Raw genomic sequence first — 65128 nt, 5'->3', positions numbered from 1 at the left:
AATAATGTTAAGTTCATTCATCCGGCCACATTTAACTAATGTTATATATGTCTTTCTCATAATAAAATTTATGTAGTTACCTTCTACTAGTATACCGGTACCTTATTATTAGGTAGAGGGTTGTTATATATTTTTTATTATGAAAAAAATGTGTAACATATATGCCTGTGATTTATCGTATTTACTTCAATGAAAGCAAACCGTCAATATGATCAAATGATGGTCTCTTTTTCTGTCATTCCTTAAATTATTATACTTCTTTTCAGAACCTTGTTCCATTTTTACATTACATTTCAAACAATTTTTACAAAACTACATGGACACAAGATTTTAAAGGGTTTCATAAATTACATGCACGTGACGTTTTAAACTTTTCTCTTTAAAATTCTTTTTTTTTCATTTAGAGAAAAAAGTTTTTAAAAACGTCAGTTGCCTGTGTAATATCTAAACAATAAAATGCTTTCTTTGGTGATTCATGGGGGATATGAAGGTGGCGACATAGCAGAAAAAAATACATTATCCGCGTTAGCGGGTTATGTAATTTTTTTCTGCAATGATCGCTACCTTCATAACCCACATCATCAAAGACGCATTTTATTGTTTTTATTTACATCTTTTTAACAAGATTTGATTGTAAAAAGTAAGTAAAATTCACAAAATTACTGTTAATGTACATCAGTACGTTAGCTAAAAGAAACACCAAAATCCTCTCCATGATTATATTCCGTGCAGTCCGTGATTTTTCTTAGGTTGCTGCATAGTTTTTGACCAATCGATAAACGGGGCTTGTAGATTTCCGTCTTGTTGTTTTTATTATATAGCATTTAAAGTTATTCTACGTTGATATATGAATATAATATACTAATATAAAATTCAAATCATTACACCAAAAAGCAAAAAAAAAAAAAAAAAAAAAAAAAAAGGGGACAAAATTCTACTCATGTCCAAAATGCACACCATGAACTATAAACTACCATTCTATAGACTGGGTAAAATAGTTTGCCTCTGTTTATCAAACCGATTTGTAAAAAAAAATCATGTATATGATACTACTAGTATTTGTTAATCAACGCTGCTCAAAACTATATTTCGCCACACACTGACAGTAACTACCACGCTAATCTATTAATAATCTATGACGTATATAAACAGGCGCGCAGTTCCCGATGTGCATGTTGCAGGGCCACACTGACCTTCAACTCAACGAAAGATCAAACCACATAGACCCCCCAGCTCTTGATTATTTTCAACTCTTGTGCTTCAACTCTTCGTTTTGTCACACTAAAATCATTTCACGTTTGATAAAGCGTAAGTAATGACTTGAATTTCAACTCCTGTGTGGGGAAAACGTTAAACGTCCACCACTGAGCTGAGCTCATCTGCATAAAAGCGATTACAGCGCGGGTATCACTGAAGTTTCATGTACGTCAAATTTAATTATAGCGACATGTTCTTAGTTATGAAGAAACATACTTGATATGTTTTATACAATTTATTGATGGCAACAATAATGTATCCTTACATGTAGTATATGAAATGTGTCAGAAGATTTTCCTTAAACCTATATTCTTGTGCGGATTGATATCAATTAACAAAAAGAAAATCATGATTTTTTGTTGATTAAAATACGATGATAACAAATTTTACCTCCGATAAAAGAAGTCATTCTTTCATGATTCGTATCATTGCATTTTGATTATTGATGTATTAGTCTGACCATCAATACGAAAATGTGATTTAACCCAGTGATGGGAAACCCCTTTGCAGTGACTATACTGAGTTGATATACACCAACTCGTAAAAGTGACTTATGAGTCTTTTTTCTTAAAATAAGTCCAATTATTCTATAGCTGTGGGGTCAAATGTTATTCTACCTCAAAATATGATCCCCCGGTCATTATTCTACATGGGTCATTATTCTTCTTTACACCGGCAGGAAATAAAATGTTACACATTACCTGTAGATAAAAACACCATGTATTTGTTTAACATTGTGGATATCAAATAAAAACTACAACCAGAATTAAATTATTTAAGGAATAAACGAGGAATACGTTGTTACAGGCTAAAATTTGGATAATCATGTGTATAGACCTTATACAGGTCTAGACAACCTCTGTTTGTGGAGGATATATTTTATTCTCTAAAATTGGAGGATATTATAAGATGCTTGCGCCCCCTGGTGGATCTTTTCAGATGAAGGGCAATTAACTCTGTTTTTACAAAGGGAGTTAATTATGACATAAAATAATTTACACTAATTAGACAATTAAAAAATCACCTACTTTAGCTGTCATTAATTATATTTATTGAAAATATTTAATAAATATTAAAGTTTAAATAATTACAGGGCTGATTTTAAAGAAAAACATTTTATTTTCAGTAAAGGCTCTCACATTTTTTTTTGATATTCAGTTTTTTGATATTCATATATGGTTTCATTTTGATTAATAAAATTTGACAATGCATATTTTTTTGTGTGAAAAGATTAATTTTACATGATACTAAATACCTGAGTGTGTATTAATTAGAATAAGAGTTACAAAGTTCCTAAGGTATGCAAACATTTACTTTGTACATGTACCGTATAGCAGATCAAGATGCCCATTATGTGTCTCCAAACGTGAAAGAACTCAATTATGTTTGATTGAGGAACAATTTCTACAGTTGTTACCGTCTTCCTTGGAAGACGGTATAAAGAGTTGAAATAATTTACGGTCTCAGGGTTGTGCACTTCCTCTCCTTTGTGATTGGTAGAAAATACATGATGTGAAAATCTACATTTATTTCATTGGTTGAAATACTGTTCGGCGCATGGTAGATAATTTTCTGATGATCTTTTTCACGTACGACTTAACACATTTCGTAGATTTCAAATCTTAAAAAGTGAGAAAACGAAAAAGCAATACAAATTGCTATGAATGAAATTCAGTCTTTGATTTTAAGGTTCAACTAGTTGAAAGTAAAATTCAATAATATCTATTAAAATTATTTGGTTTTTTTAGCATTGTTTATTCAAATATTTATACCAAAATGTAAAGAAAAAAATTGATGCGGTATGCCTAATATCGGTAAAGTTATTTGCACCTTAGATAGATAAATGCAGTGGTATAACTTAGATTTTATCAAAATAATACGAGTCTACGACCCTACCTAAGATCTCTTTCACCCTATAGTCGATCTCAACTTACAAGCTCGGGTACACATTTCTCAATTTTAGACGCGCAGACTTAAACGACACATGACACAAAAATGTTCGGATAAATCCACTCGCCATGCTATGTAGAGGCAGGTGACATTTATATAAAAAAGAATTAAACTGTCTTTGATAACTTATTGCTGTTTAGGGTTTGTTCTAAAGAAAGTAAGCTTTTTAAAAAAGCTGAACTTGTTATGTTAGATTGCGAGCATGTGCTTAACACCATTGAAGGTACATACATTTATTACTTCGTACATAAAACGGATACACAGACACACATTAAGTCATACGACAAATATTCATACAATACACGACACCACATTCAGTGATGTCATATTTTAGATATATGGCTTCAAAAGTAAAAAAAAACTCGCAAAATTTGTCTTTAAAAAAATTCACTCATTTTTTATACATTTCCCTGATTTTATGCTAATCGTCTATATCACTCTCGCAAAATTTAGTTTTGTACAAGTCACAAAGGGCCTATAGAACATGTAACAAACCTATCAAATGTTAAAATGTTAATAATAAATAAAGTATAGTTAAAAAGAAAAGTATATTGAAAATTCATAAAATTGCTTGTTTCTGTCATTTTCGACTAAAAAAACCTTCCGCAAGATAAATAGTTTCCATAAAAACTTGTTTGTTTCTTGAATTCAAATGGATTTTCTTTATGAATGTTGTATGATTATAAAATAATGATCTATCTGCGAGGTTTAAATTAATATAATCATACTCCTATCGTATTAGGATTTCGCTTAATACGATATTTCAGTTAATTAGATCCCCGGGATCTTATTCGTCCTTGACCAGACACCTTGCGTTGCCTGTGCCACGTCATATAACCCAGAATTATCTCCTCCTCGACCTGGGGAGTAGCCCTTTCCCTGTATAAAAAGAGGCGGCAAAAGACAGCTTCCAGTTGACTACTCTTTTATTCAATTTTGATAATGTTGTTTGCGGTCGGAGCGTTATATCCGTCCGTAGCGATGTGTGCGTCCGACGGGTCCGGGACTCTGCGGATTTCGTGTCTATCGAAGGGCGGAAATGTAGTCCTTCCGAAGGAAGCCGCCTTTGATGAAGATGCCTCGTGTGGATTTAGTACCACAGATGGATAGTTGAAATTTAAATCATCATTAGAATGAAACAAAGGCGGGGAATATTGCGAAATGTTTTTATAGTTTTGGCTCAATCCTGATGCGAAATCTGGTCTATACGTGTTAGCGTTAAATTCAATGTCTGAATCTTCAAAATCAGGCTGAATAAATTTTGAGTTAGATGTTACAGAAAGTCTCGACAAAGCTCTTTTAAGTTTTGAAACGGCGTTAATTTGGTCATTAACAAAGTTCTCTAACTGGAAGAATTGACGTTACCGTGGCTTGGACGAAGAATGGATTCTCCACCACTCTATCGTCCTAGGATTTCACTCAATACGATATTTCAGTTAATTAGATCCTCGGGATCTTATTCGTCCTTGACCAGACACCTGGCGTTGCCTGTGCCACGCTATATAACCCAGATTTATCTCTCCTCGACCTGGGGAGTAACCCTTTCCCTGTATAAAAAGAGGAGGCAAAAGACAGCTTCCAGTTGACTACTCTTTTATTCAATTTTAATAATAAAACGTTCCGATCACATTCCACAATATAATATAATGTATTAAACATTGATTACAAAAACTCTGAAAATAAGATATTATATTTACTTGAACCCTCTGAATCATTTTTGTTAACTTTTATTAAAACCGCGCAATAATCTTAATATGATATTACCTGTATAAAAAGAGGAGGCAAAAGACAGCTTCCAGTTGACAACTGGAGAGCCGCTTTCCCCGCACCTCTGATGAAAAATATCATCAGAAAATTATCTCCCTTGCGCCGAATAGTATTTTAACCAATGAAATAAATGTAAATTTTCACATCATGTATTTTCAACCAATCACAAAGGAGAGGAAGTGAACAACCCGGAGACTGTAAATAATTTTAACTCTTTATACCGTCTTCCAAGGAAGACGGTAATCAGATAGTACACTGACCCCCATTATGTCAAAATGATACTGAATACATATCTAGGCAAACTGGATTAATCTTATAAAATTCGTGATATTCAAAATGTTTTTTTTTTATTTCAAATCAAATTGTAACTATTAAAATTGTCTATTTTAAGTGCAAAAAGGTCACACAAAAAATTATGCAGGTTTGTACAAATTTTTCTCGTAATCCCTCTATTCAGTGTGACCATTGTGCATAATTAAAAACAATATTTCAAGACCGGCAAAAGTTTGCTAAATCAAAAATAATGACAACAAAACCTAATCAGGCTGAAATCGCATTTCAGGCGCAAAAAGGTCAAATTAAATTGGCCATAACTCAAAGGGATGAACACTGACCTCCCATATCTTTGTATTTTTTAGTCTGTTTTGTCTACAGATTTCAGTAATATACTTCTCAAGAAATTCTTGATACAAGAACATTGAGGAGTGGGATACCTTAATTAAGGCTTCCCATAGCGATGTGAAGAAAGTCACTTGTCTCTTAATATTTCATATAATATGATGTCATAATCAACTTTGGCGTCACGATCTGCATTCCTTTCGATGTGTCTCAGGGAATGTATCGTAACGTTAAAAGTAAATTATATTGAAACTGATTGTTCCCTTAAAATTGATGCTGTCGTTTATGTAAGATGTACAGAATTCATTCATATCAGTAATTAGAATTTAAAAAATCTGTAGATTTAAAGCTTCGTTTAAAGTAAAAGACTATTTATTAATAAGTGGTTTGGAGACTTTCCCTGTTATGTGTAAACAACTGAATAAAGGAATGTTACTGCATATAAAAAGAGTTCGGCGCAGGTGAAAGTTTAGTAAAAATGTGCCTTATTTTGATGATTTTGCGACATGTTTTAACAAAATCTTAAATAAACGAAATATCTATTTGAAGCCCATGCAAGCAAGAACTTCTAAGTGTATTATATAACAAAGGATTTTTCTTAAAGATATTTATGATTTTCAATTTCATTAATCACCTCCACCGATGCAATTTTTAAAATTAGACAATATGTAATGTTAAGAAACGCACGTCACGTGACAATGAAGTATATATGACGTCACAAAAATGCATCAAGTATTGTGTTTGACATCGTTGTCAATATATGAAATAAAAATGTTAAGAAATACTCCGGTCAAGCAATTTCTTCATATATTTAAAACAAATATCGTTTTTCAGCTGTATTTTTCTCCTTAACATTGCTGTTCATGCTATCCTCCAAAAATGGAGGGTAATTTCACCCACAATGCAAAGCGACTTTCCATATATGGTAAAAATTGGCAACCATCTTGAAATTGAGGTATCCTCCAAAAACTGAGGTTGCCTAGATAGTATGTGCCTAGACCTGCATGTTATAGCTAGGCTCAAGAACGTAGAAGGCTAATAGCCAGTCTGTAAATTTTTAATTCTGATCATGCGCGGATCTAGAGGGGGTTAAGGGGTCCGGCAAAATTCAAATTTCTTTAAATTGCATTATAGAATTACCAAAAATATGTCTCGGACCCCCCTCCCCCCGGCAAACTCAAATAACCGTCGGAAACACACACCCCCTCCCCAAAAACAAATTTTATTGTAAATGAAATGTAAATTTTTGGCAAAATTTTTTTTAATAATATACTTGTGTGTGTTTTATCAAATGAATATCTCTTTATTTTGTAAGTCAAGCTTGTAAAATAATGATTGTGTGCATGTAAGGGGGGTACTCATTAACAACCATGGTCAAAATACTTTGTCATGTTACAGAATGAGATGGTAATTTGTATTTGTGCACAGCGGGGGTGGCGGGGGGGGGGGGGGTGGGGGTGGGGGGGTCCAAGATTGCTAAACATAATAGATTAATTAACATGTCCAGCATCTATTCTTCTTTGGTAATAAATTAATGTTTTATCAGAACCAGGCAAATTTAAATTCTCTCATTCTTATTCTCATTAAACAATACAAATTTGGTTCATTGAATATGTACGACCTTTAAAATAACGCAATCTGTTGTTCTATTTCATTGCAAAATTAATGAACTTAAATTGGACTAACTGGAAAATTTTTGCATCAGGTACTTGTATTGGGTAAATTTACCTGTAGCAACAAAGCTCAAAGTTGGGCAAAATTGATAAGGTGTTTCTCTTGGAAATGCTTATTTATTATATACATGGAACATTTTAGTTGACAGAAAAAAAAATCTGGATCTGCGCATGCTGATGTTTGTCTGTTGCAAATATATGAGAATTATGATTTTTTTTTTAAATACACATACATCTAAATAATTAATCAGATTTAAATAAGTAGATAGATCAAGTACATATATAAATAGGATAAAAAACAAGAAGTCGAAAATTTATCGTTCAAGCTAATATGTTGGATCACATCATGAAAATGATGTCATTATCTTAAAATAGAAAAGGTGGCGTCGGTCTTGAGAAACTACGCAGATTTGGACATCGTAGAATTAAGAAGTCAAGAAAAACGTATTCCAATCAATATTCAGAAGAAATGGAAGCAATATTAATCAGAGGAAGTGCACGCATCGATTCCAGTGTACATTAAGTCGGGACCCTTTTGATCAGTGCGCAGCGTAAGTAGAATTTAAAAAAATTTACATTCTACTGTGTTGATCTATCACTGCGTATGAATTTACGAGTAATTTACATAAGCATTCTCAAACAGTGAATTCTATGTTATTGCACAGGGGCATGTGTAGATAAAGAAACATCGTTATTAAAGTGGGTATCTCGGTGTCTAGTTTAACAATTTAAATGAGAAATTAGCTGATGAAGTGAGGCGGTATCCAAGATGGCGTCCTCCCTTGTTATTTTTCCTCCGAAGTACCCACTTTTTTAACGATGTTTTTTTTTCTACACAAGCCCCTGTGGTTATTGGTTAAAAAATGTATTATAGATATATCATGAATGTTGTCAAAACAGCATGTTTTATAATTATTCAACAAAAAAGTTGACGTTATTGTTAAAAGCAACATTCCAAGAGCTATTTATCATGGATTATATTTTCATGCTCGTCGATCTCATCTCAACAGTCTATGTGAAAACCAGTTTAAACCGGTTTTACAAAACAGCTATTATCACTGTCGTGTATCCGCGTCGGTAGTGACATGTTTGGATATAGTGAAAATGGAGGCTCCATTTGCTTCTTGATAAGTTTTCGTGTTATTTAAGGCTTACATTGTCTATTTTTACATTAAAAAGATCGTCAGATCTATTTAAAAGCATATAAAATCTTAAAATTATGTAAACAAGCAGTTTATGTCGATTAATTGTGAACAACGGAACAGGTTTGGATGACCTTGTTTTTCAAAATAGGAACGGTTTGGATATGCATCTGATACGGTTTGGATGTGGTTAATATAAGAGTGTAAACAGTTCTTTGAATTATCCCCTCACGAAGAGAATATAGCATCGCTACTGTGCGATATACAAGCCCTCACTGCAAATCATGCTTTCAATAAACATGGATATCGTCATGTGATAGACATACGAAGTCACATTGTTTAAAAACATAAAGATACACGTCGAAAACATGCATTTAAGTCAACAAAACTTAATATACCGTAATTTGAATTTCAATTTCAATTTTAAACAAGCTCCAAATAACTTGCAATTGGCTTATAAAAATTGCATACAGAGTGGTTTACAGATATGTTAATTCTGTTGTATAATCATTCTATCGATATCAATTTCGAAAGATTCAGCCATACAAAAATCTTTACTGACACAAAAAAACAAGTGTTTACGACAGTTTCAATTAAGTTATGATTCTATAATGTTATCGGCTTTAAACGTGAAAAAATAAAAGAGATCAGTCAAATACAGAATTATACCAATTTTAAAAAGTTTAAAGTCTGTAAGATCGTCTAATGATACAAATGTGTTTTTTTCTCTTTTAAAATTGAAACGATATCACATATAGGTACACTACACAGAACAAACCGTGATAACGTGGATATTCTTAATTATTGGTCTCCCGTTATGGGTTTCATGAAAATGAAAAAAAAATTCACTTTTGATACAGAGTATTTAACTTATCAAACATCATACTTGTCTATTTTTTTAAATTAAAAATTGAAACGTTCCCAAACAACTTTTTAGTTTTACAACAGCCTAACAACTGCGCTTTGGCAAATTTTTAACTGTGAAATTTTTATTATTATATACTAACGCGGGTTTTGTACTTTTTCTGCAGTAACGCCACCTTCATTTCCCGCATGAGTCACCAAAACTTCTTGATATACATAGATACATATTTATCGTTGTGATTGTCTGGTGAGAATTATGATTGAATAAATGTACATATAAAATGGCGATGTTTATTTAGGTCTCGTCATCACTTGAATTTTCTGGACTAACTATTTCTAACAACAGAGAAAATATATGACTTGGCAAACAACTATGGTTTTTTGTATCATATCACTGGGAGTGAAATAATCGTATAATTTTCTTCGTTTAGCGATGTACTGGCTTTGTATTGAATATATACGAGGCTCATGTTAATAGTATTATTATCAAGCACTTTCTCAGTTCAACTTACTTCACGATATCGTGAAGTAACTAAAAAAAACCCCACATCATATTGTCGATTGCCATAAAAGTAGTAGATAGTTGTCTGTTAAGGTGTTAATATGATGTATTGCTTTTCAGGTTAAAGGTGAAAAACGTTTTCTTAAAACATTTCATTGTGCTCCTCGAGCTTTAACTCATATTTTTTTTATAAAAGTACTCTTTTGAGATGTTAGTAAAAAAAAAAAAACTTGATATAACTATATTTACATTGTTCAGTGTTTTTTCATGTGATAACACTACGTATCAATTTTTTCATATTCAGTCCAATTAGGCATAACTCAAGGGGCGCAACTCAAGTTGCTCGCTCGATAGCACCACCACATCACCGAGTTTTCGTAATGAAATCCGCCAAGGGTTTATGGGGAGCAAAGTGGACCAAAAACCCTTGGCTAGCGAAGATGGTTTTAGTCCCCCTTCGTTTGGTTTCATCGCGTTTATAAAAATGTCGGACAGGAAAGATGTATGTTAAGTTCTTTTTACCTGGCTTTAAATACATCTGTGTAATTGAATGGTCCACTATTTTTTAAAAAGATGTATCTTCGGTTGCACACCGATGAAAAGCAAACTGCTCTATGTCTAAAATATAAAAAAAATGCTATAAATTTAAATTATTCAAACCGTACCATTTGCACAATTTATATTTTAGCATCCAAACCGGAATAATTTATTTATCCAAACCGTACTACTTCTTTAGCAGATGCATGAAGTTATTGCTATTTTTATACATAATAATGTATTAAAAAGACATTGGTTTTGATTTTATTTGGTTAATGTAATGTTTAAAATCAATTTTGGCTGCTTCAGATTTTTAGTATGTGTTATATTATCTACGAAATCTAGAAATAGTTCTTAGCTTTAGCGTTTAAATGACACGTTAACGATTGATTTTCCTATAAATAAGTCGTTTTTATTAACGATGAACAAAAATCAGGCACACTTTTTTCAACTGCAAAACCGTCAGAAAAATATGAATGATTATTACGATATTTTAATTAATATTTAACCCGTTGTCGATAGAAAAAAGGACACACCACTCATTGATTTTGCAATGGATACGCCATTTTCACGTTATCCAAACATGTCACTACCGGCGCGGATACACGACAGTGATTATTGCTGTTACTTATTCACTCCCTCCGTGATCTGCACTTTATATCGATTTATTTAAGTGAACAATTGATTTCTTCTGTAAGGGAATGTAAATATAAGCATTAAATGATTTATTTTTGACGTCGTGGTGTCAATAACTGCTGTCAGGTGAGCAGACAAATTATCCTAACACGCTCTTCCCTGAATTTTTCTTTTAATCAAAAGCTAAATATTTTTAATGATGTTGATGTTGGGGCTCTGTGCTGGCCAGCTCATTGTTCTTATGCCATTTCTGTGTAAATAATCTTGGGTAGAACGCGCACGATGTACCGGGGTATTGTCTTCTTGGAAAGCACAGTTTCCAGTCAAAAAATGACAGAATGTAAATGTGACGTCACTACATGGCTTCTTGGTAGATCAAATGTTGACAGAAATCTGAATAATTCGCCGATGTAGAGGTGTAGGGGTTGAATTATCGGACGTTTAGGACAGAGTTAAGTTGTTTGACGCTAGTTCTCTTGATTGTTATTGATTTAATCGCCAGGTCAAAGCAAATATCGGCTCGACAGCAGAATTGTGAATTGGATTGGGAGAGGGCGGTCTAAGTTATGGAACTTGTGCCCAATCCCAATTGAATTTTTGTACAATAAAAATATGTTCAAATCAAAATAAATTCTTAGGAGCTAATAAGAACATCAAAGACAAGTGTGGCTGAATTCATTTGTCCCAAGAAGGCCATTATCTGAGCTGTTATTTAAGGTGGAGCATGTGTTTAGGGAAAATTGATAATCTGTAAAATGGGTGGTGGTTTGGGGGCTATTTTAAAACTGTTTCATGGAAACAAAAAGTTTCTATCATCATAAGGAAATAAATAATATCATATCATTATTAATAAAGAAGTTAACTACTTTTAAAAGTTGTTTAAATTTATTAGTCAAGTAAATTGATGAAGTGACCCTATAGGGCATTAACTTAAAATGAAATTCAAAATTACTGATATGATTGTACATATGTAGTGTTTTGGCAATTTGAAAATTGTTTGTAATATTAATTTTTTTTTTTTTTCTTATACAGATTTTTACATAGTATGGTAATTATAGTAATGTTTTGGGAGTTAATTAAATTTAACAAGCTAAAAAAAAAAATCATAGTCCTATGGGATCAATTTTCTGATATGGAGTTCCATTGTACCATAGGAGAAAGTGATGAAAATTTGAAACAACCGACTGCATCTGTACAGACTCTTATAAGAAATATATTCAAAGTTTTATGAACAGAAGAGCATTGCTTGGCTACCGGTATTTTCATTTTTTGCAAAGGGAGGGGTTATTGTCATTTAGTTGGTTTTTCTTTAAAACAAATAAAAAAAATATCAGATACAAAGGAATTTGTAATTGTTCTAATTTAATCGATCCTTTTTGGGGCTAATTTATTTGTTATCTAAACATAAGGGTGGTCACACCTCATTAACTGCATTGTGGATTTCTGAACTGAAAAGGACAAACAATAATAGTGACACTTACACACCCTTTATGGCCAAAAAGACGAAAAATGTTACCCTCTCTCTCTCTCTTTCTCTCTCATGGTCAATCAGTAGGTAGCTCTAGAACACATTAGGGTAAAAAAAGTCTAAAATTCTGCAAGGAAGTGTGAAACACAGAGAAACAAGATATCTGTGAGCAAGTGCTCACTACATGCAGTGATACCCCCGCTCTGATGTTAATATGCAAAATAAACAAAGTCATCATTTCTTGGCAAAATATTGCATATAGGGTACCCTCATTGTACGGATAACTACTACAGTTTTCAAGATAGGAAGTTGTTCTTTTGCAGATCAATTGTACTTATATTTAAGGTGTGCATATCGCTAGGATTTTGATTTCCAAAAATTTATGAAAAAAATACTAGCTTTTGAACTTAGTCATTATTTGGCAAAATGTTGCATACAGGGTACTCCATTTCACTGGATACGGGTTGACATGGATTATGGATACAGTTAAAACCTAAAAGAAAACCCGGTTTGCTGTCACATTGACAGCTTTTCACTTGTTATTCATTTTTTTAAAGAGGGTGTTGCTTCTTATGTCTTATATTAATCACAATCTCAAAACCAATGTCTTTAAATAGTTTGTTTTTCTTATCGATAGCTTTGCAACTGACAGCTGACCGACCCTGTGTAATTTTTCGCGATGTGTGTAGGGGGGGGGGGGGGGAGGGAGGGTCTTGTCTTGTCACAACTTTGTGGTAGCGATAAGGATGCATTTGGAGACATTTTCTAAATTCAGCCGAGGGCTATACTTACCAATTTGTTGCATGTACTTTAATAACAGTGGCGTCGGAAGCAAATTGAAAGGGGGGAGGGGTTAACTAATCATAAAAAATCTTGACAAGAATTCCCATAATCCGTGGGGGGAAGCTATACCTATAACTCCAATCTTACCTGCCCAATCCCCCCCCCCCCCCCCAAAATCATGAAATTCCTAATCCGTGGTGGGGGGGGGGGGGGGTGCTAGTATACCTACTATGACTCCAATTTTCAATATCACTATTAATATTTCATTCTTTTTAAGGTCCTTTAAGGAACAATTATGTTTGTTGCATGGAAAAAGTGGGGGGAGGGGGGGGGGCCTGAACCAGCCCTGTTGCTTATAATGTTCTTAATGGTTAGGTCTAATTTGGCAAAAAAAAAAAGTGGGGGGGGGGGAAGGGGGGGGGACTAAACCCCCCTAGAAATATGAAATCTCATTTTTCATATCATTTATAATGAAAATACCCTTTTACCTCTAAAACAGAATCAACTTGAAAAGTTTATACAGTATGTTCAGAAGAGGTATATCATTCACATTTTAATGAAATAATTTTTTGGGAGTTGATTTTAATCATCCCTCCTATGCAGTTACTACTATGCAAAATTACATATCGTTGATTTTAAAATAAATAATAATTGATAAAATCAACTCCCGTCAGTACTTTGATTATTAAAGGTAATCAATTATTGCTTGATAACATGCAATGATGTAATCGATTACATTCAACAGGTAGGGGAAACTATTTTCTGTGACGTCAGAATAAATTGACATACTAAATGAGGCACAGACGTAATTGACAAACTGACCAATCAGGTAAATGACATTTCTGGGTTGAAATGCTTCATGGGATAGTTACCACAAAAATACTATGTTTAAAAAATGCAATGGTTAAAATTTGGGTTCATCAACTGCATTGTATAAGTCTATTTGTTGACAGAAGCCTTACTGCCAGCGCTGATTTTTAGTGAAGACAGATTTCATGTGATTTCACAGTCCTAAGCATTCGACTCTTGTTCGTACATTGTCAGGCATTCAAAACCTCAAGTGTAAATAGTTACAAGATGAATGTGTTGTGCGTACTTTTGATATTAATCCATGTATTCTTTTAGACAGTACTTACAGTTAGTGTATGCATCTACTCGGACTTATGGCATATCTATTAGAGCGAGATTATACAAAGATGACACATACTACTTCAATATGCATGTACATGTGATCAATGTACATGCATATTGATTATTACTATTGTGTTATATAAATGTCATACAACAATAAACATGTATCAAGATGAATTCAGTTTTCAATTCTAGTCAACAAATAGCACTACAACAGCGAAAAATACAAAATTTACGAAAAGGAATATACCGACTTGTAAAAACTTTATGAGAGGTATTTCAACGTATTATTTAACATGGAAAATCGGCAATGTTTGTTAATGTGAGCATGAACAATTTTAATTAGTACCTATCTTTGCATTCTTTACAAAAAAATTTGAAATTTTTTTATGAATTGACGTTCTCGCAGTCACTTGTTGTAAATTAGTCAAACCACGTGTTTATATTGTAAAAACGTAAACATGTAATAAATCACATCTGTTGCATTTTATTTACTAATTGGACAGATTTTCGCTGTACGCATCGTTCTGCACAATGACAACAATATCCATAAAAGGTAGTTTGCCCAACCTGTTCAAATACAAGACAAAAATGAGTTAAGGTTGTCCAACCATAACTATCAAATTTCATATCTAATGAATTGAATGTTTGATTACTAAAATCCTAGTGTGGTTTTAAGGGGTTTATTTAACATAGCTCGCGGGTTTGCTGACGTCACAATAGGAATCGACGTAAAGAGTTGACCGTCATAGTAAACTCATAATTTTTTTTAAAAATGACAAATGAGATATTTAGAGGTATAAAAGAAAATATTTTAGAAAGCTTATATGCGGTTTATGACTGTTTATACAAAGATTTATAATATCAAGTGCTGAAAATTTAAAGATGTCACATACATTGTCACATTTTGCTCTATAAAGATAAAGAATGAGTGTGCGTTAGAACTCTTCTATTTAAAGTCATGTTTTAAAATAGAATGTATGCATTAACTTCGCTTTTTTTTTTACAATTATAACTTCCGTAATCTGTACTACCGATTAAATTCTTAAATTTCTTTTGGCTTGAGATAACTGTTTTATTCGATTACTTACTTATAATGTCAGTAGTTGCATTGCATTTTATTTTTGCATTGATTGACTCAGAGTTTCATAAAAACAAAAATAGCAATTTTCTGTATCTTTACAGCCTTACATTAATTGCATTTGATAACATTCACAATAATGTCTAATAAGCATTTACATGTTCTAAAATGTGTTAAACAGCTAGTCTTGTCAATAAATGCATTTCAATTTTGGTGTTCTAAGAAGTAAGGAAATGATGACGTAAGGCTAACGTCGTAATGAAAATATAAGGTTTTGAGAAATCTTTTAAATCTTTAAAGTTTTTTTGCCAAAAATTGGCCGAGAACACATACTGATATTTTTTTATGAATTGATTCATAATTATCTCCTCTGTTTTTGTGTTGAATATGATTAATTTCGTCTGAATCGTTTAAAAGTTTGGAGCATAGTTTTGTAATGCGTTTCTCGGTTAAAATGTGCATTTTACTATATATTTCATTGAAATGGCGTTGCTTGATTTTATTAATGACACTGTATTTGAAAAACAATAACATAATTACAGCGCATACGAATCTTGAAATAAATTTTAAAAATAAAACTATAAAACCTATGGATCACTTGGACAAATTTTCAAGGTAGGTTTTCTCACAAGCAGGTAAACCCGCGAGCTACCTTAATAATAAAGATTCATCTTTAAAAAATTTTAAAATTTTTTAATATTAACAAATTTATCCCATATTGAAGTTAACATTGAAGTCTATGGGAAAAATGCATTTTTAAATAAATCTTTATAGTACAAATAATTTTCTCACAAATCTCTTGGTAAAAAGTTGCAAAAGCTTTTTTTTTCTTTGATAATGCTAAAAAAATTATTTTTTACCGTACCTATTTTTAATAATTGATTTTTTTAAAAAATTTTTTGCAAGGGGCAGACAACTCTTTAAAAAAGTTCATTTAATTAACTGCATACATATTCCAGAGTTTGGTTTTCATCGGCCTCATAATAATTTCAAAATAGATATTCAATATAGTTCATATCAATCAAAGTTGTTGAATTCATCTCAGTTATGGATGGACTACCTTAAGTTGATTATTAATCGATTACACAAGATTCCTCTATGTAATCGATTATTAATTGGTTACATTTTTATTGCAATTTGTCTTCAACGTCATGCATTGTGCATTAATAATTTTACATTATTAAGTTCTTGAAAATTACATAGACAATTGTTACCATTTTTGGTTTGAAGCATCTCTATGGTAAGAGGAATCCTAATTGTTAGATTCTAGACTCTACCACCCTAGGGGGGGGGGGACAGGTGGGGCAACATACACAGTATATAAAAAAGCCAAATTTTGAAAAATCTTCTCTTCTCCTACCCATGTGACAAAATACTGAATGCATGGTTAATATGATGTTCATGAAGCCCATTACCAAAATTGTGAAATTTGTGGCCCCTTGATCAGGGGGTTCAGGTTTTAATTTGGGGCCAATTTGGCCATATAGTAAAATTAAAATATGTATTTAAATATTAGAAATTTTTCTTCCCTACTCCCATATATATATTTGAAGAAAACTGAATGCATGGTTATGGTGTACATGGACTCGACTTCCTAAATTGTGAAATTCATGACCCCTGGGACGGGTTAAGGCCCTAGAGCGGGGCCAATTTAGCCATACAGTGAAAATGTATTTACTCTTAGAAAATCATCTTTACTAGCTCTCAGACATGTGGGGAAAAAAACCTGAATGCATGGTTATAATGTTTACAAACTCCTCTACTTAATTTGTGAAATTCATGGCCCTCGGGTCAGGGGTTCAGGTTGTCGGGGTTCTTCTCTACTTTCACAAATCTGTAAGAAAAACTGACTTCTTAATAATGATAACCAGGAAGTTTAACTAAAATTGTAAATTTCAATTTACCTTGAATACTTGGGTGGGGCGAAAATGGATGTAAACTGTTAATGCATATAATGTTTAATAAAATTTATTTTCTCTACCTGCACACCTGTCAGGAAAACTGAATTCATAATTTTGTAGACCAGGAAGCCCTCTACCAAAATTATAATATAATTGAATTACTATCAGCAATATATAAAGAACTTTGAGATATTATCTCGCTTCATAATTTGAATGAATTGTTTTTAGAGCTTGTTATTGTATATTATATTTTTTGCTTTGAAAGGAATTATTGGCAATGTTACTCGGGTGAGACGGGGAGCGATGTGGCCCCGGAGTCTCATGTTTTCGATTTTACTACAAACTGTAATTCATGCATTTGTAGGGTTGTACATACTTTGCTACCACTTTGGAAACCAAACAATCATAACTCTTTCAACCAGTTCATATACTCAGTAGCAGATGAGGAGGAATTGAAAATAATATGGCCACCAAATACTTGTCATGTCAGCTTTAATCGAATAAAGGCTAATGTATTGAAACTAATTAATCAAGATGACGTACCATTTCGCCCTTACCATGCATACATTTAAATTTGCTTTGTTTAGGTTCCTTGACAAAATGCAAAGTAAAGGAGACGTGCTATAGTTCTAACTCTTTGTTCTAACTAAAGCTTGTTAAATACTAAAGACAAGTGAAAGTACCCCATGGAACTGTAATTTCGTGTATTGGGTCAGCAAGGTTTGGCATACATTCTTATTATATATATTTTTGTAGGAAATCTTGTTGATGCTACAAACAAGAAAGGATGTCCTTATCAAAATATGAATCGACCACAGGGACAACACATCTTGCTCGACTTGCCCGGGCTATATTGGGTCCCTGCATGGATGTGCTACGCGAGGTTCTTGCAAAAGAGATATCTCCACCTGACTTGGAAAAGAAAGTAAAAACTTACATACTTGAAAACAAAAAACCGTCTATTAGTGAACAACAAAAACGGCTCGTCTATGGCAAAGACTACTCTGTCTTTGATGTTACGTTGCTCTATTTTCTCTTGCGTAACATGTGTTCAATTCCTCCTCATAAAAACACATGGGGGAAAAAACCAGAACTAACTGATAACAGTGTGTCGGCAAACATAGAACGAATTCGTATTTTAAGAAACGAATGGTATGGACATGCTACGGATTTTTCTCTCTCGAAACCAGATTTTGAACGAAAATGGAATCATCTTTCTCAAATTGTAAAAGAGCTGGAAGGCTATCTAGGGATTACAACCAAATACCAGGACACTCTGATCGAATTGAAAACTTGTTGTATGGACCCTGGTTCGATACAGCACTACATAGATACACTGAGGACTGTGGAAGGGTTACAGACTGACGTTACAAATCTGCAAGGTAACAGACAAGATGGTTTATCAAAATGGATCATAAGATTAAATGAATATAATTGTATAATAGTAACAGTGCTTGTTTTGGTTAATTAACATAACAATGTACCATGACGCACCTTCATTAATAGTGGAGTGACAATATCATAAAAAATTTAGAACAATTAGCTTAATCCAGTAATCCAGAGATTTGTTTATTCTGTATGTTTAAGAAGAACTCCATAATAATAGAACACATCAAAATCAATGTATCAACCTGCTTATAATTTAATCATTTACTTTTTATATGATTCTTCCTTTGTATTAAGAGATATCAGACACATCGGGTTTAGAATTAATATAATTAATTGAGTTGTGTTCGTAGAAATTCGAAATGTTATGAATATATGTCAAAACAACTTTTCTCGACCTCGGAGGTTATTCAACAACATTCACGAAAACTCGTACTTTATTTCTTAAATATATAAGAAAGGATCCCAAATAATATATGCTTATATATATATATTAAATATTCATTCTTACAGAGGATGTAGAAGAGATAAAAAAGTCAATCAAGATATCAAGTACAAAAGGTACAGTTATTCAAAATATGCATATTTTTATTTATATTTTATCATGTTTATTGATAACACTTTGAGAATCCATATTTTAAAAGGGACACAGTTTGAGATTTAAATGATTATATTGAACAAAGAACGCTCATCACAATAAAGTTGTGGACATGAAGAGGTTAATATATATATATCTCTAACCTGGCGTTTTATGCTAATGCAAAGAAAAGCAGGTAAACTCTGAGCTCTACCAAAAAGGATCGAGAAGTTGGGATTGGATATTCATTTCATTAAATGAATGCAGTCAAGGGTATATGTAAACAAATTGAATGGATTTATTACGGCTTGTAATCTAGGTGTTATAAAAAAAAAATAAGAATGAGCGATAGCTCCCTAAAATTTGAATTTCTCCTTATCTCCTTATTCTTTTGCTTTAATTATTTTTGATAAACCGTCTCCTTAAAAACTTTATGGAATTGCATCCTTGGCAATTATGTATGACTTTAAACGGTATCTAATGCGTTATTTAATTCTTTTTTTTAAATGCAGTATGCAAATCAGAATTCAAAATTGAACTGAATTCTTATATTGATCTTTGAAATTTTGAGTGATCTTTACTAGTGTTTAACCCACTGTAAAGAAAAAGTGTTGTACCATTACTATATGCTCTACTCAAAATACACTATTTCAAACTTGCATAGTTAATTAACTATAATATAAATGAATTGCAGAGGTAGCTTCAGAAGCAGAGCCTGATCTGCATTATCAAGGGTGTTAAACAATATATCTTAGTTATTACTGGTCCTAACTTCACCACACTTGCATGGATGGTGCGTCTTATGATATAAATGCTGAATCTGACTCATATGTTTCGGATGCTGGAAGAATTTAAGGTTTTAAGAGCTGGTGAAAGTTTTTGGAGCAGGTGCTCTCTGATGAATACTTCTGAGTTATTACTGGTTTTAACTTCACCAGACGTATATGGATGATGCGTCCTATGACACTGACAGGTTTGAATGCTGAATCTCTGCTATAGGTTTCGCATGCTGGATGAGGTTTAGTTTTTTTGGAACAGGTCACAGTCTTCGAAATTAAGCGGTAGCCCGATGACTGAGGCTAGTAAAATCAGGATCGGGCTACCAAATATTATTTTCGCGCATGCCCGATGCGCTAGTGCGTTGTTTCCGGTGGTAATTAAAATTATGAAACCATTTTTGAGTCGGCTCGCGAAGTGAGCGAGTCCTTGTTATCATAGCCGTTTCTGCGAATATTTTGCACTACATTATTCATGCGCTAATGAAAATAGTGCATGCATTAACCTCTTTTGTTTGCGTGATTGTCAATTTGAAATGCTTAAACAATCTTATCTTTTTTTACACATATATTTCTAAAGTTTTTCTTGATGTTTACAAAATAAAACAAATCAAAGTAGTTTTTGTTCAATCGCCGCCCATGAATTCGACAACTTACACGGGGAAAACCTTGTTCCATATCAAGCATAAAATCTATTTTTAGAAAAACCCAGCTCGCGAAGCGAGAAGATCGAAGACCCTTTCTATCATCAGATCTCTTGGAGTGGATTTTGAGTACAAACGTGAATTGATAATGGACGATATAATGCAAATAGCTCTTATTTCTTCGTCACTGAAACATACTGGTCCTTTGTCTCTATCCTACGATATTTTGCATTGCCAGTCTGGCAGGCATTGCCAGTCTATCATTGACAACGTGTTGAATCAAAGTACTGAAAGTACGGGGATGAGTTGATCATCAGGAATCAGATATTTATTGACCCATTTCTGCTTTTAACATGCAGAATTTGAAATAATCATGAATTCAGTATATAAGTTTGTTATTATCACTGGCTACAACATATCAAATATAAAAAAAAATCATGAATCGTGAAAGGTAATTTTTTGAATAAAAAGGATAACTAAATATTATCATCATATAATTTAATATGATAAGTCATCTTTTGTCAAGTTGTTTTTATTGTTCTTGATTTTGGCTAATAAAATTTTGTTTGGGCTACCAGATTTTGTAACCTCACTTGCCCTATGGGCTTGTAGTAAAAAAAGTTAAGCGCAAAGACTGAGGTCACATGTTTTATAGATAATAGCTTGCATAGTTGATTTAACTACAATATAAATGAATTGCAGAGGTAGCGTCAGATGCAGAGCCTGATATCCATTATCAAGGATACTTAAAAAATCTCCTACCTCAGTCAAACCTGCTTGAAAGATGTGTTTGTTGTTAAATGATATAACATGACTCCTATGATATAGTATTGTATGATATGATACACTTTTGTTTGACATGATACATTGAAAATAATGCATACCCTTTTCCATATCACAGCCAGTATCAGCCCGAGACTCCAATATTAGCCCGAGGGCCGAAGGCTGATATAGGCTGTGATCGATATGGAAAAAGGGTATCTATTATTATATTTATTACATTCGTAGTAATGAAAAAATAAAAATAAAACCCACATCAACTTGAACAAATTGATTTTAAATATTATTTGAAAGTAGTCTGTACATGTATTTAATGAAAATATGAGATCTTATCGTTTTACCAAACATGTATTTACAGAACCGAAATTTCCTCAGCTTTAAAAACATTTGCTACATGTAGCATTTGAAGTTTTCAACTGCACTTAAAATGTTGACTGTAACAAATTTTTATTTTTCATTTGTAAACATGCACAAATAGCAAAACGAAAAAAGCAGAGGTGTTCCCCAAGCTGTGTGATACGGATCCGTATCAGCCCTAAGGCTGATAACCTGTATCAGCCCCGAAGGCCGATACGAGTTTTGTGATTATCTGTATCACATATGCAAAAAACCGAATATATATAACTAAGTATATAATAAAATATTATATATTATTTATTACATGATACTTTTACATATGCAATTACAATGTATAATATTGTATCATATTGTACGATATTGGATTATTTATAATATCATATCATACGATAGTGTGCAATATGTATATGCTATATTGTTATATCACATGAAACTGTCTATTATATGAAATCGAATATATATAATATTGCAAATTATATGAGCCAATATTATATGATACAATATTGTATTTTTTATTACATCACATGATATTGTAATCTATGATATGATACAATGTTGTATCAAAATGATAATATCATATGAGACCATACCATAGCATGTACCAAATATGATACAGTATCATACAATACAATATCATACTATATTATGCAATATGATATATGTTATAATTTTGTGATGTATTACATGATATGATATTGTATCATATAATCCTTTGTTTTCCCTTGGACTGAAATGTCACACTTTCATTAGTTTAGACATAGCACGTGATTGCCTCATATATCTCTATATTTGTTCGGTGAGCAATATGGCTGTCATTGGCCGACGCTTTCCCTACTCATTTCGACATTTCATAGTATTTGATACATCAATCGCATGCTGTAAGTTCTTATAGTATTTGGAGTAGTTGCCCTTTGAAATTCTTTAAAATTAGAGTAGTTGCCCTTAGAATATTGACGTCACATTGTTTTGTCTGGAGGAGAACAAAATGGAAGCGTCGAAATTTGCTCAAATCTCTGCAGAGGAAAGGGAGAAAACTTTTTAAAATTGAATAGCAAGTGAACATAGGTGAAGCAAAGATTTTTAGAGAGCATTTGAAAGGTGAGATTGAAAATTTTTCAAGAGATTAAATGAGTTAAAATAACGAGGTGTTAAGCATCTTGTACATGGCTTTGCGTATATCATCGCTATTTATGAATAAATATGTCGCTTGATAGTCCTCGGGAAAACAAAACACTTATTAGGTTAGTTACTGACTCACTACAGAAATATGTTGGGTTGATCAATCTCATTAATGGCTCCGCTTTGCCTCCCAATCTATGAGGTTGTTCAACCCAATTTCTTTCCGTAGTGAGTCAGTAACTAACCTAATAAGTAATAATATTGTATCATTAATCATTTTTAGCTCACCGAGACGAAGTCAGGGGGAGCTTATGCTATACCCTCGGCGTCGGTGTCGGCGTCGGCGTCCGGACCTGGTTAAAGTTTTTGTCGCAGGTCCTGTATCTAAGCTATTACTTGTCCTATCTTCACCAAACTTGCATGGATGATGCATCTGGACCTACTTATGGACTTGAAAGACTTGGATGCTGAATCTGAGTCCTAAATTTCAGATGCTGGAGGAAGTTAAGGTTGTTGGACCAGGTTAAAGTTTTTGTTGCAGGTGCCCTTTGATAGCAATATCTGAGTTACTGCAGGTCCGTACTTAACCAAACTTGCATGGATGGTGTGTCTTATGATACTGATGCACCAGACAGGCTTGAGTGCTGAATCTGAGCTATAGGTTTTGGATGCTGGAGGAGGTTAAGGTTTTTGGAGCAGGTTAAAGTTTTTGTTGCAGGTGCCCTTTGATAGCAATATCTAAGTTACTGCTGGTCCGTACATCACCAAACTTGCATGGATAGTGTGTATTATAATACTGCTGCACCAGGCAGGCTTGGGTGCTGAATCTGAGCTATAGGTTACAGATGCTGAAGGAGGTTAAGGTTTTAAGAGCTGGTTAAAGTTTTTGTTGCAGGTGCCCTCTGATGATTATATCTTAGTTACTACTTGTCCAAACTTCACTAGACTTACATGGATGGTGTGTCTTATGATACTGATGCACCAGACAGGCTTGAATGCTGAATTTGAGCCATAGGTTTCGGATGCTTGAGGAGGTTAAGGTTTTTGGAGCTTGTAAAAGTTTTTGAAACAGGTGCCCGCTGATGATTATATCTTAGTTATTACTTGTCCTAACTTCACCTGACTTCCATGGATGGTGTGTTTTATGATACTGATGCACCTGACAGGCTTGAATGCTGAGTCTGAGCCATAGGTTTCAGATGCTGGATATGGTTAAGTTTTTTGAAACAGGTCACATGTTTAATAGATAATAGTACCGGTACTATTTCAAACTTGCATAGTTGATTAAACTGTAATATGAATGAATCACAGAGGAAGCTTCAGTTGCAGAGCTTGATCTCCATTATCAAGGATGCTAAAAAAATATATCTTAGTTATTACAGGTCCTTACTTCACCAAACTTGAATGGATGGTGTGTTTTATGATACAGATGCACCTGACAGGCATGGATGTTGAATCTGAGCCATAGGTTGCGGATGCTGGAGCAGGTTAAGGTTTTAATTGCTAGTGCCTTCTGATGATAATATCTTAGTTATTACTGGTCTGAACTTTACCAAACTTGCATGGAGATGTGTCTTATGTATACTGATGCACCTGACAGGCTTGAATGCTGAATCTGAGCCATAGGTTTCGGATGCTGGATGAGGTTTAGTTTTTTTGGAACAGGTCACATGTTTTATAGATGATAGCTTGCATAGTTGATTTAACTATATTATAAATGAAACGCAGAGGTTGCTTCAGATGCAGAGCCTGATCTCCATTATCAAGGATGCTAAAGAAATCTCCTACCTCACTCAAACCTGCTCGATAGATAGATGTGTTTGTTGATAAATGATATAACATGATTCCTATGATATAGTATTGTATGGTATGAAACAATATTGTTTAATATGATACAATATAATATCGTATGTAATATTATAAAAAGTTATATGATACGATATGATATTAGATCAATTTTTTTTTTATATTTTATGTTATGATATTGTATCATGATATCGTTATGTAAAGTATTGTATATTATGATACAATATTGTATAATATTATATTGTATTATTAATTTATTATTTTATCACATACTATTACATAAGATATTGCAAAATATAATATTGTATCCTATCATACAAAATTGTATATTCTATAATATTGTATCATACGATATTGTATAATATGATATTAGTTTCTGTAATATAGAATTATATCACATGAAATTGTATAATATGATACTGTAATACTTTATAATATCATATCATACGATATTGTATAATCTGATATTGGTTTATAATATGATATCACATTGTATTGTATGATATTGTAAAATATATTATTGTATCATATGATACAATATGTATGATATGATATTTATTATATAATATTTTTCTTTATCACATAATATTGTATCATTTGATATGATACAATGTTGTATCAAATTATATTGTATCATTTTATACAATATCTCATATTATGTATCAAAAATGATACAGTATCATACAATATCATTCTATATTATACAATGTAATATCATACGTTTAAATTTTATGATGTATTATGTAATATGATATTGTAATATAGTACGATATTGTTTTATATATTATGATATTGTATTATGTGATCAAATACAATAACGTACAACACAATACAATGTCATATCATACATTACAATATCATATCTCATCATTGTTTCTTATTGTATTTTATTGTATTATATGATTTATGTTGTAAATATGATAGGATGCAATATTTAATTTTATATTATTGTATTGATTAACATATGAACATATGATTATCAAACAATTCTTTTAACAGATGATATACGATATTGTGTCAAAACAGAATCCATGAGTATCCAAGATCATAAAGTATGATTTTCATTTAATATGATAAAGGTGGTCTCATAAAGGTGAAGTCTCATAAGGGTGATGTCTCGTCTCGGTGAGCTTTGTAATCAGTGATTACCTATGTTATATGGTATTGTATCATGTGATCAAATACAACAATGTATAAATAATACAATGCCATGTTATATTTTACGATATCACATTGCATCATTATTAACTACGGTATTTTATTGTATTATATAATATGTATTTAATGTGATAGGATGCAATATTGTATTTTACCTTATATTATTGTACTGATAAACATTTTATCTTATAATACCGTATGAAATGAACATATGATTATCATACCATTTTTTAACATATGATCTACGATATTATGTCAAAACGGTGTCCATGAAAATCAAAGATCATAAAGTATGATTTTCATATAGTATGATACATGTAAGGGTGGTCTCCTAAAGGTGATGCATCTTTTCAGTGAGCTTTTTAATCTGCGATAACCTATACATGTTTTTAAAATGCAATAACCTACTGGTAGCTATAAATTTAAATAATTGTTTTTAAACAAGTGTATATAGACGTGTATACACTGTTTCATGTCCAGTATAGGGAACGATACTTGTAGTTAAGGTACTCCGACCCTCAGCCTCAAAATATTTACTTTTTACATCAAAAATTGTTATTTGTCATTCAAGCTTTACAAAAAAAAAGGAAATAAAAAGAAAGTTATTAATGCTGTTCATCCATTTTACAAGAATATTGCAAATTTTCCTACTATGGATATAATGGAATAAATATACTAGAAATATAATAAAAGGCCAATTAAATTTTTCATAATAAAAAGCAGATCTATGGTACGAATAAAAAAAACAAAACGGATAATTTCGAGTTATCGAACATGGGTGAGGATAGAAGATCGTTTAGAATGTTCTTGAAACTAACAAATGAATCATATCAAACCTTGGGTTGAAAAAATAGCTTAAGGTGAAATTGATTTCGGAATTTCTCTTTTTTATTTTTCACGTATTTCATTCTTGATTTTTGGTTTCTAATATAATTTCTTTCTTATCCAAGAAAATACAATCATATTGAACGCGGGGGTGTTAAGGAAGCATGTGGAATCTGAGTTACATGTAATTCCGTGAAATCACAAATCTTAATCATTATGTACATATTCAAATATCTAAGCAACTAAACGTAGACCAGAAATTAGTTTCTATTACGTAGATTTACACATTGATGACGTCATGACTAAAAGTTTAATGTCGTGTGAATTTGATCGGAAAGCATTGTAAACATATTCAAAATAAAACTAATCTAAGAACTCTAATGAAGTATTGTGGTGTGATTTATTGAGAATTGAACATAAGAATACTGGGGGAGATGTTAGTTTTATCAATCATTCGCTAAAAGGTATGTAAATTTGCTTTTATTTCTCGGCCAGGCTTTCCCCTGTCGTTGTTTACGATATAAAAATCCGACTAGAACAACACTACCCCGTATATATTGAACTTGAAATTTTATACATATCGTTAGTTTGATCAATGCTTAAATTGAAAAGTGGTGCTAGAATCCCTTGTTGTGTGTTGTTTTGATGCAATTTGCCGTTTTCCGTGCAAACTATATAAAAGTTGGGAAGGTTTTACGAGAACCGGATTAATAACTTTTTAATAAGGAAACACATAGGATTCTAGCAGAGGTTTTGATTAAACTGAGATGTTTTGCTTTCACTTGGTATGTTTATTTTATTTTTGAAACCGCGGGGCAGTGTTGTTCTATCTCATTTTATGTTAAGGAATATACGTAAGCTATTTATAGTTGTCACGTGATAATGCACCAATGTGGCAGTTATGTACTACCCGATTTTATTGCACTGACATCTATTTTAAAGGATAATACTAAGTTTTTGATCTTATTCAAAATAATTATTTAATTTCACGATTTTGAATATAACAGTCAAAATAAGACGCTAAATTGCCCATATGCTTCCTTAACACCCCCGCGAAGCTATAAATCATTTTTTATGGTAGTAATACACTGTTTATATTTAATCTCCGTAGACTTTAGATAAATAAAGTCACGTACTTTGTCCGATCTGCATATCGTTTATTGTTCCATGGTTGAATCATTCTATTTGTTTGTATTCATTGGAAGGGCAGGGTGGTGCAACCACTATTGAAATAAAACCACTATTGAAATAAATTATTTCAATAGTGGTTGGGAATGTATTTCATTAGAAAAATCACTTTGCAATCACTATTGAAATAAAACCACTATTTAATTTTTTTTTATCTCAATAGTAGTTTGGGTGTAATTTATTTTGAAGTTATTATTTCATTAGTGGTTGGGGTGTATTTCATTAGAAGAAATCACTTTGCAAACACTATTGAAATACAACAACTATTTAAAAAATTATTTCAATAGTAGTTGGGGTGTATTTAATTAGAAACAATCACTGTGCAAACAGTATTGAAATGCAGCTACTATTGAAGTAATTATTTCAATAGTAGTTGAACGTATTTCATTATAAGAATTACTTTACAGACAAATTTGAAGTGCAACTATTATGTAATTTATTTTTTTCAATTGTAGATGGAAAGAATTTCTTAATAAATATTACTTTGTAATCACTATTGCAAGTTGTATATCATTTTTGCAAACTATTTTGAAATACAAGAAATCTAATGAACAATTTCAATTACACAATTAAGATATTGAATACTTGCATATTTCACGGTAATAATAATTTAATCGAGACTATGAAATTAATGTACTTATGCTAGAATTTTCACTGATGTGCAGAAATAACTAATCATTGAAGATTAACAGATAGAACTGTTTATATATTTTACCTTTCTCGTTCAATATCTATGTCATGTTCTATGAAAATTGTAAACTATTTGTACAAGAGTGAACATCTTGTGAATTGCCAGAATTTCTACTAAAACACCTGTTGCAACCAATATTGAAATAAAACCACAATTGAAATAAATCATTTCAATAGTGGTTGGAAATGTATTTCATTGGAAGAATCACTTTGCAGCCACTATTGAAATAAAACCTCTATTGAAATAAATGTATAATGTATAGGGGTGTATTTCATTTAAAGAGTAATTTGCAACCACTATTAAAATAATTATTTTAACAGTGTTTGGCCATGTATTTCATTATAAGAATAATTTTACAAACATTATTTTATATTATATATAAAGATATATTATTTCAATAGTGGTTGGGGATGTACTTCATTTCAACCAGTTTGAAATATATATTATTTCAATAGTGGTTAGTGATGAATTTTATTACGACCACTATTGAAAAAATTACTTCAGTAGTCGTTGGTTATGAAGTTTATTATAAGAAATAATTTGCAATAACTATTAAAATACAAACACCATTTAAATATTTTATATTTTATTTCATTATAATAGTCTTTGTTGAAAAATGTTGTTTTGTGATTCTGGGTGTATTTCATTATAATTCAAGATTCACTGTGCAGCTGCAATTGAAATCACACAATATTTTTTTTAATAATAGTTGGGAGTAAATTTCATTATACATATCACATTTATGATAAATTATTTCCATATAGGTTGTGGATATATTTCATTATCAGTTTCAATTTGCAATTTATTGTTGAATATCATTTTTAGAAAAATATTATTATTAATATCACTTTTGAGATAATTATTTTTTTCAATAGTGGTTGAGAATGTATTTTATTATTAGAATCTTTTTGCATCCTTTATTGAAATACAACCACTATTGAAATAATTCCAATAGTGGTTTAGGATGCGTTTCATTTCAACCACTATTAGAATAAATTAGTTCAATAGTGGTAAAGGATGCGTTTTCTTACAACCACTATTAAATATTTTTTGCAATAGGATGCATGCCATTTTTCTGCATATTATTCCGTTTTCGTGTAACACTTTCCGTTCCGGCAGGGGGATTTCTTATTACCAGAAGTATGTCTTATGAGATGATGAATTCTTTTTTAATTATGATATTCTTTGATTTACCTTTCCCAAACCATCTGCCATCTGGAACCGAAATTGTTATACGCAGACGGAATCATAGTCATAAAAAACTTTCTTTCCAAATGTGTTACAGTAATAATTACAAAGTAATATTTATAAAGACATTTTTTCCAATCTACCATTGAAAAAATAAATTTAATAGTAGTTGCACTTCAATTTTGTCGGTAAAGTAATTCTTATAATGAATTAAGTTTCAACTACTATTGAAATAATTACTTCAATAGTAGTTGTATTGCAAAAGTGGTTGCGAAGTGATTTTTTTGATGAAATACATTCCCAACTACTATTGAAATAATTCATTTCAATAGTGGTTTTATTTCAATAGTTTTTGCAACAGTATCACCCATAATCGACCCAATTTTCTGCTTTCGTACCGGCAAATCGCTAAAGAACTTTTTTGTTTTAGACATTATAAATGGTGTGTCTTACTTAATTTTTTAAATCGAAAATTACTATTCGAATGGCGTTAATTATAAAATTGGATCTGGAATTTGGAATAAATAGGTATGGTACCATTTTCCTATCATTTTGCCTACACCCGTGTTTGAACGGAAAGTAAAAAATAAATACAGGTACTGTCGCAATATCATTTTCGAAACCTAGGTACTGATTTTATTGTGTCTGTAACCACTGATTTGTCATAAATTTAGAAAACCTGTATCGAGAAACGAACATATAGAACTCTGTGTATAAAATCACTTGATATTCTAGACTGTTATTACTTCCAGCGAAATGCAATTAATATAGGTTATTGAAGATAGCTTTTTATATTGGATGTGCTCATTCTCAGAACTATACACAATCATTTATTTGAATAGCAGATTAGATACATATACATGTAATTTAAAAGTTAATTAATGGAATCGATCCAGTGACCGCAAAATCAAAAAGACTACCACTATGCCATGCATACAACACACGAATGAAACTTCTTTTCAATATCTGTTGCTATATTCATGAATGTTTTAGAAAAGTCACTCATTCAAATATTTGTCTAATTTTAAGGGAAAAACCCCCACATTAAACCACTGTTTTACTACTAATATAAACATGCCTTACAGTACTTAAGGAACATAATGTTAATCTAATATTTTTGGTTTAAAAAGGTTCAAACACTCAGATATACATGTATATTTCAATGCATACTAACTATTTTCTTATATATCCCAAAAAAGAACCTGAAGAGGTTAATGACGTAAAATAGGCTAGATAATTAAGACTCTTTTAACCTGGTAATTGTGTGATTGACATTTTCTTTTACATACATGTATTTTAAACTGAAAATTGTATAATATTAGAATGTCTGATGTTTGCAAAAGCGCTTTACTTAGACAAAATCGTATACTAAGTGTACAAATACACCTCTTTTAACATTTGTAATTGCCAAGACCTGCGCTTTTGCCTCACATATATTTTAGTGAATGGAGTGGATCCACATTTTATGGTTTTACCCTGTTTCAAAGACTCTTGATGTATAAAACGGTTTTTATAGAACACACGAAGACAGAATATAGTTAAGAAAGTGCACCAGCGATGTGTTTATAATCACTAATAAGCTTTGGATTTGCACGTGGAGTGAGTTACTGAAGAGTCAATCCATACAACTTTTTTTCAATTTAAAATAAAATAAGTAAATATGAATTTAACACACGAAAACCGCATTCTTTCTCTAAAATACGTATTATTTGTAGTGACAAGCTCACACACATGAAAAATGTTTCATTTCTTTTTTTTTGGGGGGGGGGGGGGGGCACCACCTGACAAAACAACGTCGTGTTTTGAGCTGTGACTAAAAGTGGTCAAAAAAGGGGAAAACATTACATATACACACCATAAAACCATTTCAAACCATTTTTAAAGAATATTAAGAGGGAGGGGGGGGGGGTCAAAATCATCCAACCAAGGAGAAACGTACTGTCTGTAAAGGCCACGGTTTTGGAAATAGTTTATTTCAACTTCTTTTCATCTTAATGATAAGACTTAGAACATACGAGTGTCAATAAGTTACAGTATATATATCCTTGAATATTTTGGATCTCCCTTTTTGAGTTTTATCTCAAGAATTGTGTTTATTTTAACGTAAATGGTTTCTTATTTTGTTTCATTGTAGAATCACAAATTGAAAAGAACATATTTGATCAATGGCAACAGGAAGACTCTTATTTTATTCCGACAAAGGCGTTCAAAGAAGTAGAAAAAATAATTAAAAGCAAGAACCTGGTTATTGTGGCTGGTCACTCAGGATCCGGAAAGTCGGCCATTATTCAACATATTGCACTCAAATACAGAGAACAAGGCTGGACCGTAAAACGAGTAAAAAAGGTAGAAGACATAGTGGATGAATATTCTTCAAGTCGAATTCAAAAAGATAAAACCATTTGTGTTTTCAATGATCCATTGGGAAAAGAATCTTTTGATGAAATTTTGAATAGTTCATGGCAGAGATGGGAGGAAGAATTGGAGTTGTACTTACAAACAGCAAAACTTGTGATGTCGTGTAGAAATAATATTATTTATGATAATAGGTTGGCCCGTTATCTCGTGAATCAATCACATATTGTAAACATCGATGATAACAAACATAAACTATCCGTCAGTGAAAAACGGCAGATTTTGACACAATATACATCCAATATGAATTTATCCGACAAAGAGTGTGATAAGATCGTTGAAGTAGAAAGGTACTTCCCGTTATTGTGTAAATTATATTCTAGCAACGAGGAATACAAAATTAAGGGCGTACAATTTTTTACAGAACCCATAACAAGGCTAAAAGAGGAGATAGAAGGGTTCAGAAACAAAGACAGGGGTAAATATTGTGCTTTGGCTCTCCTTGTCCTTTTTAACGATGATCTTTGCGTAAGCGATCTTTTCGCAAAAATAGACACGGAATACAAATTCAAACACACGTTAAAACTTTGTGGATTACCAGAGAACACGCCACCTTCAGCTATTGGAGATGATCTTAACGCCCTAAAAGATTGTTTTGTTAAAAAAGTTGGAGACACGCATCATTTTTATCACGATTTAGTAATGGAGGTTACAACCCTTGTTTTCGGGAACGATTATCCCAAAGAAACAATAATGTACGCTGATATCGGCTTCCTCCGTAGAAGAGTAAAATTAGGAGAATGTGACGAACACATCGATCCTTTCACTATCCATCTAAGTGACAGATACATTGAGCAACTTGGAGAAAGGCTTTATACTGAACTGTTTGGAGAACGCCTGTTAGATGTCGTACTCAACCCTTGTCTAAAAAATGACAAAGTAATTAAAGTACTGAAAGAAAAGGTAACAGATCATCCCGAACATCTACAAATATTGCTAAAAACCAAGAAACTTGAAATTGATAAACAAAAATTCCTACGGACATCAAACAACTCACGTTTTACTAAATTGTCCTTTTTGAATTTAAACAGTGAAGTATCGCCACTTTTTGTTCTGATTGCATTTTGTCATACACAACTTTCACAGTATTGCTTAACAAATCTAGAAGAAATGCAAACTGATTTTATCAGATGTATTCCTGCACTGTATTGCAATGGTTCAATAGAATTGTTTTTTACTGTTTTTAAAGACCATCCAGAAGAATCTTTGAAAAAAACATGGGGAAAACTTTATCCTATTCACATTGTATCTGTGTTCCATAATTATGAATTACTTGGTGAGTTAATTAAGATAGGTATAAAAGTCAATAAAAAAACCGATGCTTACGGTAGTTGGACGCCCCTTGCGTTAGCAGCTGGTAACGATACCCAGGAAATCGGAGACTATAATCATAGAGAATCAGGTGCAGAACGAAGATATAAAACAGTACAACTTTTACTGAGTAATGGAGCAGACATTAATTTATGTAGGGAGGACGGAGCCAGTCCTCTCTATATAGCTTGTCTAAAGGGACATGATAGGACTGTCAAACTTTTACTTAGTAATGGAGCAGACATTAATTTATGTGAGGAGAACGGAGCCAGTCCTCTCTATATAGCTTGTTTTAACGGATATGATAGCACTGTACAACTTTTACTGAGTAATGGAGCAGACATTAATTTATGTCAGAAGAACAGAGCCAGTCCTCTCTATATAGCTTGTCTAAAGGGACATGATAGGACTGTCAAACTTTTACTGAGTAATGGAGCAGACATTAATTTATGTGAGGAGAACGGAGCCAGTCCTCTCTATATAGCTTGTTTTAACGGACATGATAGCACTGTACAACTTTTACTGAGTAATGGAGCAGACATTAATTTATGTCAGAAGAACGGAGCCAGTCCTCTCTATAAAGCTTGTCTAAAGGGACATGATAGGACTGTCAAACTTTTACTGAGTAATGGAGCAGACATTCATTTATGTCAGAAGAACGGAGTCAGTCCTCTCTATATAGCTTGTGGAAACGGACATGATAGTATTGTCAAATTGTTACTGAGTAATGGAGCAGACATTAATTTATGTGAGGAGAACGGAGCCAGTCCTCTCTATATAGCTTGTGGACACGGACATGATAGCACTGTCAAACTTTTACTGAGTAATGGAGCAGACATTAATTTATGTCAGAAGAACGGAGCCAGTCCTCTCTATATAGCTTGTCTAAAGGGACATAATAGCACTGTACAACTTTTACTGAGTAATGGAGCAGACATTAATTTATGTGAGGAGGACGGAGCCAGTCCTCTCTATATAGCTTGTCTAAAGGGACATGATAGGACTGTCAAACTTTTACTGAGTAATGGAGCAGACATTAATTTATGTCAGAAGAACGGAGCCAGTCCTCTCTATATAGCTTGTGGAAACGGACATGATAGCACTGTACAACTTTTACTGAGTAATGGAGCAGACATTAATTTATGTAAGGAGAACGGAGCCAGTCCTCTCTTAATAGCTTGTCTAGACGGACATGATAGCACTGTACAACTTTTACTGAGAAATGGAGCAGACATTAATTTATGTCAGGAGAACAGAGCCAGTCCTCTCTATATAGCTTGTCTAAAGGGACATGATAGGACTGTCAAACTTTTACTGAGTAATGGAGCAGACATTAATTTATGTCAGAAGAACGGAGCCAGTCCTCTCTATATAGCTTGTGGAAACGGACATGATAGCACTGTACAACTTTTACTGAGTAATGGAGCAGACATTAATTTATGTAAGGAGAACGGAGCCAGTCCTCTCTTAATAGCTTGTCTAGACGGACATGAAAGCACTGTACAACTTTTACTGAGAAATGGAGCAGACATTAATTTATGTGAGGAGAACAGAGCCAGTCCTCTCTATATAGCTTGTCATAATGGACATGAAAGCACTGTACAACTTTTACTGAGTAATGGAGCAGACATTAATTTATGTAAGGAGAACGGAGCCAGTCCTCTCTTAATAGCTTGTCAAAACGGACATGAAAGCACTGTACAACTTTTACTGAGAAATGGAGCAGACATTAATTTATGTGAGGAGAACAGAGCCAGTCCTCTCTATATAGCTTGTCATAATGGACATGAAAGCACTGTACAACTTTTACTGAGTAATGGAGCAGACATTAATTTATGTAAGGAGAACGGAGCCAGTCCTCTCTTAATAGCTTGTCAAAACGGACATGAAAGCACTGTACAACTTTTACTGAGAAATGGAGCAGACATTAATTTATGTCAGGAGAACAGAGCCAGTCCTCTCTATATAGCTTGTCAAAACGGACATGATAGCACTGTACAACTTTTACTGAGTAAAGGAGCAGACATTAATTTATGTGAGAAAAACGGGGCCAGTCCTCTTTTCATAGCTTGTCAAAGCGGACATGAAAGCACTGTACAACTTTTACTGAGTAATGGAGCAAACATTAATTTATGTCAGAAGAAATTAAGGATCTAGTCCTCTCCATATAGTTTGTCTAAAAGGACATGATAGCACTGTGAAACTTTTACTGAGTAATGGAGCAGACATTAATTTATGTGCGAAAAACGGGGCCAGTCCTCTCTTACAAGCTTGTCAAAACGGACATGATATCACTGTACAACTTTTACTGAGTAATGGAACAGACATTCATTTATGTGAGACGGACGGAGCCAGTCCTCTCTTCATAGCTTGTCTAAAAGGACATGATAGCACTGTGAAACTTTTACTGAGTAATAGAGCAGACATTAATTTATGTGCGAAAAACGGGGCCAGTCCTCTCTTACAAGCTTGTCAAAGCGGACATGAAAGCACTGTACAACTTTTACTGAGTAATGGAGCAAACATTAATTTATGTCAGAAGAACGGATCTAGTCCTCTCCATATAGCTTGTCTAAAAGGACATGATAGCACTGTGAAACTTTTACTGAGTAATAGAGCAGACATTAATCTATGTATGGAGAACGGAGCCAGTCCTCTTTTTATAGCTTGTTTGAACGGACATGATAGCACTGTACAACTTTTACTGAGTAAAGGAGCAGACATTAATTTATGTGCGAAAAACGGGGCCAGTCCTCTTTTCATAGCTTGCCAAAGCGGACATGAAAGCACTGTACAAATTTTACTGAGTAATGGAGCAAACATTAATTTATGTCAGAAGAACGGATCTAGTCCTCTCCATATAGCTTGTCTAAAAGGACATGATAGCACTGTGAAACTTTTACTGAGTAATAGAGCAGACATTAATTTATGTATGGAAAACGGAGCTTACAAGCTTGTTTAAGCGGACATGAAAGCACTGTACAACTTTTACTGAAAAATGAAGCAGACATTAATTTATGTGATAAGGACGGAGCCAGTCCTCTTTTTATAGCTTGTTTAAACAGACATGATAGTATTGTACAACTTTTACTGAGTAAAGGAGCAGACTTTAATTTATATCAGAAGGACGGAGTCAGTCCTCTCTATATAGCTTGTCAAAACGGACATGATAGCTCTGTACAACTTTTACTGAGTAATGTAGCAGACATTAATTTATGTGAGAAAAACGGGGCCAGTCCTCTGTATATAGCTTTTCGAAACGGTCATGATAGCACTGTACAACTTTTACTGAGTAATGTAGCAGACATTAATTTATGTATGGAGCTGTGGACGTTAATGGCGCAGACACTAGCCTGGTGTTTGGATGGGAAGTCGACCTCGCCTTGGTAGATTACTCTGATAAATATAAACTCACCGTTGAAGGTTTTATGTAGAATAACAACATTCAAAATAATTTTAAGACCCTGATTCCTATTTTATATGCCCCCTTCGAAGAAGGGAGGGCGTATTGCTTTGCTGCTGTAGGTCGGTTGGTCCACCAACAGTTTCCATTCATTTTCTTCGCAGAGGTTGAACATATTGAAATGAAATTTGGTATACAGGTTTATTATGATAATATCTAGGTCAAGTTCGATATTTGGTACGACCAAGCTATTACCGACAGATTTATGGCCCTTGGACGTAGAAAATTTCCAGTTATCTGCAGTTTCCGCTCATTTTCTCGCGGTTTTGAAATGAAATTTGGTATACAGGTTTATCTTGATAATATCTAGGTCTAGATCGATATTGGGTAATCGAGCAATTATCGACATAGTTATGGCCATTCGACGTAAAATAATTCCAGTTACGTGTATTTGCATTTTCCGCTCATTTTCTTTGCAGAGGAGGAACAAATTTGAATGAAATTTGGTATACAGGTTAATCATGGTAATATGTAGCTCATGTTCAATATTTGGTACAATCAAGCAATTATCGATAGATTTATGGTCCTTGGACGTAGAAAAATTCCAGTTATTTGCAATGTCCGCTCATTTTCTTTGCAGAGGATAAATGTATTGAAATGAAATTTGGTATACAGGTTAATCATGATAATATCTAGGTCAAGTTGATATTGGATACGATCGAGCAATTTACGACAGAGTTATGCGCTTATGTAATTGTATCTTACTGTAAATAAGTCAAAATGCATAGATTTAAGCTATAACATTCTTGAAAAGTTGTCGAATAATATATGATAACTGAAATATTGTAAGTTTTATGATATGTACTATGTAATGTATAAGAAGGGAACCTGTCCCTCTCCACATCTATGCGTTAGGCAATTAAACAGGCACGTAGCATCAAGGGGGCCTGTATGTTCTACAAATATAGGTATATTTATTCTGAAATATTTTGTTATCAACAACTAAATTTAAAGATAATGCATTATTACAATATTGTATACATGTACAAATTCATGTATATGCATATTTATATTATTACTAGTATACTCGCCTTTGTGTGTATACATATATGTCTCGTATATTTTTCTTCAAACAAAAAGTTAGAATAATAAAAAAATATATTAAAAAGAAATATTTATATTTATACATATTCATATGTATGTGCCATTGTGTGAATATGTCTGATATATCTTTCTTAAATCGAAAATGTTGAATAATAAGAAATATTAAAAATGTATGTATATATATGTGATCCAGGGGCCCCTGACACCTGTATATTTAGAGAGTCTCTGAGGAGATATTACCTCACAATCAACTGTATTTGTTTCTGAATAAAAGTATGAAAAAATATGTTGACATCTACTTTGTATTGGATGGATATATAATTTTCTCAAGAAGTGTATGAATACATTTACAACTTTCGACGGAAATGATATCAATTCACATATAGCAAAACCATATAACTTGAAACTTGTATCTCTTGAAAATTGAGGAAGATTATCTATGAAAAAAAATGTATTTTTTAAAGTATTTATAACACGTGTGCTGCAACCACGATTGAAATAAAACCACTATTGAAATAAATTATTTCAATAGTGGTTGGGAACGCATTTCATTAGAAAAACCACTTTGCAACCACTATTGCAATAAAACCACTATTGAAAATAATTATTTCAATAGTGGTTGGGGACGTTTTTTTTTTTTTTTAGAAAAATCACTTTGCAACCACTATTGAAGTAATGATTTTTATAGAGGTTGGGATTGTATTTTATGATAAGAACTACTTTAACAACGTTTTATATAGCTTTATTTTTTAAATACCACATTTTAATTAATGATCAACGTAATTACTTTCGAAATAATTTTTTGATTACATTAAAAAAAATAATTCGCCGAATTTTAAAATTTGTGATTTTTAAAGAGCTTAGATACTAAAAGTAACAAGTAAGGCATTTATTTTAAAGATTTGTTACTTTTTGATAGTCTCCTCCACGCATGATTCTTTAACCACTGATTGATGGACAATACACATGTATTAAGCTTATGAACGTCTGATTTTACTAAGTCTAATTTTTTTTCCGTTTCATCTGATAATAATTAAGAAGATTGATATTCACAAATCAATTTACCAGTCAAGAGGTGTGAAACTCCCCTTTGTTCACCAGAGTTGTATACATACCCCAGATACACACGTGTCTGGAGCAGAAGCTTCGTTAGTTTATCTGTTTACCTTTGTCATTGGCTGGGATCATTCGTGTGTGCATTGATATTATGTGATAAAAAAGAATACTGAACATAAATATGCGCATTTAAGTGTTTAAAGTTGACGCAATCATCGGTAAAACGAGACGAGAATAGCCAATTTTGAAATCCATTAAAAAGAAATCTGACTAACAAAATGTATACGGATACAAATTTGTAAATCCACAATTAAACTCAAATTAACCAGATACTTCAAAACATCAGACCTATTCCAAACTTTTTGGCTGTAAAATCGAATTTATTTTGTATAGCTTTGTAAGGAAATTTCCCTTTCGTTGACATAGTGACGTCACTTCCGCTGACGCATCGTTATCGCCTGATTCTGTTTTCTCTTGATTAAATTTCGCAACACTATTAAGGTTTACTTTGTGGTCGCGGCGACAAGAAAGTACGGGAAATGTTAACTATGACATCATACAAAACGATAAGTCGTCAAAAGGCTAATAAATAAAGTAATTTCCGATTGTTATGGGTACGAAAACAGAAAACTACATTAAAATTACCTATGCTGCAACTGTAGTCAAATAAGTCCAACAACAGACTTATCGCGGTACTCTTGTCGATGTGACATCATATTGTAAATTTTGATGTATATTGGGTGCGTTTAGAGTTGTACCATTGGGGGATTTGGAAACGACTACTGGCAGCATTTGGTTGCCATCAGTGAACTATGGTAGCCAATGATAACCGAATGCTACCATTTTTAGCAGTTTTTACCTGTAGAACTATAAACGATATTTGGTCAAATTAAAACAAATGAAAAATATTGGTTTCAGTTGGTCACCAATTGTTGCCATTTTAAACCAATGAAATTAGAAAAATGGAGGAAATAGTTATTTCTCTGAGCAGTTTTTACATCCTTACAAAAACAGATTGGTCAAAATTATCTCGCAATGATTAAAGACACAGTACGGCGCATCTTATAAAAAAAGCCTATTTGAAAAAATTTTCCGATCGGGTTCGGTATTTTTGTACTACTCATAAATATATAAACTTTCAGAAAATTACAAATTTCTCCGTGAAATAAATCTAATTATTTTATTAAAGTTAGTAATTAGGTATAACCTATACATATATACATTGCCACGTGTTACGGGGTTCAGCCTTCTATACTATAACGCATGCGTATGAACTGTAAACAAAACACATATAGGGCTTGCAAGGATTATCCTGGCCATGTTTGTTGGTATAAATATGTCTTTTGTACTTCTCCCAGCTAATCATTGTTCAAAGTTTTTTAAAATAACCACAATTATGATTTTTAAAGCATGTTTTTTTGCGTGCTTATCATAGGAGTTGACTACATCCTAAATTCATTTATGTACATGTAAGTGAGGCCCATTTAAGGGTTATTTGACAAATGTATGTCTGTTCATTTTAAAATGAACCGAAATTCGTAAACCATTAATAGATTATCGTGAAAGTAATGATGTGTTACGTTTACCAGAGTCCTTTTTACCTCGTATACCATGATGATCGTATTTGGGCCAAGATCTTGTAGTTTTCAGCACGTGTCAATTACTGTCAATCAAAATCCGCGTGGTACAAATAAACGATATAAGATTATTCCGGTTTGTACGACTCTTAAATTTCGGGAATCTCATAATTACATTAATTAGGTACGTGAAAGGGACTTTTATCTATTTCAACTGTTACAATCAAAGTTATTTCTTTTTTCCTAACGATACAATAGGTTAATCTTAAGTTATTAACACATGTGTTTTCAGCTGTACTGCCTCTTTAACCATATTATCACCACAAGCATGCTTGCAGAAACTTTTCCACAACAAAAGAGGAGATCACAAGAATAAGAAACTATTACAACCAAACTATCCCAAGGTATTTGTCTGATGAATTTAGAATTCATTTCAGACTTACAAGTGAATCTTTTGATTGCTTATGGATATTGATTGCAAATAGGCAATTGTGAAACGTAAAACAAGCCGCATGGTCCAGAAGTTGACCTATTAGGGATACGCTAATGTTCCTATGCAACATAGGTGTGTTCTGACAGTGTAAAGTTTGCTATAATAATAGTCATCATTTATATTCTGTGACTGGGAAAAATTCAAATATATTGCTTTAAAGGGGCATGGTCACGATTTTGGTCGAAAATTGTTTTTTCGATTTTCATGTTTACAATGCTTCAGTAAGGCAGTTTTAATAGGCAACCAAAATTTTATTGTCATTTGTTGAGTTATAAGCGAATTACGGAGCTTACAATTTTTGGGAGTTGATTTTAATCAACTCTCCTATGCACTTACTCGGGCAAAGCGAAAGTGAAACAGTGTTTGGACCTAAGCACAAATCAATACCGCTGACAACACTTAGTTCTTGAAAATAATCGATAAATTCGATGCTATGTATTCCGAAGCATTATTTTTCACGAAAAATTTCTCAGAAATATTTCGATTATTGATACTACTTGCCATGCAAATTCACATATCGTTAATTTTGAATAAATGATAATCGTTTCAATCAACTCCCGTCAGTACTTCAGTACTTTGATTTACTATGTAAACAAAGCTTTTGTTTACATTTTGAATGTTGAAGTGGAAATTCCAGTTTTAAACCTCAAATGAATGTGTTAATCGGTAGTAACTGTTTATTTATGCTTAAAATGAATAAAAAGATAGACAAATCAGCTTGAAAAAGATTTTGTACTGGTATATTGAACCTATGTAAACAAAAACAGGGCACAAGCCTTGTTTACATGACGAAGAATTGTGAGCCCTGTATCTTGCTTAAAACTCATTGACTTCACCCAAATTTCATTTGATCATTAGAAATGCATTTCTAAAAGCATTGCAAAAAATAAAAACAGAAAAATAACTAGACACGATCTCGTTGCAAGCAACGAGGAGGTCTTTCGTCCGATTTTTAGAAGAGGAAATGACCTTGCCTTTTATCTCAACGAAACATATCAGGAAATGCAGATGTGAAAAGAGCGATGGATGAAGGATTATACACCCCGTTGGATCCCTTATTTAAAGGACCAGCCCCATTTCATTTCATATTTAATAAGAGGTCTTTTGACCTAATAACAGGTCTAATGACCTGTAATAAAAAGAAAAAAAAAGAGCGTCTGCCTTTGTAAACGGAAGACCCTAATAACAATAAGAATAGAAGGGTCTTAATTAGTTGAAATTAAAGGCCCAAGATCAAACATCATATCTCAAAACATGGCTGACGCGAAATAATTCTCGAATTTGTCTTTGAATTTGAGGCGTTTCCGCCCGGGAGAGGAGCTGAGTTTTTATATGAGATGAAAAACAACGTGTAAGATTTCTGACTATTCAGGTTTGGTAACAGTGCGATGTCATTTGAAATATTGATGCGTGTTTGTGTCTGGAGGGGGGGGGGGGATGAAAAGACTCGAGCTTGATGTTCGTCTTAAATAAATCGAAAATAGAATTTTGAGGTGTGGATCTCGGATTCGGTTAACAACAATTAGGGGAAGTCATAAAACAATGACTGATGCATTTTACCCATGTATTTCAGTGTTGATAATTTTTTTTGTGTCGTTTACTATTATGTTTGACTGGGTTTTTTTTCAGCAGGATTGATAAGATCTTTATAAAATTAATGTAGAAATAACGAAATCAGTAACACGTAAATTTATTCGGTAAAAATTTGATGACAGTAGTTTCACAGTTTTGATATTCGTAAGTAGTTCACACGCTATCGTAGATACAGACTAAACGGAAAACAAGAAATATACACGAAACAGAAATATTATGCGGCTGCTTACATCCTTTGTACTGTGTAAATTTTAAGTCCCCGTACAGGCTATACTCGCCGTTTGATCTCAGGAATTTCTTCTTAATTGTTCAATCCGCTGCATATTTGGCAGACAACAAGAATGGGGTCAGAGGTACATTTACATAAAATTTCATTAGGATTGAGTGAGGGGCTCGGGAGTTAGAATTTTTTTCTACAGTACATGTCAAGCACGCCAATCGAAACTCAAATGCCCAAAAATTCATAACTCTGTTAATAAGGAACGAATAGGTCTGGTCATTAGTAGAGTAATCTAGTATTGAACTAGGTTGAAAATAAAGGTTCAAGATCAAAGATCCAGTAAAATCAGGCCAGAAAAACTAAATAATTTTGTGAATAGGAAGGTGGGGGGGGGGGGTGGGGGTGCGTGTACTGTGTAAATTTCATTTCCACGTTTAGGCAATAAGCACCGTTTAATCTCAGGAATCTCTTAATTGTTCAATCCGCTGAATATTTGACAGACAATAAGAATGGGGTCCGAGGTTTATTTTCACGAATTTTCAGTAGGATTGAGTTAGAATTTTTTTTACAGTGCATCATGGTGCATGTCAAACACGATAATTGAAACTCAAATGCCAAAAACTTCATAACTCTGTTAATAAGGAACGAATTGGTCTGGTAATTAGTAAAGTAATCTAAAATGGTACTTAGTTGAAATTAAAGGCCCAAGATCAAAGATCAAGTAAAATCGGGCCAGAAAAACTAAATGATTTTATGAATTGGGAGGAGGGGGGAGGGGGGTTGGTCGGGGACATCTTTAATAAACGTAGAATATTAAATTCTAAATATCACATATTACACAATTTCTAAACAAAATACATATGTTAGAACATTGTATAAGCGCTGTATAAGCCACTGTACCATTGATTTGAAATTTAAAATCTCAAAATCTTAATTATGATTTTTTCTTTGATATTTACTTTTATTCTATTATATGTATAGCGTTAACATTAGGTACATGGAGAAGAATGCAACAGGTCAAAACGTCAAAAAATGGGCGGGAACAAATTGACGCGGACGTCTGAGAAAACACTGGATTGAAACTGTTGTTATAAGAAGCGTATTTTCAATCCACCTCAGCAATTTTAATTTGCTATATAAGTTAATAGAAAAACATTTTATTTCATCAATAATAGTGATTTTATTTCATCAATAGTAATCGGATCCCCATCCGAGAGAGATTATACGCAGGGCAAAGCATATTGTCCGATGACTCATCAAAAGTCTGAAACCAAGTGGGGCGATTTTGAAACGGGGTTTATTCCCAGGGGAGAATAACAAATTCCGATCTAATAAATTAATACATATATTATACCCAGATAAAAATTTTCGCCAGGCTAATTTATACGGATATCCACAGTCATTGTTTATCTAGCTATTATAAGAGAGAGAGACAGAGAGACAGAGAGACAGAGAGATGGAGATGGACAGAGAGAGAGAGAAAGAGAGATGAGTTAATCAAAAATCGATTCGGTAAAGAAATTGTTAATTTTTTTTATCTGCTTCTTTAATTTGATACATCGATTATTATTTTTTTGTCTCAACTTTATCTTTGCCGACTAACACTGTGTGATAAAAAAATTCTGCAAAGTCGGAAAATAAAATAACATACATCTAACAAATGTAGCATGGTAAATTATCCCCTCTTTTCCCGAATCCACTCGATACCCCAGTGTTATGTCCAAACGATCAGTGTTAAACAATCAGTTAATAACAGGAAATTTATGAATTTTTGACCCCGCTGCTTAATCACTAATCCCGCTTTTGGGCGAACATGTACATGTTTGTAGACTTTTGTAAATAAATATAAACTTTATAAGACTGATTGTAAGTGATTATAATCCCAATCCACCCTGCCGTAATGATTTTTATAAATCAAAAGTGAATAATCAGACTCTTTGTTTTAACAGTGTATTTCAACGATCAGTGTTTACATCTGTTAATACATAGGCCCAAACACAAATACAAGGGTGGTCAGAGAGAGAGAGAGAGAGAGAGAGAGAGAGAGAGAGAGAGAGAGAGAGAGAGAGAGAGAGAGAGATTTCATACTGTTTTATAGTGTTCAGGAAATCAATATATAAGCAACATATGTCAATAAACGCATGTATACATGCATGCGTGTATCTTTATAATTATGTGAATAAATACTAATCAGTCCTCCTTTTAAAGCCATGTAGAATATCGTTGGTGCATTGCTAAATGTTGTGTGCATACAATCATGGAGATGGCGGCATTTCTTTGATGCCGGCAAAGCGACCCAGCGAACTCTAATGCGGTCGTACTGCAGGGGCGCTTCGGCGGCATGTCTTTGATGCCGGCGATGCGACGAGCGTCTGAATTAAGCAAACTGCTGACAGAAATGAGCTGTATATTTGTACTGAAAAGGTGGTATTATTTTTATTTATGATAAAAATAAAACGGAAAACAATAAAAACCACCATTTTAAAGATAAAATCGTTAAAGAAAACAAATTTAGGGAAGAAAAAATAATCGGCACTCGGGGACGGAACCCGGGTCGCCTGGGCACAAGTCCAACACTCTAACGACTGAGCTACGCGGACTCTCGCTTCAGAACTTTTGAGCTCAAAATCTCAGGAATGCTTTGATCGATTTTAAAACGAATTTCGTATTCTGAAGTGTTTTAGGCGTCTCTATCGAATAAAAACATAAATAAAATTCAAGTTTAAAAAATTGAAAAATTAAGGTTTTTCATTTCCTTCCGGTGACGACCGGAAGTGACGGCGGACGTTTGGATATGCGAAGGGCACTGCGGCCGTTCACTCTCTACCATCTCTGAAAATTTGAAGGTTATATCCTAAATATTTTTTGAGAAAAATCGTGAACAAGCAAAAACGTAAAATCTTTAATATCTCGGTACCGGAAGTGACGACCAAAAAAAGCTCGTGTTTACAAATTTTGTCATGAATAAGATTTGAAAGTTTCATTAAAATCGGCTGAAGCATTTTTGAGAAAACGTGACAGAAAATAAAAACAACTAGACACGATCTCGTTGCGAGCAACGAGGAGGTCTTCCGTCCGATTTTTAGAAAAGGAAATGACCTTGCCTTTTATCTTCATCAACGAAACATATCAGGAAATGCAGATGTGATCTAAAAGAGCGATGGATGAAGGATTATACACCCCGTTGGATCCCTACTTTAAAGGACCAGTCCCATTTTATTGCATATCAAATAAGAGGTCTTTTGACCTAAAACAGGTCTAATTACCTGTAATAAAAAGAAACCGAAGAAAAAAAAGAGGGTCTGCCTTTGTAAACGGAAGACCCTAATAACAATAAGAATAGAAGGGTCTTCCGCTGAAGACGGAAGACCCTAATAATAAAAGACTGTTTGTGTCTAAATCTTAATTGAAGAGTGTTTTTCAACTTGTACTACAGTCCAACAACCCTTTTAAGTTGAATATTTTAGTTAGAAAATTAGACAAAAAGGAGAGAAGGAAATAAAGAGAAAGAACAAATCTTGGCTCCGGCGAGATTAGAACAGACGGCCTTTGCAGGTGTCTCAAAACATGGCTGACGCAAAAGAATTCCCGAATTTGTCTTTGAATTTGGGGCGTTTGTGCCCGGGAGAGGGACTGAATTTGTGTATGAGATGAAAAAGAACGTGTAAGATGTCTGACTATTCAGGTTTGGTAACAGTGCGAGGTCATTTGAAATATTGATGCGTGTTTGTGTCTGGAAGGGGGGGGGGTGAAAAGACCCGAGCTTGATTTTCGTCTTAAATAAATTCGAAAATAGAATTTTGAGGTGTGGATCTCGGATTCGGTTAACAACAATTAGGGGAAGTCCTAAAACAATGACTGATGCATTTTACCCATGTACTGTATATTCCTAATAAAACGCGAGAAATTAGTATCTGCGTAAAATCGCGAGAAGCCCGTATTGCGAATTCAAAAATCTCGCTTTTAATTTTGAGACACATGTGTCACACTCTGGTTTTCACCGTCGTGATACCGTCTTACCTATAAAATGTTTCCTTAGTAATAACATGATGGATCGAAAATGAATTATCGAAAGAATGAAATAATTACTTAAGATTTTGACATGTTTTAGAATTTAGCGGATAAAATTTCTATTTTCGTTTTGTATACGTTAACTTGTTTATCTCTTAGCACAGAAGAGTTCTTTAAATTTAGCGCGGTAAAATTTGAAGTTGAAATATGAAAAATTCGTGAAACTAATTAATATATTAAGGATAACGAATTACTTACGTTATTTAGTTCAATAACAAATTTAATATAAGTTGAACAGAATCTTTATAGTTAGATTTGATAATTTAAGAATTGTTATGATTTATTAATCAAATTCCTTTAAAAGTATATAATAATAAAAAAACTTTTCAAAATAATCTTAAAATAAGATTTTTTGAATAATAAATATTATTAAAAGTACTTATAAATAATTTTGAGCTTACCGTAGAAATTAATTAAAAGATGTTTATTTCGATGAGCCGCAAGTTGGAAAGTGATTTTGTAAAAATCACTCACCAACGTGGTCACTCTACGGACTTGAAATTGACCAATCAGGTAACTCATTTTAAAAAGGTTAACGCCCAATTTCGACAAAATTTCTTTGATGCTTGACACTGTAAGCTAAGGCAAAAACCTTAAGGTGTTACAACAATTACTCGCATTTCCGCAAAGAAGACCTGTAACAAAGACAGGATTGACTTGAAGCCGAAACAAAATAAATAAGTTTATCTACGTGGAATTTCGAAGTGTCAAGCTAATAAACTGTTATAGTTAAGTTTAAATTGATAAATTTTAAACTTTTAATGTAACACATGTAAACTACATGAAACTATGATAAAATTTTGGCATTCGCGATTTTATGTTCTCACGATTTAATGGTAAATCATTGAATCGCGGAATTAAGTACTCGCGTAAAATAAGGAATCTACAGTATTTCAGTGTTGAGAATATTTTTTCGTGTCGTTTACTATTATGTTTGACTGTTTTATTTCAGCAGAATTGATAAAATCTTTATAAATGTAGAAATAACAAAATCAGTAACACGTAAATTTATTCGGTAAAAATTTGATGACAGTAATTTCCAAAGTTCTAACATTCATAAGTAGTTCACACGCTATCGTAGATACAGGCTAAACGGAAAACAAGAAATATATATGCAACAGAAATATTACGCGGCTGCTTACATCCCTTGTACTCTGTAAATTTTAAGTCCACGTACAGGCTATACTCGCCGTTTGATCTCTGTCATTTCTTCTTAATTGTTCAATCCGCTGCATATTTGGCAGACGATAAGAATGGAGCCGTGGTACATTTACACAAAATTTCATTAGGATTGAGTAAGGGGCTCGGGAGTTAGAGTTTTTTTCTACAGTACATGTCAAGCACGCCAATCGAAACTCGAATGCCCAACAATTCATATCTCTCTTAAAAATGAACGAATAGGTCTGGTCATTAGTACAGTAATCTAAACTTGAACTAGGTTGAAAATAAGGTTCAAGATGAAAGATCCAGTAAAATCAGGTCAGAAAAACTAAATGAATTTGTGAATAGGAAGGGGGGGGGGGGGGGTCGGTGGGTGTACTGTGTAAATTTAATTTCCACGTATAGGCAATAAGCGCCGTTTAATCTCAGGAATTTCGTCTTATTTGTTCAACCCATATTTCACAGGCAATAAGAATGGGGTCCGAGGTTCATTTTCACGAATTTTCATTAGGATTGAGTGAAGGGCTTGGGAGTTAGAATTTTTTTATAGTACATGTCAAACACGACAATTGAACTCAAATGCCAAAAACTTCATAACTCTGTTATTAATGAACGAATTAACTGGTCTGGTAATTAGTACAGAAATCTAGAATGGTAATCAGTTGAAATTAAAGGCCCAAGATCAAAGATCAAGTAAAATCGGGCCAGAAAAACTAAATGATTTTATGAATTGGGAGGGGGGGGGGGTCGGTCGGTGACTTCTATATTAAACGTTGGATATTAAATTCTAAATATCACATATTACTCAATTTCTAGATAAAATACATAATTATGTTAGAACAATGTATAAGTTTTTAAACCTTTACTCCATGTTACCTGTACTAGTTCTTATTAGAGAGAGAGAGAGAGAGAGAGAGAGAGAGAGAGAGAGAGAGAGAGAGAGAGAGAGTGAGAGAGAGAGAGAGATTACATAGTGTTTTATAATGTTCAGGAAATCAATATATAAGCAACCTATGTCAATAAACGCATGTATACATGCATGTGTGTATCTATAAATATATGGGATTGAATCACAGGCACTTGTTTCTGAAGAAAAAAAATTACCCTATAGTATAATAATAACACAAGGTATCTAACTCCGAATGAGGTAAACCACCCCCTCCCATGTGTTGCAGTCGTTTTCGCTTTTATACGAAATGCAATGCAAAAGTGTTTAGTACCATTTTCTTCTACAATAAATTATCTAAACAACCATATATAGCATGCTTACTTTTGTTGTATTCTAATGTGCATAATCTGCGTCAAAACATGTTAGACTCCAATTGAACCGTTGGCACTGACATGATAGTATCGCAGAGAATAAAAAAAATAAAATAACGTGATTTAAAAAACATTTTCAGTGTCTAAAATTTGCAAAAAACTTATGATGTTTAAATAAAATAAAATATTCCAAAATAAACGTTTCGCTAATTAAATATGAATTGATGATCAGCCACTGCTAGCTGCTATTTTTAGCTACTGGTGAATTCCAAGGTTTTCGGTATACCTCGGGAATTTTCCTTGCGTTGAAAGAAAGAAGAAGATAGATTTTGAAAACATTTCAGGCGGTAGAATTTGAAAACACAGTGAATTTTGCATATGGAGCATAAAGAAGGATTTTGTACATGGTATGAATTAAATACAACATTTAACTATGAATTAAATGAATAACTATATATAGACAGCTTACACATATAAAGAAAAATACAAAAACAAAGACTTGTTTGGCATCCATGTTTTTCCTTCGAGGTTATAAATAACTCGTTCAGTTTTCCTGTGTAATTTTAGAAAAAGATTCCTAGCTAATCAGAATCCGATTTACTATTCTCTGCGATACCATCATTCGGAGTTAGATACCTTGTGTTATTATTATACTATAGGGTAAAAAAATTTCTCAGAAACAAGTGCCTGTGGATTGAATACTACGCAGTCCTCCTTTTTAAGCCAAGTAGAATAACGTGGGTGCATTGCTAAATGTTGTGTGCATACAGTCATTGAGATGGCGGCATTTCTTTGATGCCGGCAAAGCGACCCAGCGAACTCTAATGCGGTCATTTCCTTCCGCTGACGACCGGAAGTGACGGCGGACGTTCGGATATGCGTAGTACACTGCGGCCGTTCACTCTCTACGATCTCTGAAAATTTGAAAGTTCTATCTTAAATACTTTTGGAGAAAACTCGTGAACAAGCAAAAACATAAAATCTTTAATATCTCGGTACCGGAAGTGACGACCAAAAAAATCCCACGTACTTTTCTTACAAATGTTGTCATTAACAAGATCTGAAAGTTTTATCAAAATCGGCTGAAGCGTTTTTGAGAAAACGTGGGAGAAAAAAAAATAATAATAATAATAGAGGAAAAGAAACAAAGCAAAAACAATAAGGTCTTCCGTTTCCAACGGAAGACCTTAATAATAGAGGAAAAGAAACAAAGCAATAACAATAAGGTCTTCCGTTGGAAACGGAAGACCTTAATAAAAATAATAGTGAAAAAGAAACAAAGCAATAACAATAAGGTCTTCCGTTGGAAACGGAAGACCTTAAAAATCGTGACCATGCCCCTTTAAGCCTTTAACAAAAATTTGTACAATATTTTTTTTAATTATCCACCAAACGGTAATCCGGTCAATGGCGGATAGGTTTGACGTAGAAAGAAGTTCCTTTCGCTTAAGTTTTTCTAGAGTTTCAAGAACATTCGTGGACTAAATAATGTCATCTGTTATACAGTGGCCTCGTAGTGCAAAAGCCCAAGAGACAAGTGATGCATTTGGAGAGATCTCGGGATTCCTCAGTGTACTTGAGGCAGTTGATGGATCGCACATTCCTATTAAGGCTCACAGAGAAAATCCTAATGCGTATTATAATTGGAAAAAGTTTCATTCTGTGGTACTTATATCAACATGTGATGCAAATTTGCAATTCACATATGTTTGGACGGGCAATCCAGGCAGCACCCATGATGCGTCAGTTCTCATATTATCCGAATCGTTTGTCAAGTCGGATGATCTGTTTTCCCCAGGGTTCTATTTCACAGGGGGGAGGGGGGGGGGGGTAAGCTTTTCTTCTCCTAGGCTGGCTTGTGACACCATTTAGAAACTTTGGTAACTGAATAAGAGGCCAGCGTCTCTTTAATGTGTGTCACAGCAAGACTAGACAAGTTATTGAGAGAAGTTTTGGGCTTCTGAAGGTCAGATTTAGACGGCTGCTTAGATTTGATGCTTGTGACATGAACTTGATTGTAAACTCTATTCTTTCAGCCTGTGTTTTACACAATATTTGCATCAAAATGAATGAGGAAAATGTTGATCTGTTTGATGTTGATAACACCGACAACCATGGATAATGCAGAATCAAGGCCTAGTGGCTATCAAATGAATAGTGTACGACTACGAAATGACATAATGCAGCGTCTTGTTCAATTAAATTGAATTTTAGAGTTAGCCACTCAAAAATAGACACGCTGTGTTGTTTCAAAACAGAAAACATACGTATTGTTAAAAGTATTTATGCACTATTTTGTATAACAAAATTTATTCGGAAATAAAGTTACAAAAATTAAGGTGAACAAATTTCATTAACATGATTGTATGCACCACTTTACAATGTAAACCATTAAACTATAATAGCTTTTCTTGCTGCAGAAAAATAATTAATAAAGGCATTGCAATATACTCGTACATGCATCTTACCAAATTGACAGCTTAAGATAGCTTCTCGATTATTCTGTTAAAAAACCTGTCATTCCTTTTGCTCAATTCCTCTGTTTTGTTTTTCTTCCTCTTTTTTTTCTGGGGGCGAAGTTGTCTTTATCTGTGATTCGTCATTCTATTCCTCATCTAAATATTGAGTGCCAGTTTTCGTAAGGGAGCCTCTGGCTGCTACTGGAACAAATGTTGGGTCTTTACCAAGAGTTTCTTCTATTCCTTTTTCAAGGAGGAAAGGTCGTGGCCTCTTGTTTCCTGATTTGTTTGATTCCAAAAGATATTTTCTGTATTCTCTTTTCAAAGTATAAAATCTCTTTTTTACTTGTTTCCCTGTGATGATAATATTGCCGGAGGTCTCTTAACGGAGGGTTGCAGCTATATCATCCCATACTTTCTTTTTGTTTCGGGGTGTCTGCATTCTCCTTGTAGATGGAAAGAAGTTTTCTGGACATGTAGATACCCCATTCTAGCCTTCCCTTCTTTTTTGTGTCAATATTGTCCTCACTGCAGTCATTCCCGAAGAATGGGGTATCATCGTATTCAATAATACTGGTCTTGGGGCTGATGGATGAACATGCATCATCCTTGCTAGTGTTGCTGTGAGGCATGGGCTCATTGCTGGTACTGGGACCTGTAGACCTTTTGTTTAGGTACTCTTTGGTCAAACTTTCAACATTACTGAGATATTCCATGAAGGATGCATTTTCTTTTTTATGGTAGAAATGATTTAATGTTGTTTTTTTAGATCATCTATCGTGGACCTATGTTATAGATCTGTACCCTGTCAACAAACGTGCTCGTGTTGTATGTGCATAACTTGTCAGAAATATCTAAATCGGATCATTAATGGAGTTAAAAGCGTTCATAACACATAATCTAGATCTGACCTAATCAGAGATTCCTCCGATTCTAATCCTCGTTTTCAGGAGTTAGAATCAGAGGAATCTCAAATTAGGCCTATATCAACCCATATATTGGCCTATAAACATGAACACCGTAGCTAAATTGGAAAGTAAAAATACTTGATAAAATTTACTCTCAGAAATGAATGCTGCTGCCGACTGTTTGACAAACACATTTTTGTTTTCTGTCGTCTATAACAATTACAGTCGGAAAAAGATCTTCGCCGATGCCAAGTGATTTCTCCAGTCCCGCCATGTTGAACTCTTCTGATGACGTCACACAACAAACTTGACTAAGCTCTAGGCTGCTGGTAGATTTGGTGACCTCGTTTAAAATCAAAAGTACACGGATGGTACACTTTGGTAACCAATTGCACCATTTGCATCAGTTGGTGACCTAATATGCCAATGGTAACAATCTGTTGAGCCCTGATCGTACCCAATATGTGTAGGGAGAGGCGGATCAATCAATTTTTAAAATGAAAATATGCATGTTAAATGAACGGCGCATAATCATAAAACAATTATTATTCTATTTAATCCTACCTATTAAGCTTGTTTTGATTCGGCATGTAATAATTTTAGAGCGCGTAATATTTCTTTTCTAGAGTGTTTAATGTAAAAGTTCGATGTGTTTGACACCGGGAAGCCTATTAAGATCCGTTTTTACAAGGGCATACGCTTAACAGATCATTTCGATCTTTTGGATATAAATTAAGGGAATGTTAAATTTATTTAAAAAGTGCTGCTGCTTCAATGAAATACACAGAATGAATTAATAAATAAATAAAATATTAAGCGAAGCTCATATAAATTCCAACCTGATCTCATTTCTTTGATGTATAGATGGGTCATTATCAAAATATGCAGCCTTTTGCGTCAGTGTCAATTTCAAGGGGGAAAAATAATGTTCTGGGGAATATATACAGTACCATTGGATTTTAGAAACTTAAACCTATATTGTTGAACAAATAAATTGACAATTTTACTGCTTAAAGTACAAAAAAAATATTATTTGTTATGAGATTTCAGTGAATTTATGTTGTCATTAAATTTTTCCAACGTCTTTAACCTACAATATCTTCAATAAGATTGATGTTGTATTCCAAAAATCAACGTTAATTTTCAAAACAACATTCATATATCAATTTCTGCTATGCTCCTTAACAATTTCTCTTTTAAAATCAATGAATTTGATGAGATATATGCTTGTACAAAAAATTGTTGTCATTGGTGTTACAAGGCAAATTAAATAAAAATATCTTAAAATACATCAAGTAAATAATGTTGTACTACAATTGGAATCCCTCAGATCATAGTGACATCATTCCCTGCTACTAAAAAGATAAATGTATCAGTGATGACATCATTGTAATAAAAAATATGGCAGAAAATGTTAGTATGCTCAGAAAAATACAATGTAAACTGTGTCAGTGGGATAACGTGCTATTTAAGGTTTTCTATTATGAAAGAACAAAAAAGTTTTTCACATAAATGATGAATGTTTATCACATAATAACATAGGCTATGTAGCTTTGTGTAGTATTTGTTCTCTTGGGTCATACTGCTACATTTACTATGGATACATCAGTGGTATAACGGTCAGTGGTGTAACCAAAAATTGTTGTTACACCACTGACAAAACTGTTACACCACATGACATTATTTAATTATTTTACTTTTTCTTCCATTTCATTTATATTTTGAGCATTTTGAACAATTGCTATTTATCAATTTTGCAAGTTAGACACTGTCACAATAAAGTAAGCTTGACTATTTAATTGCAATTGTGTTTTCTTAATCTGGAAAATGAGACCTGTTACACCATTGACATTATTTGAAACACCATTGACATTTTGTATGCTCTAATTATGTTTTACCCATTTAAATACTTGATTAAAAAATAGAAGTAAAAACAAATTTATTCTAATAAAGAAATGAAATAATCCACATTTTATTTTTTATTAATAAAATGCATTATTAATAAGATATGTTATTCCACTGACATTTCACGTTCCCTATTATGCTATACTAAAATCTTTCAAATGCTAAAAGGTAACAAATGCTAGCTGAGCTTCAAAAACATATATAAACAAAGAGGAAGTGTATATGAGTTGTATGCATAGATTTTGGAGAAAATTGGAGAAATTTCAATTTTATAATCCAAATTGTATGATTGATATGAGCTGGTATAGTATTGACGATGTTGTTTGTGAGATTGATGACCCAAAGAAAGTTCGAACTCGGTACAAGATGGATAAAAGTGTGTGGATGCCAAAAGTATGAAATATAACATCAAAGAATGAGTGAATTCATGTAAAAAAAACATCTACATGCCATTTTTGTGTCAGTGGTGTAACACTGATTATAAGTGGTGTAACAGTGTGTCTATCTTCAGATTATGAAAGAATGAGGTACAAAAACTTTTATTTAAGATCAAATTTATCATGTTTTAAATGCAATCAAAAATAGAGATTTGTTTATTTTACAAAATTTAATACACTTATCTCTTATTTATTATCGCTAGGTCAGTGGTGTAACTTTAAGTCAGTGGTAAAACATAATAATTAGTGGTGTAACATGTACATTTTTCTCCAAATAAAGTTCACTGGCAATGATACATGTATATTTGAAAACACCAGTGCATTTATAGTAATGTCTTTTTTATGCTGCATTAAAAAAAAAATCCAGTTGTGTTCTTTTTAATGCTCAAATTAAAAATTTGTTGAGTAACATCAAGACTTTGTCTCAAATGTTATGTTGGTCACTATGTAAATGTGTCAAATATTTTCTGTTATCTAATTCTGATAACTGTAAATGAAGTTTGTTGATATAAACTTTATGTCCATCATTTAAAAAGAATTATTTTATTTTATTTAAGAATTTTTTCCTATACTATATGCCTGTTACACCAATACCTTGCTGAAGGCCATTCCATTTTTCAATTTCTTCCTAGCAGATAAAATATTTTTATATACAGTAAAACACGGATATAGCAAACACACTTATAATGAATTGATGCTTAATATAGCGAAGTGATTTTCATTTCCCATGACTTTATTTACAATAGTAATAAAGTCACGGGAAATGAAAATGAATGTTCATGGAATGATGATTGTAAACTTGACAGAAATAATGAATTACGCTTATAACAAAGTAAAATTGCACGTCCCCGGGACTTTGTTATAAGTTTGTTTTACTGTATATGTTCTGTTCACTTATTAAAAAACACACCTATTCACTCTTACATTGTTGCTGTATTTCATAAGGACTTTAATGTCAAAATTCATAACACTAGTATCTCTTCATATTTTAACAGGAAAAGTACAATTTGTTCATGACTTGATGAATAACAGAAGAATAAAATCATGAAAATTATAAACTTCTCATGTACAACCAATTATAATAGTTTTTCTTAGTATAATGTTGTAGTTAAATGGGGTATTATGGAGATGGAAATATTATCTTTCACATTTCAAAAGAAATCTTTTACATAATTACAGAGACCAATAGAAATAAAGGATGTCAGCGCTGATGCTTTTTCAATCATTCTACATTTTATTTACACCAATGAGATTGCTGAAAATTCTTACCATTGCCTGCTTTTGGAGATTTGGAGAGGTAGGATATTTTGACTTTGTTTTTGTTAGGTATACAGATATGTTATGAACATATATGAAGTACAATTATAATTAATATTATTAAGTTTCACGAAACTTTTGAATAGGCCAGTTTATTCTTATTGCTTGAATGTTCATGGAATGATGATTAAATAAGAATGCAGTTTTCATATTGCACTAAATTTATTATAATAGTGAAGGATTTGTAAGAGAGTACACATGTAGATGGCAGAGGTTTTATTTAGAAAATAAGAACATTTCTGCAAAAACATTTTGAGACTGGGGGGGGGATTTATTCTTTAGCAATTTTTCAAGAATGTTTTCAAGTTTTCTTTCTTGGCACTGTTTTATAGTTAGTGCTACACTCTCTTTGTTAGTCATATGACTTTCATGATGATTTTTGCAGCTGTGTCATTTAAAAAATACATGATTTATAAATGGTGAAACATTGCAGTAAAATCTTTTTTTCTTCTTAAATATTAGTTGCTGATCAGTTCTGCCTAGAGGATTTGAAGTCAATGGCTTTTATGAGCCTCTGTATGAGCCTGAATGTGGATAATGTGGTGGATATCTATGTGGAGGCTGCCACCAAACTCCCAATGATTGGTAAGATGTTTTACAGTATACAGTACTGTATACATAATCTCTCTATGATTGATGAGCTGTTCTGTAGTATAAAGTAGTTTAAACATAAAATCCCAACGATCAGTAAGATGTTTTGTTGTTTACAGTACTGTAAACATAAAATTTTAATGATCAATAAAATGTTTTTTGTTTACAGTACTGTAAACAAACTCCCTATGACTATTAGCAAGATGTTTTGTAGTATACAATTCTGTAATAAAATTTCCAATGATTGGTAAGATGTTGGGTAGTCGACAGTACAAATATATTGTAAATATAAACTGCCAATAATGATAAGATGTTTAGTAATGTACTGTACTGCAATCTCCCAATGATCGGAAAGATTAAATAAATACAGTTTATTGTAATGTGAACAAGAAATCTCGATCTTCAGTAAATATCATCATTTATAAAATTACTGAGCTGTAATTAAGAGATTTTGTAGCGTTACCAGTTTTCGATAGTGTAAAACTTTCGTCACAAATAAAAATATTTGCCTCTATTTTTTCTGCCCAAAGTTATTTATATCAGCATTAATTAACAATAATTAGATGATTTTCACCTTAAGTGTTTTGAAATCATTAAAAATCAGGCAGCGATTTGACTTTCTTTGGATCCGCCATGATCAGAAATGTTTTGTCTGACGTCACCCATTTTCGATAGCAGGTATGGCGCGCTGTTCGTGATATAAAAACACATAATATTAAGTCTGTTTCGATTTTTTTTTAATCAGTCTTAACATACAAACAATAATAACAATTAAATATTCATCATTTTACAATAATAACAATACGATATTTATCATTTTCTACAACTTTTTATAAAATTTGATGAAAGTGATCATTGAAATCAATGGTAATTAACTGACAGAGATTAAAGTCATACACAATGAGGGCATGTGATTTGTGTGTCCCTTCGGATAACCTTTTCCTTGATACAGTAGGACAGATGAACCCAATGTCCAGTGACACTGACCCCACCTAACAAACTCTGTGTAAGGCTTAAACTTCAACTGTTCAGGCTCAAGTTTATCACATACGCAACACTTTTCCTCATCAGCAATTGACTCATGATCCGACTCATCTGACAGACCAAGAAATGGACCTGGTGAGGCATTTTGAGCTTTAGAAGGACCTGCTGTATTTCTTTGAGTATTTGATGAGCCTGGCTTCTGGTGTTCAGCTAATTTATTATTTTGATGAATTTTCTGTCTTTTCATTGTATGCCTGAATTTTTTCAAAGACGTCCTGTTCAGTGATGGCCTTTCCTGCAATGATTGAGCTTAGATTTCTTCTTGGCTTTTTGGCATTTTCCAGAGCCAAGAGAACGTTTCCTACGCGCTTGTTAAAAAAGCTATCAGCAGGACAAGGAACTTTCTCATCAGTGGTTATATCAGCTGAAGTGTCGCTGATGTCTGCCTTGCCTTTGAATATATATTTCATCTAATCTTTTGCTCATTTCACTTGCCTATTTGTTCTGGAATTAGAGTTATTATTCATTTGCAAATTGCTTTAGATTTCTTGCCTCACTGTAAGTTTGAGTAATTTATTGTAATTTTTTAAACAAATTCAATGATATATCTATTTGTTTTCTTCAGAGGATTTAATGTCAGCAGCCATGTCCTTCATGAGAGCCAGAATGAACGATATTGTACACCAACCAAACTTTACCTCTCTACCCAAAGACATCATGGTGGAAGTTATTCAGAGCATGACTGAAAAAATGTCCCTCACCGACTAAAAACAGGAAATAAGATACATATCTTCCTCGCACATATAAACTTATCTTGGCTACAGTAAATGAATGACTTATGATGACATACAATCTACTTGTGTATCTAGTGCTGTTTTATAGAGAGCTTAAGAATATCTGATACAATAATTCTGCTCAAGTTTGGCTGTACTGTATGTCACCGTGCCAGTGACTGCAGTTATACTCATTTATTTACACGGTGTTCAACTTAAGGAAAACAACTTACAAGAGGGGAGGGGGGGGGTCTACAACTTAGACCATTGTTTGAGAAAAGGTTATGATAAACACTTATTTTCAACTTTACCTCAACCATTGACAGCTTCTCTATATTGCTATGTATTTGGTCGCACTAGCTTTTGAAGTGAAATTGCAGTCTTTGTTTGGGTTTTTCGTCATTGTTTGGGTTTTTCGTCATTGTTTGGGTTTTTGTTGATATTTTTACAGTGAATGATTTTTATTTTTATTTTATATTTCAACAAATTTATTGTTTAAATATTTTGAGAATGACTTTTATAATCAAAAGAAAAAAGTGAAATGCCTTGTAAACGCAAGGCAGTGTAGCGCATTTTATATATTGTTGTACAATCACTTGTATACTTTTACCAACTTTTGGTATACCTTGTCTACTCAGGAAACAGTACCAAAATCTACGAGGTCTTTTTAAATTATATCCAATTCTATGTGATGATATTTTATATATATACATTCTATTTCTACACTGTATTGGAATTTGTGATCAGGACTATTTTTAGGTATTGCTAAATGTGATTTAATGTAGATGATTTACAAAGTTTAAAATTCTTAAAAGGACAATTTGTTAATCCCTTTTTAATGGAATGTTTAAGAAACTTTGTTAATTAGTTTGGCTTTGACCACCGTTTAGTTGTTGACTATATTTATATATTTGTTTTAATGATTTACTAGTATATGTTTTGTTATTGGTCCAAAACTTTTTAGTTACTATTGTCTATATCAGACGAAGGGCAATCAAGATTTCTGTGATATCTAACCCTATTGTAGTACATTTATTTTTTTTTTAAATTTGATTACAGACTTTTTATTATATTTTAATACATAATGAATTTTCTGCGATTCCAAATGCACATTTACCTTTCCGATTTGTAATCAATTACAAAATTAATTGATTGCATTGTTTTTATTGAGGTAAATATCATTCCTGATTTACTAGTATATGGCCCCTTTTAATTGTTTTGATTATGCTAAACTTCTTTTTTTTCTTATATCTAATTTACTCATGAGAATAATAAAATTGCTGATACGTGCCATTGTTTATATCAATTGCAATTCATGGTTTGTCTACCCTGATACATGTACAGGAATATTTGTGCCAAATGGAAAGGACACGCACAATTTTGATCACAAGTACCCTTAATGAATTTTTTCTGTCTAAAAAACTCTCTAGTTTTAAGGATCCTTACTCATGACAACTTTGCAAGTCAAGAGTTATCCATCTTCGCAAAAAAAATAGACACAGTAGAAATATTTACATTCATTTAGCATTTTCTTTCCTATAAATTGTCCTTATCAGATTTAAGACCGTTCCCTGAACTGTTATAAATTTTAACTGCCTGCAAAAGCTTTGTGTAGCATTGTTTAAATAGTTTATCAAGAGACACCGTTTATTCATACACCTCAACACATTCAAAATTCTTAAGAAAAAGCCCAATCCACATTTTGCAAAAGTTGCTTCCCTTTGCGGGGTCAACCCAAAGGTCGAAAGGGGAAAAAACCCTACTTTCCCCTTCTTAATGCTGCCAAATATTTGGGCGTCCTCAGATGAAATCTCTTTTTATTTAATTTATTTCGTCAATCTGTTGGTTGCCCCATCCTGAAGCAATCAAAATACACAACGGAAACGGACTTATAACGGCTACTTTGAGAAATCTATGGGGTTTTCCCAAAGATGACGGCCACGGGACATCAATTTTGTAGAGTGTGAATTGGTCTAAAAGAGAATAAAATACCCAGTAGATAAGGTTGGTTTCTGGGCGACTAATTGATTACTATGTAACGTTGATCGTGGTGTCGTGATTAATCTCAGCGAGATTCGTCGAGACTGAAAATTTTTGACGGACGTCTCAAAAAAACTTAAGTCGATTAACAAAAAATGTTTGGAATCTGATTCAATATAATGATTTTTTTTTTACCATGTTGACACTATCTAATGAAAGGATAGAGTAAGAGGGCCATTGATGGTGTCGTCAAAGGAGAGCTGACGGTTGCGCACGCAGATGTCTATTCTGCTGTATCCCTTACCATAAAAGGCGGGTCCAGTGTCAACTACCTGTAAAATTGAAATGAGAATTAGGATTAAGGATAATTACTAATTATTAAACTAATCCCCCATAAAAAAGATAGCATAGAGGAATAATTATATAGATCTGAAGAAAGAATTTAAATGATAACAATCACATTCAACGGCATACCACTTTGTTAGAACCTACCGAAAGATGGTTTCTGATTTTCATAGCAGCTAGAGCCCTTTATATTGTTTCTCCCATGAATAAATATGCCTTTCCTTGACTATATAGAAGTCAACATTATTTACCCGGAATCGCTAATATTAGACAGCTTTGAAGAGTAAAAATTGTTGCATCGTCAGATTAATGCATGATGGGATCAAGCAAAACGCCAAGATCGTTGAGGATCTTAAGCTGAAGCCAAAGAATTGTTTTTATTTGCCACGAGAAGGTATAACTTTATAAACATGTGTTAGTATCATCAAAAAGTCTAGCGATAGACTTGTCAAGTCAACTATACAAGCCAGTTGATTGAGTTGAAGTACTTTTCTTGCCACTAACTAGCATGAATTTTATCCGAGGCAATGTTATATATAAACTCATATTTCAACTTTCAAACGTGATGAAAATTGCATACGTACGACAAAATCAATAAATCTATGGTATTTCCTGTTTAATTCCGGAATGCAAACGTGAGTTCCATAAGGAATCCCAGCATGGTTGTCCATAGCAACGCTCACGTGGGCAACGCGTCCTTCCAAGTAATCCTGAAATTAAACAAACGTTAGTATCGTAGAAATTCCGATTCATTTAAATACATCTTTATTTCTAAAACTATGAATCTGAATTTATTATTCAAAATTTTCAAATATATCAAATCCAAACTTTATCTCACAGTTACAAGCAGTACTAACACCTCCCTCCCCAACCCCGCCACCCTCACCCAAACCTGCTACCACATCAATTTGGGCATTTTAGTAAATACCTTACCGCATATGCGTCCAAATTCTCTTAAAATCTAAATTCAGTACATTGTATTAAAACTTGAAGAAAAACCTGAAGCGTCATAAGAGGGTGGTCGCGCATGTCCACAAACCCGCCCTCAATGGGGTCGTCCGCAGGGTAGTAGGCCGTCCCCCGGGCGTGGTGACGATGGTGGCTGTGGGTACACTCTATGTCGTTGATAGCTCCTAGAAACAAAAAAAGAAAATTGTTAACTTCAGGATGGATCGCTGTCAGGTTTCAGACTAAGTACATAATATCTTATTATCAACAATTTTGCGTATAATTATTCGCTGGATGTTTAAATTAGTCATGTCATCCTTACAGTTCTACAAGTCACACAGACACCTGTTTCATACGTAGGTCACCGCCACCCCCTGCTTATTCATATTAGAAAGAGACTAACGATGTCCGAAACAAGCGCATGTGTTGAAAATGTAACAAATGCATGACAATTCATCAAGACACAAACTATCGAGTGTGGAAAATGGAACGAAACCTTGTGAAAATATAGGCCTATAAAGAAAAAAAAAGGCAAGACGAAAACCTGAAGAGAGCGCTAGTTGTCCGAACAAAAAGAGGAAACAGAAGGCGTTCATATTGACGACCGGTGTCCTATAATTTAAGGTCCGCCCCGTAAAATGGTCCGGGGCGGACCATTAATGTTAACATTTAGGGTCCGCCTTTGCTCTAAAAGGGTCCGACCCGTATAAGAAAAGGTCCGCCTAACATAAAAGGTCCGGGGTATATTTTTCATTTTTTTTTTCAATATTGAGTATTTTGGAACAAAATAAGTGGGATTATTTTGTCATTCTTTTTAAGGAGTACCTACCCGAAGTGAGTCAGACTGCTATATATCCAGCACATAATATAAATGAAATACATATACATGTAGCTTGGTGAACACAAATAAATCACAATAATTACTTCAACTTTAATTTTACTGGTCGATCTTATATTAACAAGAAATGAAACTGATTGGTGTCAATAATTAAACAATGGCTAGAACCAGGTGTTATATACACACACCACCCTGCAGGTGTGAGGGGTTCACACCTTCAGGTGTTTGACTGTTTGAAGTTGTTGTGTAAACAATTGACATTTCACACGTCTCCTTTTTGCGCATCTTTCCAATATGATACAAGCTTAAAAACGTTACCCATTTTAAAATCAAATACTATTTACAATTCAATTACAACGATACCTGCAAGCGGTTTATCATTGCTATTTTTATTTGCACTAGGGCATATGTGTAAGTTATGTTAAGTCATGTACACAACATGTACTATATCGAATATCTTAATATTAATTGAAAATAAACGATTTATTTAAAACAAATCCAACCTGCATTAAAAAAGGATCCTCTTTTCAAATGCATTGGGAGTGTTTTACATTTATCGTTTATTTTCAGTTAATTTTTAGAACATGTTGTGTACATGACTTCAAAGAAATCTCTATCAAAAAGGTCAACTATACCGAGGATTTAGATTGGTGGGGGGGGGGGGGGGGGGGGCTGTGTCTTGTCCTCAAGCACCTGTGCAAAATATTAAATATTTTGGGCAAATGTTTACATCCCGGTAAAATTTTATTCTAGATTTCTGCCTGCCTGGTACTCCCACATATATAATTTATATTTAATTATTTTTTTCACAAATATCGTGTCAACATCATGACAAGCATTTCTAAATGTCATTAGATGAAAATCGATACAGTAACTGTCAAACATAGAGGACAAATCTATCAACAAAACGGACAATCGTTTGCTACAATGGATTCCATGCATTTGTCACATTTTTAAAAGGTCGTCGGATAAAAATCAATTTAAATATGTTATATTACTTCTATTGCTTGATATTACTCTAATGTTATGGTCTTTTCTAAGGACACAATACATGTATATGTAATCGGTCTCGCTCCTTTAATAGAAATATTTTAACGATGAAAATCATTTATATAAATATTATTATTAGATAATGTGTCACTACTCTGAATACATTTTAAAAATAAACCTACGCTGAAGTCAATTTCATGTCCGATCCAATATTAAGAAGATCAACTGAAAAATATCACAACAAGAATCTATAACAAACTAACTGCATCCATGCAGTCATGCAGTGGCGTCGGAAGCAAATTAAAAGTGGGTGAGGGGGGGGGGGGGGGGCGCTAGACTAATCATCAGAAATTTCGACACAAAAAATACCTAATTCCAAAATCAGGTAAATCCTAATCCGTGGGCAGAGAGAGAGAGAGAGAGAGAGAGAGAGAGAGAGAGAGAGAGAGAGAGGGAGAGAGGGAGAGTTGTAACTCGAAAAAAAAGAGAACATATTACCCAAAAAAATTCTTCCCAAATTATGAAATTCCTAATTTCCGAATCCATGAGGGGGGGGGGGGGGGCTGGTATAATCTTCAATCCTCAATATCACTAATAACATTCCATTCTTTTTATGGTAAATTTAGGAACAATTATGTTTGCTGCGAGAAAAAGTAGGATGTGTGCCTAACGGTTAGTTCTAGCTTTGCAAAAAAAAAAACAAACCATTTTTTCTAAAATAGCATCGGGATAAATCAATACAAGTATCAATTTGAATATTAATTATCTGCATTCAGTATTTCAACGGGGCGGACCTTTTCATAAACTACATGTAAACTATTGGGTCCAACCCACTGAAACAAAAATCATCATTATATAAGAGTCAATGCATACATGCATTTTCCTATTTAACAATGATACATGTACCATTGCTGCATCGAGACTGATCTCAATTAATCTATACCAATGCAAGACCGCTAATATTAGACACTATCCCTTTTGATAAGAACATCAATATTTTTTTCCATGGAGATACATATTTTTCTTTAAACCGCAAGGATATTGTGGTTTTTTAGGCAGTTTACAAATAAATATATCTGCATTAAAGCGCTTTGTAATATAGCAGTTTTATTACAAATTATACACCTTGCATTTACATGTTGTTATTTTCTTGCTCAACGCAATTTTTGTAAGTATCAGTTCAT

At 33.1% G+C, this 65128-nt stretch overlaps 2 protein-coding genes across 3 annotated transcripts; one reads left to right on the top strand and one right to left on the bottom strand.

Annotated features, from left to right (window-relative positions):
* Positions 1-7647: 7647 nt before the first annotated feature.
* Positions 7648-36459, top strand: LOC128159145 (ankyrin repeat and KH domain-containing protein mask-like). The gene is made up of 5 exons (XM_052822202.1): positions 7648-7816; positions 17675-17795; positions 18067-18692; positions 19210-19257; positions 31940-36459. Exons 3-5 carry the CDS (start codon positions 18098-18100, stop codon positions 35686-35688), a joined length of 4392 nt encoding a protein of 1463 aa, XP_052678162.1. The 5' UTR covers positions 7648-7816; positions 17675-17795; positions 18067-18097; the 3' UTR covers positions 35689-36459.
* A 24553-nt stretch (positions 36460-61012) lies between these two features.
* LOC128159152 (uncharacterized) lies at positions 61013-62719 on the bottom strand. Of its 2 annotated transcripts, none has more exons than XR_008240120.1 (4): positions 62439-62459; positions 62168-62301; positions 61753-61878; positions 61013-61155 (listed from the first exon to the last, which is right to left on the bottom strand). XR_008240120.1 is itself a non-coding variant. In XM_052822207.1 (4 exons), the coding sequence occupies exons 1-4, from the start codon at positions 62710-62712 to the stop codon at positions 61033-61035; spliced, it is 435 nt and encodes a 144-aa protein (XP_052678167.1). In that variant the 5' UTR covers positions 62713-62719; the 3' UTR covers positions 61013-61032. The 2 variants fall into 2 exon arrangements, 1 of the variants encoding a protein (XP_052678167.1); XM_052822207.1 differs by lacking the exon at positions 62439-62459 and adding an exon at positions 62661-62719.
* Between the last annotated feature and the right edge of the window lie 2409 nt (positions 62720-65128).

The sequence above is a fragment of the Crassostrea angulata genome, chromosome 8 (genome assembly GCF_025612915.1).
Source record: "Crassostrea angulata isolate pt1a10 chromosome 8, ASM2561291v2, whole genome shotgun sequence".
Taxonomy (NCBI): Eukaryota; Metazoa; Mollusca; class Bivalvia; order Ostreida; family Ostreidae; genus Magallana; species Magallana angulata.
The sequence above is the reverse complement of the archived record's forward strand: the minus strand, read 5'-3'. Positions and strand labels throughout refer to the sequence as shown.

What these genes read in the sequence shown, in the direction of transcription:
- LOC128159145 (XM_052822202.1), top strand. Translation starts at nt 18,098, where the DNA reads ATGTCCTTATCAAAATATGAATCGACCACAGGGACAACACATCTTGCT. An exon ending in TGACGTTACAAATCTGCAAG is followed by an intron (nt 18,693 to 19,209) that starts GTAACAGACAAG and finishes TCATTCTTACAG; the next exon opens with AGGATGTAGAAGAGATAAAA. An exon ending in CAAGATATCAAGTACAAAAG is followed by an intron (nt 19,258 to 31,939) that starts GTACAGTTATTC and finishes GTTTCATTGTAG; the next exon opens with AATCACAAATTGAAAAGAAC.
- LOC128159152 (XM_052822207.1), bottom strand. Translation starts at nt 62,712, where the DNA reads ATGAACGCCTTCTGTTTCCTCTTTTTGTTCGGACAACTAGCGCTCTCT. An exon ending in ACAACTAGCGCTCTCTTCAG is followed by an intron (nt 62,302 to 62,660) that starts GTTTTCGTCTTG and finishes TTTTGTTTCTAG; the next exon opens with GAGCTATCAACGACATAGAG. An exon ending in ATAGATTTATTGATTTTGTC is followed by an intron (nt 61,156 to 61,752) that starts GTACGTATGCAA and finishes TCAATTTTACAG; the next exon opens with GTAGTTGACACTGGACCCGC.